Genomic DNA, 72,089 nt, shown 5'->3' with positions numbered 1-72,089 from the left:
GAAGAGATTAAGAGCGAACCTCTAGAGAGACCCGCCGATGAGGTAATGCTACTTAAAGCTGAGGAAGGCTTAATTCTAGTTAAAGCTGCTGGAGCTGAGCCGGCCGGAGAATTTGTTGGGGAACTAGCAGCAGCCGGTTGTGGAGAGGGAGCAGAGCTGGCAGCTGAATTTGCAGCAGATTCATTGGATTCCTCTGACAGGGCTTTACTTGATTTGTCTTCGTCTGATATGGCATTTGACAAGGATGGTATGGAATTGCCCAATGAGGTGCTGGATGATTTGCCGCCAGTTAAAACACTGTAAGGATCATTGGGCACCACCAGCTGTAAACTGGAAATGGCAGCTTCACATAAACAAACAACTACCAAACCTATTATTATGGCCTTGAAATAAAGGATAGTATGATTTAACAATAAACCAGCATTGAGACACTAACTTACCAATTTCAACATGTTTTATTTTATGTATTGAAGCAAAATGTAAAAAGTTAATTCTGTTATTTTAACAGCCAAATTAAAACTGATAACTTATGGCATAGAATAACAACTTTTATAGTTCATCGCACATCTTTTGAAATCAAACTACATGAATAAAATCTTAGTAAAAGCTGAGAAAAGTACATATTTACTTATACAATATCAACATTTGTTTGCAATACTTAATTTATGGCTGAATTATTTTTGTTAAACAAAAAAAAGAAATTGATTGACTAGAACGCGGCAATTGTTGACAGCATGCATCTAATAAAATATAGAATTTCACTTTGTATTTGTAATGCTTTATAATTCTCTTAATTTATTTACTTATTTTGTTGTAATTAATTAAAACTCAAAATTATTTTCTTACCTTTTCAGCCATCTTGTCCCCTGATACGTATAAGTGATATTAATTTCTGTAATTCTGCTTTTGAACACGCAATTGGTTATAAAATCTTACGTAACTTTGTTCATTTTTATTTAGCCAAGTTAATTGAAAATTTTAATTACACAAATACAAATTTATCTTTTTGTTATTTTGTAGGATTTTCTATTACTACTTAAATATTATGTAAAATGTAAACCAAATGTTTTTATTTTTAGTTGAACATCTTAGTTATAAAATTTATCAAGTGGCCTGGGTTTTGTCGTCAAGGGACAGCAAATTTTCTAGAAAGATATTAGAGTAAGAGTTAAATAAGTTTTGGGAAAGTGTGCCAACTAAATGAAATAATTATTTTCCACGTGTCAATAGATTGCACGTATTTCATTATTATGAAAGGTATGACTTAAAAATGCGGGATTTTTTAAAATTTTTAACTTCTATCTTGGTAGAATATATATTTATACAAAGTTAGATATGACTTTTTCCCATCTTTCTGGCAATAAAACAACTGCTCATCTTTTGAGGCCAAGAACGAATCAAGCTAATTTCGTATACTCTGTTCTGAAATTAAGCTTATCCCAGAGAGAGCGATCTAAATCGATAGAAACAATTAGTAGTCAGATGGAATTAGTAAAGGTCTGAACTATAAGGCTGGTGAGGCAAAACTTTCCAACTACTTCATTCTAAATAGTTTTTAACAGATAATGTAACATGTGACCTAGCAAAGCAGTGGCGTTCTGTACAGATTCCATGTGATGGTCTGGCCAGACTTTAGCAGCTCATAATAGATAGGACCCTTTTGCTGCCACCAAATACAGCGAATTATCTTAGCGGCATGGATATTTGGCTTTGGTGATAATTCGGCTAATTGGCAGAGCTTCATATACGATATCTTACGCTTCGGGTTATCGTAATGGATCCACTTTTTATCGCAAGTAATGATTCGCTGCAAAAATGATTTTCTTTCATAGCGTCATTTTGGACATATAAAGTCGTCTTTCAAGGTCTCTCGGCTTTAATTCGTATGATATCCAATTTCCTTGTTTTTGGATGAATCCTGCTTTGAAATTGCTGCTTGAGGAGCTCGCATTGATTTAGCAAGCTCTTGCTGAGTTGGACAACAATCTTCATGCAGTAATGCCTTTAATTCTTAAACTTTTCTGGCTGGCCTGGTCGAGTCAAACTACTTCTGAACAGAACATACCATCTCTCGCACGTTGAAACCTATGTAACACATTCACCAAACATTGGTGAGCAATCGGAGTTCTTCAGCGGCAATTTTTTTTTTGGTACAAAATTCGATATTTTCGAAGCAAAAAAAACAAGCAAGAGAGCTATATTCGGCTGTGCCGAATCTTATATACCCTTCACCAAATTATACTTTAAAATACAAATTTCAAATATTTTTTTTAAATTTCTCAAATAAACTTAAATTTTAACTTCGATATCCATATTGTCTATAATAATGACTTAGTAATCCAGATATAGATAAAAATAGGTAAACAATCGAGGTTATCCTGGTTTTTTCCTTATATCTCAAGCATTTGTGGCCCGACTTTCTCAATTTTGAATAGCAACCGATCAGGGTCTATAGCGGATATATTGATGTATGAATCATGTATGTAAGTTATGAGGGGGCTATTCAAAGTTAATTTCAACATACTCAGCTATCTATAAAAATCCGGAATATATATACTTTGTGGGATCGCAAATGAAAAATGGAATGACAAGCTTATATATACCCTTGCCACTCATGGTGAAGAGGGCTCGTCAAAAAAAAAAATTATTTTATTTTTCCACAAGTCTCCTTTGTCCAAAATTTCTAAATTTTTTTAATCCCTTCCCAAAAGTAAGTTTTGTCAAGGTCATCAAAAAAGGCATTCAATGACCGATTCACCCTGAGAAACCCACTGTTTTCACTGGTGACACGATTTCACAAACGCAATCGATTGTAATTGCGGCACCCATCTTGCGGACAGCTTTCTCATACGCAAGTGATCATTCATTAAAACCACTGAACCATGTGAGATGCATATGACTTTCACAATCTCTCGCACTTGCAATCTCCGATCGGCCAACACCATATCGTGAATTCTTCAATTGTATCGGGTGTACAGACATCAACTGGGCATCCAGAACATTCGAGAACTACGGCCACAACGAAATTCAATAAATCACATTTTTACCTTAGCCTTTTAATTCTCAATCGGTAGTCTGCTATCAACGCACGTTGGGTTGAATCATGGTCAAAGTGGCGCTTAATTGATTTTTTAGAATTAATATTTATTTATTAAATTTGGTACCGGGTAAAAGTAAACAAAATTCTACATCACTAATAGCTAAAATCGTTATTCTAGGTTGCATACTTTTTCTGCAGTATTCTGTCAAAGTGGAAAATTTTTTCGTATTTTTAGATAAAGTAATAAAAATGGAAATTAAACACAAGTAAAATATTTTTTTTTTTATTTAAAACATTTAGATGCAAACATTTTATAATGGAACCATCAACTTCAGATATTTGGGTATATGAATAAGAATCTTTTATTTAGATTGTTTTTGGAAAAGTATTTTTAATTTTTTTTTTCTAAATGTTCCAAATTTAGAGTATTTTTAATTTTTGATGGATAATAACTAAATATGTTTGTATTTGTTTGTTTTTAAACTATATAATAAAAAAAACTACAACATTTAGGCTTTTATTTTAACAAAAAGACTTTGCGCATTTTTGCGCGCCTTTCTTTAAATTAAGATTTTATTAAAAGACTCGAGCTGCACTGTGGCGGAAATGAAAAATTGGAAATAAATGAAAAAAATGGAAATAAATCTGTAAATTCTAAACGTATTGTCCAATTTTAATAAAATTACCCATGGCTATAGAGGAGGTGTAGCTAAGTTTAAGTTTTAAATTTGGAGTTATATCACTAATACGAGCCGAAGCCTCAATGCCTCAAAGTGAGGTAATTCGGGATGAGAAAAAACACCTGTTTGGTCAAAGTGTCAAATTTGGAATCCCTCTAACTCAGAAAGTTCATGACCGATCTTGTTGAAAAATTGTGTCTAAATTACTATCCGATAGGACTATCTTTGATGCAAATTTCGTCCCGATCGGAAGACATCAGTTTTAAATTTATTTTCAATGGACTTGAAAATTTGTTCTTTTGTGAAAATTTTTTTTATAAAATTTTTTATTTAAAAGTTTTTCTATTTTTTTTACTTAATAAGGCATAATCTTTCAAAAAAAATATATAGAAAAAATCTAACATTATTGCCTGAGTTAAGCGTCACTTTGGATGCGATTCAACCCAATGTGCAACGGCCGCCGAACACAAACTAAATGACAGATGACTGTTGACTGGAGCAGCTTTGCCCTTTCAGTAAAGAGGCGGTAAATTTAAAAAGTTACGGATTTATTTTAAGCTTATTTAATAAGCTATTGAAGATTTAATTATCTTCGAATTGTTGATCAAAGATTTGGTTTTCTTTTCATTATTTGATTATCATTCAAAGATTAGATTTTTGGTGTCGCATATACTGATCAGTTTGATCACATATTGATCTTCTTATTCTTAAAGGTCTTCCAATAGAGACTTCCGAACTTTGACAGTTGATAGCGGCCATATTATTGAAGCTACATTTGTCGAATTGGCTGGCATTTTTGTTTCAGTTTCTTTTGCCAAATCGAAATGAACGTTCACCATGAGCGTTCAGCAACACGTGCAAATGATAAAATATTTTATCAAAATTGCTGTTCTGATCAGTTTGTTTTTCATCAAAAAATCATCTTCATCGAAGAGCCATATTTCCTGATGAATAGGGATTTCAACAAACAAAATTGTCAAATTTGGGACAATAACAATTCACAAGAGATCCAAGAGCGTTCAATTCATCCCGAAAAAGTCACGGTTAAGTGTGAATTTTGGGCTGGCGGTCATGGTCACCTCACGTGGATTTGATATGAACTTGCCACAGAGATTGTGTAATTTCACTCCGTTAGACTTTTTCTTGTGGGCTTTGCTTAAGTGTAGGCGAATAAGCCTACATCCAGAGTCATGGAGAATATATCTGTAATTTATTCTAACTTAATTATTGAACATTATAGTGTGAACAACAAAATTTGCCTACCACAGCTTATGGTGAATGTGTTCCATCGGTTTCATCGTCCGAGAGATGGTTTGTGCGGTTCAGAAGTGCTGATTTTGACACGGAAGACAAAGCACCCAGTCCAGCCAAAAAAGAATTGGAGGCATTACGCCATGAAGATTGTTTTCAAACGCAACAAGAGCTTGCAGAATCATTGGGAGCTACTCAATCAGCAATTTCAAAACATTTCCAAGCAGCAGGATTCATTCAAAAGCAAGGAAATTGGCTACTATACGAATTGAAGCTGAGAGACCTTGAAAGACGATTTTGCATGTCTGAAATGATGAAAAATGGATCCATTACGATAACCCGAAGCGTAAGAGATCGTATGTGAAGCCGCATCGACTCCAACACTAAATATCTATGGCGCTAAGGTAATCCTCTGTATTTGGTGGTAGCAAAGGGTCCTATCTATTATGAGCTGCTGAAATCTGACCAGACTATCACAGGGAACTTGTACCAACGCCCAGAATATACGGCTAGACATGAAACCGTAATATTCCATCATGCCAACGCTAGGCCATATGTTGTATTACCTGTTAAAAAGTATTTAGAATGAAGTGGTTGGAAAGTCTTGCCTCACCCGCTTTATAGTCCACACCTTGCTCCGTCCGACTACTATTTATTTCGATCGATGCAGAACGCTCTCTGGCATTTGCTTCACTTTGGAAAAGAGTATTCGATTTTGGTTTGATTAGTTCTGGACCTTAAAAGATGAGAAATTATTTTTGCTTAGAATCCATATGTTGCCAGGAAGATGGGAAACCATGGCCAATACTTTGAATAAATTTATGTCCTACAAATGTTTCAAAATTAAAGCTAAAAATTTAAAAAAATTACGCATACACGCAGAATAAAAAAGCGATTTGGTAAACAATTTAGTGATCACGGAGTGAGCATCTTTCAAATTTTGACTCTAATTAAAAGGATTATGCTTCTTCTTCTATGGAAATCGATTTTAGGTAAAAATTTTTGTGATCACAGATTGAGCTTCTTTTCCCTATTTGATACTTATTTGCAAAGTTTTTTTTTCGATTTTTGTTCAGAGAGTCGAGTTTTGGTGTAAAGCATAAGTGAGAACAGATTGAGGTTCTTTTATTATTCGACTTTAATTGAAAGGAAAGACAATTGCACACAACATGAGCGATCACAAATTAAGTTTTTTTTCAGATTGATCTTCAGCTAAAAAAACAATTTTTGGTAACAAACCCTTAAAAAATTGTTCCTGTGTCAAAAAGAGTTCACAGAAATGGCTATATAAACCTCATCTACTATCCAGAAATATTATCTAAACATTTTGTTTTTTTTTTCAATTAAAACAAAATTTTCTCAACATTCATCATTTACTTATACAGGCAATTCCCGGTATAACGAACGATATGTTGTCAGGCCCATTCGTTAAATGGAAAAATTCGTTATATCGAGATGATTTTTTTATTAATTTTGGACAACTTTTTCTATATTGGAATTTAACTAAACGTATGTCGTTTTGATCCCTAGGTTGGATGAGCGGTGTGACATTAGAAGGCATGAATATCGTCCAAATTTGTATATTTTTAGTAGTTTTTACTAATTGTTCTTCTGGAGGATAGCTTGGCGCATTATCCATGATTAATAAAGCCTTCATTGTAAGGGATTTCTATTCTGAAAATGATTCAACCTGCAGAAAATTAAACTCAGGGACAAACATTTAAAATAACAGATTTTGAAGATTCCAGATTCCACTTAATTTATGTAAAGATAATTTACAGGAAACACTTAGTCACGATAAAATGTTTGTTTTTATTTTCTTCAAAATACATGTTGATAATTTTGTTATTCCAAATTTCATTCATTCATCCAAATTTTTAGTTTTTCTTTCAATGAAATTATTCTACGGTTTCCCATACTTAATTCATGTGAATTATAGCCTGTTTCACAATATCGAATGAAAGATTTCCTTCCCATTCTAAGCGAAAGAAAGCTGATTTTGGATTCCCTAACTTCATGTTTATGTGAATCAGTTTTCTTTTGCTTAGAATGCGAACGAAATCTTTCATTCGATAATGTGAAAACAAACAATTAAAACCACTATAGAAAAAATGGCAGCACCTATTAATAAAGAGAGTAACCATTGAAAACGGTACTGTAACGACTTATTTCTTTATTTTCACATTCTTTACTACTTTTGTTATTTATACTTTCTGTTCGTTATATTGAGCGTACAATTTTCGAAATATTCTCTATATAAGGTTGTCAATTTTAAAAATGTGGCCTTTTTTCTCATAATTCGTTATATCGAGCATACAATTTTTGAAACGTTCGTTATATAAGGTAGTCAATGTTACTAATTTGACCGTGCGTTAAATCGGATTTTCGTTAAAGTGATATTCGTTATACCGGGATTTGCCTGTACATATGTTATATAAACACTAGCTATATTATAAATAAATTAAAAACATCTTCAAATAAAAATATTTTCTAGGAATTTTTTATTATATTTTAAACTGTTGTAACCCTTTTAAGTTAAAGCAAAAAAATTTCTTCAAACCAGTTCTAGGAAGCAATATATTCTGGAAGTTTACAAAAATATATGTATGTAAATACAAAAAGAATGTTTGTATATAAGTACTCGTACATATAGAGTAAATGTATTTAAGTTGTAAAAGAGTCAGTCTACATTTAATCGGATTTTCTTTTGCTTATTTGCCACAAACATACAAACACATGTGTATCCAAAGCTTGTTGCAAGCAGTTTCTAAGAAAAACTTTACATTTGAGTGGATTTCAGTAATTTAAGGGGATTTTAATTTTTATACCATATACATTATATATATTTCATCTTTTTTTCTTCTCTCATTTTTGTGCATCAAAATATGATGACATTTGTTTCGGATTTTGCATCATTTAAATATTTTATTTTATTTTACTTTTAAATGAAATCTTTTTTGTTGTGTAATCAAATTATAACACAAAGTACCCTTAAGGCTGGCTTTGCTTTTTATTTTTTTGTTTGTAAAACTTTGAAAAGCTGATCTGAGTTGTATTTAAGTAGTAATATTTCTGATAAATTAGAGATTAAAATTTTGTATGAAAAATTATCTTCCCAATTTATTTAGTAATACAATATATAAAATAAGTCATATTATATTTGCTTAAACAAATGTTATATTATTATATATTTGGAGTTTAATGTAAATACATATATGTACATGAAGTGTATTCTACCTACACCAAACCTACAGTGAGCCGAAAAAGTGAGTAAACACCACAAATTATTATACCCTTTACCTTCGTGAGAAGGGTATAATAGGGTGGCCCTTAATAAACGAAAGTTGGATTTTGGCCATTCTCACCCCCCAGTTTGGTGAACATTAGTAAAAAAATCATCCTGAAAAAATTTTTCGTTAAGACGTGCCGCAAGCCCTCCGAAGTTTTGAGATGCATTTACAAGGGAAAAAAATGCATTTTTTTCAGTTTTTGTAAAAACTTTGCCATTAAAAAATTACTTCTGCAATTTAATTTAAAACAATAGAAATGTGTACGTAATTTTCGTTCTAATGAGACATAAAAAACAGAAATTGGTCAAAAAATGTTAAAGTTATTAAAAATTCGCCAGGCTATTAATGTGTTTCAGGCAATTAGAACAAGAAATTTTGGAACATATTTTGATAAATATTAAAATTAAAGCTCATTTTTACTTAAAATATGTCCATATTTACTTGTATATGAGTTTTTGTCTTCGTAGGATACCGCTAAGCTATTCTTAGGTATGAACAAAAAAATAATTTTTTTTAACGGCAGTTTCAAAACTCCATTTTCAAATTTTTAAAAATTTTGTTAAACAAATTTCAGAATTTTTTGATCATCTCATTGGGATTTATTGAAAATATAATAGGGAATAAAAATATGAAAAAATTATGCAAATATTGCTTATAGTTTTTCCGTACCTGCGATTTAAATTTTGAAATTTTCGAGACAAACCAATTATTTGTCCAATTTTTGGCGAATGAGCTGTATTTCCTTAGTGTTATGAATTTTAAGTAAAACCTATTCAGAATATTATAGTCCAGATAATTCTAAATATACTCTGAAAGTTTTGCTAAAATTGGAAAACGCTAAACCTTAAATCGTGAAGGTTAAAGGTAAAATTTTTCAATATTTGGAGTTTTCCACAATTGGCTGAGATATGACGAAAAACCTCGATTTTTTACCTATTTTTGACCTATATCTGGATTACTAAGTCATTAATATAGACAATATGGATATCATTGATAGATATTTCAAAGACCTCTGCAAAGATATATAAGACCATATTAAGTTGGACCTACAATGGGTCAAAATCTTTCACCAAAAAAAAATTAAAAATTTTTAAAATTTAAAAAAAAAAATTTTAAATAATAATTCGAAAATTTATTTTTTCCAAAAAATTAGAAAAACAACTTTGGGTAAAAATCGAAAAAAATATTTTTTAAGCCGAATTTTTTTTTTTACAAAAAAAAAATTAAAAAAACAAAAATTTGTTTTGAAAAAATTTTAAATTAAAAAAAAATTTGAAATAACAATTCGATTTTTTTTTTCAAAAAATTAAAAAAACAACTTTGGAAAAAAAATTTTTGTTTACCTAAAAATATTTAAAATTTGTACTTTGAAGTATAATTTGGTGAAGGGTATATAAGATACGGCACAGCCGAATATTTTTCAAAAAATTAAAAAAACAACTTTGGAAAAAAAATTTTTGTTTACCTAAAAATATTTAAAATTTGTATTTTGAAGTATAATTTGGTGAAGGGTATATAAGATACGGCCCAGCCGAATATAGCTCTCTTACTTGTCTGTTTTTTAAAATGCTCTGTAAGTCCGTTGTCAAAAACCTAATGGCGTTTTCTTTTCAGACACAAAATGATTCCAACATACATATTTTGTACCATTTATTAAATAACCCTAATAATGTTTTACATTTTTAACTATCACAATAGAACAAAAACCATTACCATTTATGCAATTTTCTTTTATGTACCTTCTAATTGTTGTAAAACTATTAGGGTATTCAATCGATTAACCGTTAATCGGTTAACCGATTAATTTTGGACGGTTAACTGTTCGAATAATTTAAAATTGCCGATTTTCAAATAACAATTAAACCGATTAATTTGTGTCGATTAACCGATTAACCGAAATTCCTTTTTTTGCACTTTAACATATTTTTTTGTATTTATGTTTCCATTTCAATTCAAATACAAATTTCGAATTAAAATTATATATTATTTCGAACATCCAAGAAAAATATTTAGTGAGAATAACAACTGAAATATTTAATTTATATGTATGTATTTGAAACTTTGTTTGCATTTACATGTACAGAACTTAACGAAACTATCAAAAGTATTCAATATCTAAAACAATCAAAATTTTATAATGAAAGATTTGATATGCTTAGAAAAAACTAAAAATAATCTGAGATATTCGATATTCTTTATCATGCTTTCGATTTATCCAACATCAACAATCAGCGAGAGAGTTTTTTCCAAGTCAAATTTAATTAAATTTAAAGAAAAAAATCGTTTAAAGGAAAAAAAATTAAATTATATTCTTTTTTTAAAAGATTATTTCAGAAGATCTCACTAAAATCCTAAAGAAACTCAAATGTGTATACAAAAAGGATCACAAATACCATATTTGCTATTATTTTTTGGTTGAATTGTTATGTTTTGTTTGTTTTTATGTTTTTGTACACAAAATTCGTGGTTGTATTTTCAATTTAAATTTAAAATCGACATTATTCGGTTAATCGAATAATTTTAAATTAACCGATTATTAACCGAATAAATATACACCCCGATTAATTATTTGCTTGGTTAACCGATTAAACCAGAAACCCGATTAATTGAATACCCTAAAACTATACATTTTTCTGTTTAAAAGTGCTGCATTTCTAACCCTTTGATAAAATTGAGGGTGAAACTTATAGCATATCTTCGGGGTTTTAGGGCAACATTATTTGAAAAGACCCTTACCAAACTACATTTGTTTTAGAAAAGAACACAGAGAAGTGTAAAAGGCAGATTAAAGGCATCATTTAGGCCATAAAAGAAAACGCCATAAGTCTTGCAAGAACAAAATACAGGTAATCGGTCCACAAATGTCTGAGATATAAGGAAAAAACCAGGACAACCCCGATTTTTGAGCTATTTTTGACCCATATCTGGATTACTAAATCATTATTATAGACAATATGGATATCTAATGATAGATATTTCAAAGACCTGTGCAACGACGTATATAAGACCATAGTAAGTTGGACCTACAATTGGTCAAAATCGGAAAAAATATTTTTTAACCGAATTTTTTTTTTCACCAAAATTTTTTTTCACTAAATATTAAAAAAACAAATTTTAAAAACTAAAAAAAAAAATTTTTTTAAATTAAAAAAAAATTATTAAATTTAAAAAAAAAATTTTAAAATTTAAAAAAAAACAATTTCGAAAAAACAACTGGAAAAAAAATTTAAATTTTGTTTACCTAAAAATATTTAAAATTTTTATTTTAAAGTATAATTTGGTGAAGGGTATATAAGATTCGGCACAGCCGAATATAGCTCTCTTACTTGTTTTTCTCTCTGTTGCGCCTGTAGTTCTACCCCTTGATTGTTACTTTTCTGATTTCAGCATTGCCAACTATTTCATATTGTTCTTTAAAATTGGCAATTCTAAACACAGAAAATTGATAGCATTATTGAAATTTAAAAAATCCCCTTCTTTTCACACAATTCAAAACAAAAACCACTACAAACTCAATTTGGCAACGCTATCTTTTTTTTTCTTTTAGTAACTTTAACTTACTGGCAAAATAAATTAACAAACAAAATCACAATCACATTTTCTTACAAACACAAAATCTACTATTAATTAAAAAAAATAAAACAAAAAAAAAATTATAAATTATTTACACGATATTACACTAATAATTATGCACATAAATCGGTCGTATATCCAAGAAATCCAAATTATCTTTCACCTTTTCCGTATGATGGACCGTATGATTGAGATTGGTGGGTGCTACATAGCCCAGGGCACGACCACGTGGTGATATCACCAAATGAGCATAGTTTTGTGAGGAACCCTGATACGACACCACCGAAGGAGCAGCATCAATTAGAAGAGCCTGCATTAAGATCGGTTGTGATGAAATGCAACAGAAAAGGCAGCAGATATTCAGCAAAAGCATACAAACAATAGGAGTGCTGGGTATCTGTAAGATGAATAATTTTAGTAATGGAATCTGTAAAGTGTTTTTTTGTTTTGTAATACTGACTGGTGAAACAATTACATATATGATGAATACAAAAAAACTTACTTTATTCATGTTGATGGATTGAAAGAGCTGGGTTGACTGTTTGTTATAAAAATAAGAGTCATTTACAGTTTGTACTTTAATATTTCTTTTACTTTTTTTGTTGTTGTTTTTGTCTTTTTCTCAAGCTACACTCAAGAGGTACTTTAAGGAATTGAGTGATTTACTTTAAAAAAATCATACATATAAAAAAGTAATAATAGTACAAAAATAAAATAAATAAAAAATAGAAGGTGTGTGTGCTCACAATTATTTACGTAAACAATAACAACAATTTTTATATGAAGCATAAAACAACAAAAACAACAACAAATAATTGTAGTAAATAGTAAGAAATACAACAAATACTCCAGCTAAAACTTTACAAATCCAAATAGCCCGCAACAAAAGTATGATTATTTTTTTTCTCAATTTTTTTTTTTTACAAAATATTGAAAAAGTGAAGGTTGTATATAAAATAAAATAATACTGGTGTGTTAATTTAAACAAAAAAATCTGAAATAATCATTAATAGATGGTGGTGGACGAATTCAAAGAAGCTGTACTTAAATTGTTTGGACACTGTTAAGTGATGCTGTTATCCCCCGTCTAGACTAGTAATGAATATGTTGGCAATAAAGCAGGCAGAATAACGGAATAGTATTGTAAATTACTTTACTTATGTTAAGTAAGGCTATGGAAAAACGTATTTATGTTAACACACAATTTAAAAGACGATTTACTTAATATTTTTGTATAATTTCTGCAAAAAATTTCAAATATTTATTTTCTTTGAAATGTCAAACAGAAATTGGCTACCAAATTTTACATTTTATGTTCGCAATAATTGTCAACGGAAACCTATTGACAATTATTGCCAGGTACGTGTTTATTGGAGATAACATAATTGCTGCAATATATAAAACGCCGGATTTGGAGTATCTTTGAACGCGGTTATTGTTTTTAATAACTTATATGTAATTTTGAAGGGTACCTATGTATCTGTCATTTATTCTCACTTAGCTATTGAACATTATAGTGTTTTTTTGCTTCGAAAATGTACAATTTTATTATAACGAATCGTCATATCCGGGAAGTTTTGCTTTACTTCTTTAATTTGAAAAAAGTGACGCTAAAGCACAACGTTTGCTCACCAAAGCCAAATGGTGAATGTGTTTGAAAATCTATAATTGGAGACATTACTCCATGACGACTGTTGTCAAACTCAACAAGAGCTTGCAAAATCATCGGGAGCTACTCAAGCTAAAATTTAAAAACGTTTGCGAGCAGAAGGATTCATCCAAAATCAGGAAAATAGGGTACCATACAAATTGAAGCCAAGATACCTCGAAAGACGATTTTGCATGTCCGAAATGATGCTTGAATGCTATTATTATGTTTGTACCGAATCATTACTTGCGATGAAAAATGGATTCAATACTATAAGCCGAAGCATAAGATATCGTATGTGAAGCCCGTCTAACCAGCCTAATCGACACCAAAGCCAAATATCTATGGCGCTAAGGTAATTATCTGTATTTGGAGCAGTGTTGCCAATTCATGGTGAACAAAAAGTGCTAAATACTTAGAAAAAAAGGCTAAAAAAGGGCTAAAAAATGGCTAACATTTTTAATTAAAACAAGTAAGAGTACCATATTCGGCTGTGCCGAATCTTATATACCCTCCACCTAAATATGATGGTATAACAACTGAATAATATACTTAACAATTGTTAGAAATACTAGTTTACGCAGACAATATTTTATTTCAAAAGTACATAATATAATTGAAATTCCTATTGGAACGTATGAAATTTAACAATTTATATACTTAATATTTAGTTAATACGTTTGGTCAACATTTTTCCTTTTTTACCAGATTATAAAAAAAGGGTATACAAATATATTTAGACAAATTTCAAGATATTGGGTTGTGGGACTTATATGGGAGCTATGACCTATTATGAGTCGATTGTCATAAAATATTTTAACGTGATTTTTATGTATTTATATTGGAGTTGTTGCGAAATATGGACCAATATTCACAAAATTCAGTAGTATGATTTTAAAAATTACTGATCGGTGTACTATTTTGGTTCAATATATGGAAGCTATGACCTTTTATGGACCTACGTATTTGAGAGCTATTTTTGTACAATTTTATATAAACAACGCCATTATCAAAAGTGGACATTATATGGGAGATATGGTTAATTATGGACCAATATTTTAAAAATCTTGTAGTACGATTCTTGGATACAAATTAGTGATCGGTGTAAAATTTTGGTTCAGTACAGATTTCTTTAAATATTTGTGCAGGTTAATGTATTTTCCGGAAGTGATTCTTATATGGAGGCTATGACCAATTATGGGCCTATCATCGTAACATTTGGTACATCGATTTTTGTGTACATATATTGAACAAATATGTTTCGAATTTTAACCTGATAACTATATTTGTAAGAAATTTATGAGGATATTAGTGATTTTCGGGAGTGGACCTTATATGGGAGCTATGGTTAAATATTTACCGATATTCACAAAATCCAGAAGTATGATTACTGGATTCAAATTACTGGATCTGTGCGTAATTTCATTTTGATATCGATATGTTCTTAATACTTTTTAAGGTTAATATCTTTTTTCGGAAATGGGCCTTATAGGGGAGCTATGACCAATTATCGGCCAATCTGCATAAAATTTGGTACAGTGATATCTATATATATGAGTATAACTTTCGTCGAATTTTAGCATGATAAATGTATTTATAAGAGATTTATGAGTACTTAACTGATTTTTGGAAGTGGACCTTATATGGGAGCTGTGATCAAATATGGACCGATATTCACAAAATCCAGTAGTATGATTTATAAATATAAACTATGGATGTGTGTGAAATTTTGTTTTGATATTGATATTTTTTAGATATTTATGTAGGTTATTGTGTTTTTCGGAAGTGGTCCTTATATGGGAGCTATAACCAATTATCGGCCGATCTTCATAGAATTAGGTACAGCGATTTTGGTATATATGGGGATTATTCATGTCGAATTTCAACTTGATAGCGATATTTATAAGACATTTATGCTTATTTAAGAGATTTTCGGAAGTGTACTTTATATGGGGGCTATGGTCAAATATGGGCCGATCCATGAAAAATTTTGTAATATAATTTCTTTTACCACGAAACTTATTTTTGCTGAATTTCATGTGGATATTCCTATTCTGTAGGCATTTATAGACCATAGAACCATATTTCGGGAAGAAATTTGTATGGGGGCTAGGAGAAATCATGGACCGATTCTTATAATTTTCTCCAGAGTTACTCCTTTTATCACAAAAGTAACGAGTGCAAAATTTTATGATATTAGCTGCAATAAATTTACAAAAAATGTCCAAAAATATGTGAAAATTATCAATTTTTTTTTGAGGTTGTCCTACATTTTCATTCATAACTTTGGTTCCACTGAACCGATTTTGCTGATTTTCAATACCAAACTGCTTAGGACAATAATAAACATTTTTCTTGCAACTCTACTAAGTTTGTTTGCGTACTTTGGACGTGAGCGTGTTTTACACAGACGGACAGACGGACAGACGGACAGACAGACGGACATGGCCCAATCGACTTAGAATTTCATAAGGATCAATAATATATATACTTTGTTGGGTCTCAGATGAATATTTCTCAATGTTACACACGGAATGACAAACTTATATATACCCTCATTCACCACTTATGGTGGTGGAGGGTATAAAAATACATACATTTGACACAAAAAACAACTTAGAATGTTACATTTGGCTATGCCGACCAGCCAAACAAAAATGTATGAATATAACACACGTTCAAATGCAAGAAAATAAGAATATTTATTCCTGTACAGGCAAATCCCGGTATAACGAATCTCACTTTAACGAAAATCCGATATAACGTACAACTATATTTTTAACATTAACTACCTTATATAACGAACGTTTCAACAATTTTGTACTCGATATAACGAATGTTGAGAAAAATAAATCAAAATCAAACGAACGATAAAATTTTTAACATTGACAATTATATCAAGCAATCAAGAATGTCTCAAATAATCATCGATCTATAAAGAATGATGTGTATACCCTTGTATAAAAGGAACTTAATTGATAATTAGTCGACCAGAGATAAAAACACATTCCAGTTAAAACAATTGCTTTAAAATCTAGAAAGGCTTTATAATAGTGGATTTCATTTCATGCAAGTGTTATCTGTATTCAAAAAAAATACGGTGTAAGACTTTTTAAAGATGTTATTCTCAAAGCGAATAAAACTGATATCTTTTGGAAAATGATACAACGTAAAATATTTGTTCACGCTAGATAATCTAATGCTCCAGAAAGAAAGTTATCGAAAGATAGACTAACAATTTTGGTTTACTCTAATGAATGTGGAATAAAGAAGATTTCTTTTCTTTGAAAGGCAAATACACGTCGATCTTTTCGTAAAAAAGTGTTGTTGTTGACTTTCTTCATTGAAATAATGGATATTTTTAATGGTAGGATCAATTTTAAAACCGAAATCCTTTTTAATGAAGGTAACGCCCCAAGTCAAGCTTATGTCACACCGCCTAAAACTTATTCAAAAAATAAATCTCGATATAACGAATTTTTCGATTTTACGAATGGGCCTGACAACATATCGTTCGTTATACCGGGATTTGCCTGTATATTGATCCTTAACTTTAAAATAACGTAATATGGGGCCACACGTATATCATATGCCGATGTTTTTAAAGCCTCGCATTTATCACCTGGCCTGCAAAATGTTCCTAGGCAAATTTTTTTTTTATATGAAAGATAAATTATGTATAAAATAATCCTTTGTGATAACTTCGATGGAGAATATTTTGATAAGTGAATATATGGCAAAAATGACTCTCATATAATGCAGAAAAAATATTCCAAAAATTATACACGTCGCCGGACAGAATTGATTTTCATTGGCAAAAACATACATTTTGCAATTAGTTAGTAAACATATGAAAACTAAGATAGCCAAAATATGTAAACATAAATATTTAATTTAATTTTGGAAAAAAGTTAATTTTCTATATTTGATCAGATAAAAATTATCATAGCTAAATTATTATCGATAATGAATTGAATTTTTCTTTCTAAATTGGTTGGATTGTAGTCTTTGAAAACGGTATACTACATGGTATGTGTTATAAAATATTTGTTAAAGTACTATATTTACGTCAATACATCGCCCAGATAAAGTTAAAAGTATTCTCTTTAACCCTATATATGATTTTATAAACGCCCGGACCCGCGAGTAAAACATTAACATATTTATTAACAATTTTTATTCAAATAACGTCCATTTTCTCTATATTAGTTATGGCATTTTTTTAATGTATGGAAGGTCCAACAATTTGTATGTGCTTAAATTGTTTACTGGTTCAACATTTTTAGATAATTTTTGTCATAATATCCCTGCCAATTTTTTTGAACTGATTTTACTAATTTTCAACAGCAAAAATTTCAGATCATTAGAATAAATACATAAGTTTTGATTTAGTCATAAAAATGGCTAAAGGAAAATTAAAAAGGCTAAAAAAATGGTTAAAGGCTAAATTAATATTTTTGTGGCTAAACAAGATTGAAAAGGGCTAAATTTTCAACACCGATTTGGTCCCTCCAAATCAGTGTGGCCAATTATGAGCTGCTGAAATCTGACCAGATCATCACAGGGAACCTGTACCAAACGCACCCGATTCATTTGAAGCGAGCATTGGCGGAAAAACTCCCAGAATATGCGGCCAGACATGAAAGCGTAATATTCCATCTATGTTAGGTAAATTCTCTGCGAGTTGTTAAGTTTTCCCGAATTAATTTGCCACGTAAAAAACATAAGGGAGACATATTTATATATATCAATGGAAAGAGGATTTTGTCTACTTTTTTTTTTTTACATAAAAAATAGAAATTTTTTGAATGGACTTGGTCCCCTCGGTATCAACAATTTTCAATTTTTTTTGTCATTTAAAATATGTGATGAAAAGTTTGCTTTTCAAAAAGTATAAACTATATTAGAAATTTTTTGCGATAATTTAAAAAGAAAAAAAAAAGGAATTTTTCCCAAAAAATTAGCAAAAATCGCCTTTTTAAAATTTTTTAAATTCGAATGCATATAATTTTGAACATAGTCATTATTTTTAAACAATTCTTTGACACATACATGTGCTGTTACTCCAATAAAGGCAAATTGGAAAAAATCGGGAAATATTTGGATCCGCTATTATCAAAAAACTGGAGTAGGGTGGGTAAAAATTTTGAAAATTTAATTTTCAAATGCGAAGCTATAATTGATAGCTACAACGAGATTTTTTATAGTGCTCGATGAGGAGATTCTATATGTGTAATTTTTTTGAACTCGTCCTACTTTGAGGACCTTTGACCGCGCCCCTAGGTCCAAACTTAAAACATAAACTCAACAACTTCCTCTTTGTGCATGTAAAATTTCATTCATATCGGACTTACCGTTTAGAAGTTACATATTTATTCCCCTCTATTTTTTTTCTATACCACTGTGTGCCGTTATTTTTTTTTGGTCCTGCCTGCGATAGGTTAACGCTTTCCTACTAAGACAAAAACTCATGTACAAGTAAATATGGATATATTTTAAGTAAAAATGAGCTTTTATTTTAATATTTCTCAAAATATGTTAATTTTGTTCATACATTTCTTGTTCTAGTGGCCTGAGACACATTAAGACCTGGTGAATTTTTAATAACTTTAAAATTTTTTAACCAATATTTCTGTCTTTTATATCTCATTAGAACGACAATTACGTACACATTTCGATTCTTTTAAATTAAATTGGCAAAATTTTTACAAAAACTGAAAAAAAATGCATATTTTCCCCCTGAAAATGCACCTCAAAACTTTGAGCTGCACGGGTTGCCCTTCTTAGATCAAGCTTAAAAAAATTTGGTAGTATTTTAGGTCATTGCGAAGGTATTCAGCGGGTACCGTTTCAACATTTCAAACGTTTAATGAAGTGAAGTTTTCTGAACCAAATTATGAATTAGACATATCTCTAGAATAAGAAACGTATGCCTCATTTTCCAAGCCGAAACATTTGTTGAGCATTAAAAAGTTAGGTTGGCACATACAACATTCTAACGCCATTTGTAATAGAATTGTTAGACCAGATTAGTCAGACATTGTTGCAGAATTGTACCTCCCTAATGTTAACTTAACTTAATTAAAAGTAGTTCCTTTCAATAAGTAGTGTAAACTAACCTTTTAAGCTGCCATATTATCTCATAAACTATTATAGCGTACAATTAAAAATAACTATATAGAGATATGTATATAATGGCAAAACAAATCAAAGAAATAAGTGCTAATAACCAACTTATTACTCAGCACATTGAGTTAATAATAAGCCAACCAAGCAGCCAGGCATCCAGCAAGCGAGCGAGCGATTGTACCATAAACCAAAACAAAATACTGGCAAACAGCCCAGTAAACAGCAGCTGTAGCAGCATATGTAGCAGCAGCGATTTATTTAGGCTGGAACAATTTACTAACGTTGGTTTCAAATTTAAGACACACATTTCAATATTAGTGCAATTGAAACCAAAGCCAACAACTGATATTTTTTTTTTGCCAAAACAAAACTAATAACAAATACTTGAGCAATTAATTGTTGAAAAAAAACCAAAGAAATTTTAACAAAAAAATGTTAATACAACCTTTAAAAATGATAACTACACATTTTTTAACTGAATTTTATAGCTAATTAAATCATAAATGTTTTTTAAAGATATTTAGTGATCATGGCAATTTGTGAGAATAATTCAAGGAACTTTTATTACTTATAATTGAATAAATATTTTTATATAAATAATAAACATGAATTGCGAAATGTAATTAGTTGCCAACACAAGTTTCAATAAAGAAGATTTTTCAACATAAAATGGTCAGTAGTTAAATTTCGAAATAAAAAATTAACAAAATTTTAATTATATTTTTCATCACTTTTAGTTGCTGCTGTTTTTATTAGTTTCTGTTGTATCATGCCAAGCGGGTTTGCTGTTCTCTGAGGTGCCACTTACCTCAGCTTCCACAAATATACATTCTCCCTCAGCCTTTTCACATCAATCAATTACTCATATTCATAGCAATGATCTGCAGGGGGTGCTTAAACCAGAGGCTTTACTTTTACATAAGACTCCTTTACACACCTACTTTGAGGAAAGTTCTAGCGTGGGAAATGTTGTATTTCCTTCGGATTTTTTAGCCGAAACTGAAGCTGAACCTTTTAAAAGTGATGAATATGAAACTTCCTCTCCCTATATTAGCTATAAGGATAATATTCCTGTTTTTATTGGTCACACGCATACTCCAGCTCATTTAGCTTATGCCGCCCGACCTATTGTCTATAAAATGTTACCTCAAACGGCTCCCTATAGAAGTTATGAAGCATTTCTACATAGTCCTAGAGTTAAGAGTTATAATTAGTACTAAATCATAAAATTTAAAATTGTATTAGAATTAAGTATTTTTATCTACACTTAAAATTAGCATTAAAACAAGTAAGAATGTACAGTCGGTCAAGCCTGACCATATAAAATCCAACACTGAGAAAATGAGACAAATCTTATTTCTTTTAAAATCTATTTTCGTGAGCGGAGGTTTTATGGGAGCTATGATCAATTATGGACCGATCGCAATGAAATGAAGTCGCTTGCTTTCTTTCTATATGAAACTTGTTTCTGTTAAATTTTATTTGGATGAAATTTATGCTCGTTAAAGTTCTTTTCGGGTCCTGTATGGGAGCTATGACCAATTCAGAACCGATCGCCAAGAAATTTGGTCTCGTGATTTTTTTCTATAGGAAACTTCATCTTTGGATACCAACATTTTTATGAGATCTAATTTCGTTAAAGTGATTGTCGGGAGTGGGACTTGTATGGGAGCTATGACCAATTATGGACCGATCGTCATGAAATTTGGTCGCGTGATTTATTTCTATATTAAGCTTATTTGTGTTGAATTCTTTCTGGATAACTATATTTTCAAGAGTTTTATGCCCGTTACAATAATTTTCGGAACTGGGCCTTGTATGGTAGCATTGGCCAATTATGTATCGATGCGCTCAAAATTTGTATGTGTGCTTTATTTGTCTATAAAACTTATTCGTTGAACAATTTGGGTGGATATCTGAATAAATCATGTGTGTGAAGATAAATTCGTATGTAACTAGCACAGACAAAAACCAAAGATTTTAACATTGCTCATTTTACAGCCTACAGAGCACTGTTAATCACTTAACAGTCTTGATACTTGAATTTTAATACAAAAAATACGTCTGAAATATGTATCACAAATAATTTCAGAAATATAAAATATAAAAAAATATTTCAGAATTTTTTTTTATAATAATATTGAAAAAATAGTCAATTTTGAAAAAGTCACTTTTATGATGAACTTCAGGCGACGTATTTGGACAAATATGGAATTGCACATGTAACACACTACACAGTGAGGGTAGTCCAAAGGGTATGTATAGTGTGTTACGTGTGCAATTCCATATTTTTCCAAATACGTCGCCTGAAGTTCATCATAAAAGTGACTTTTTCAAAATTGACTTTTTTTAAAAACAGTTTTTCTCAAATTCCAAAATTATTTCGGAAATTTGACTTCTACAGTCGCATTTAGGACCCTTTGGACTACCCTCCCTGTATAGTGGGTTACGTGTGCAATTCCATATTTTTCCAAATACGTCACCTGAAGTTCATCATAAAAGTGAGTTTTTCAAAAAGTGAGTTTTTCAAAATTGTCTTTTTTTCAATATTATTATAAAAAAAATTCTGAAATATTTTTTTATATTTTACATATATTTCTGGTACATATTTCAGACGTATTTTTTTTATTAAAATTCAAGTATCAAGACTGTTAAGTGATTAACAGTGCTCTGTTGACTGCAAAATGAACAATGTTAAAAAATGTGGTTTTTGTCTGTGCTAGTTAAATACGAATTTATCTTCACACATATGAATAAATCAAGCATTTAGGGGCGATAAAGCCCTATTTCGGGAGGTCATTTGTATGGGGGCAAAGTGAAATAATGGACAGATTTTTACCAGTTTTAGTAGGATTCGTCCTTAGGTCGAAAATAATACATGTGCCAAATTTTATCGAGTTATTTTCGGCCTGTACTTTGCATTAAATCGACTTAGAACGTGATTCTGAGTCTATTGGTGGGTGTAAGATAGGGTGATCGATTCTTCGACATTTTTTTAGAAATTTGCCTCCAAGATTTAATAAATTAAGCTAAGTATTTATGAAATATTTTTAATTATGAAACGGTAATGGTATTTTAAAGGTAACATTAATTGCAGTTATTTCGGTAAAGGTATTTTAATTAATAAAATTTTAAAAATTAAAAATAAGTTGACAAAATTGGTTTTTACAAGTTCGTGAAATTTTTGAATTTTTGAAATTTCCGCCTCTTGACTGAAAGGGCAATACTGCTTTTGTCAACAGGCATCTGTCACGTGACTCCTGTCAAAATTTGAAAAATCTGCGTCCTTTGGTTTGTGTTTGACAGCTATTGATAGCAGGCTACCGCGTGACTTGATGAGAAAAAGGAAAAAAGTGAATTTTGTGTTGATAAAGCTTGATAAATACTATGGAAACTCTGCACCGAATGTACAGTTTTCATGTAAACAAGTAAGAGAACTATATTCGGCTGTGCCAAATCTTATATACCCTTCACCAAATTATACTTAAAATAAAAATTTAAAATTTTTTTTTTCCAAAGTTTTTTTTTAATTTTTTGTAAAAAAAAATTTTCGGTTTTTTTAAATTTAAAAAAAATTGTTTGGTTTTTTATTTTTTTAATATTTAGCGAAAAAAAAATGTTGGTGAAAAAAATTCGGTTTAAAAAATATTTTTTCCAATTTTCACCCATTGTAGGTCCAACTTACTATGGTCTTATATACCTCGTTGCAAAGGTGTTTGAAATATCTATCATTAGATATCCATATTGTCTATATTAATGTCTTAGTAATCCAGATATATATCAAAAATAGGTAAAAAATCGATGTTGTCCTGATTTTTTTCTTATATCTCACCCGTTTGTAGACCGAGTTTCTCGATTTTATAACCGAGCCGGAAAATTCCGGAGATATTGAATGAATGTGAATGATAATGAATCGAGTATGTAAGTTATTTGGGGGCGTCAGAAAGTTGATTTCAACAGACAGACAGACGGACAGATCGAGGGACATGGCTTAATCAACTCCGCTATCTATAAGGATCCAGAATATATATACTTTATAAGGTCGGAAAATAATATTGTGGAAATTACAAACGGAATGACAAACTTCTCACGAAGGTGAAGGGTATAAAAATTAGGCTACGAATACGAGTGACTATTTCTTGTTTCCAAACCTGAAGAAATGGCTCGGTAAAACAAATGCGGATTTTATGCGATTTAAGAAAAGCAACTTTCCGTAGCCTGCGAATAACTTACATACATGATTCATTTGCTATTTAACACTAAGCAAATCGGCCCACAAATGGCTGAGATATAAGGAAAAAACCAAGACAACCTCGATTTTTTACCTATTTTTTATCTGGATTACTAAGTCATTAATATAGACAATATGGATATCTAATTATAGACATTTCACAGACCATTGCAATGGCGTATATAAGACCATATTTAGTTGGACCTATAATGGGTCAAAATCGGTAAAAATAATTTTTAACCTGAATTTTTTTCACCAAAATAATTTTTTTCACTAATAAATAAATTTTTTTTTTAAATTCCCCAAAAAAAAAAAAATTAAAAAAACATTTAAAAATTTTTTTTTCAGTAATAAATAATTTTTTTTTTTTAATTTTGTTTACCTTTAAATATTTAAAATTTGTACATATTTTAAAGTATTATTTGGTGAAGGGTATATAAGATTCGGCACAGACGAATATAGTTCTCTTACTTGTTATACCCTTCACCTTCGTGAGAAGGGTATATATAAGTTTGTCATTCCGTTTGTAATTTCTACATTTTTAATTTCCGACCCTATAAAGTATATATATTCTGGGTCCTTATAGATAGCGGAGTCGATTAAGCCATGTCCGTCTGTCTGTCTGTCTGTCTGTCTGTCTGTCTGTCTGTCTGTCTGTCTGTCTGTCTGTCTGTCTGTCTGTCTGTCTGTCTGTCTGTCTGTCTGTCTGTCTGTCTGTCTGTCTGTCTGTCTGTCTGTCTGTCTGTCTGTCTGTCTGTCTGTCTGTCTGTCTGTCTGTCTGTCTGTCTGTCTGTCTGTCTGTCTGTCTGTCTGTCTGTCTGTCTGTCTGTCTGTCTGTCTGTCTGTCTGTCTGTCTGTCTGTCTGTCTGTCTGTCTGTCTGTCTGTCTGTCTGTCTGTCTGTCTGTCTGTCTGTCTGTCTGTCTGTCTGTCTGTCTGTCTGTCTGTCTGTCTGTCTGTCTGTCTGTCTGTCTGTCTGTCTGTCTGTCTGTCTGTCTGTCTGTCTGTCTGTCTGTCTGTCTGTCTGTCTGTCTGTCTGTCTGTCTGTCTGTCTGTCTGTCTGTCTGTCTGTCTGTCTGTCTGTCTGTCTGTCTGTCTGTCTGTCTGTCTGTCTGTCTGTCTGTCTGTCTGTCTGTCTGTCTGTCTGTCTGTCTGTCTGTCTGTCTGTCTGTCTGTCTGTCTGTCTGTCTGTCTGTCTGTCTGTCTGTCTGTCTGTCTGTCTGTCTGTCTGTCTGTCTGTCTGTCTGTCTGTCTGTCTGTCTGTCTGTCTGTCTGTCTGTCTGTCTGTCTGTCTGTCTGTCTGTCTGTCTGTCTGTCTGTCTGTCTGTCTGTCTGTCTGTCTGTCTGTCTGTCTGTCTGTCTGTCTGTCTGTCTGTCTGTCTGTCTGTCTGTCTGTCTGTCTGTCTGTCTGTCTGTCTGTCTGTCTGTCTGTCTGTCTGTCTGTCTGTCTGTCTGTCTGTCTGTCTGTCTGTCTGTCTGTCTGTCTGTCTGTCTGTCTGTCTGTCTGTCTGTCTGTCTGTCTGTCTGTCTGTCTGTCTGTCTGTCTGTCTGTCTGTCTGTCTGTCTGTCTGTCTGTCTGTCTGTCTGTCTGTCTGTCTGTCTGTCTGTCTGTCTGTCTGTCTGTCTGTCTGTCTGTCTGTCTGTCTGTCTGTCTGTCTGTCTGTCTGTCTGTCTGTCTGTCTGTCTGTCTGTCTGTCTGTCTGTCTGTCTGTCTGTCTGTCTGTCTGTCTGTCTGTCTGTCTGTCTGTCTGTCTGTCTGTCTGTCTGTCTGTCTGTCTGTCTGTCTGTCTGTCTGTCTGTCTGTCTGTCTGTCTGTCTGTCTGTCTGTCTGTCTGTCTGTCTGTCTGTCTGTCTGTCTGTCTGTCTGTCTGTCTGTCTGTCTGTCTGTCTGTCTGTCTGTCTGTCTGTCTGTCTGTCTGTCTGTCTGTCTGTCTGTCTGTCTGTCTGTCTGTCTGTCTGTCTGTCTGTCTGTCTGTCTGTCTGTCTGTCTGTCTGTCTGTCTGTCTGTCTGTCTGTCTGTCTGTCTGTCTGTCTGTCTGTCTGTCTGTCTGTCTGTCTGTCTGTCTGTCTGTCTGTCTGTCTGTCTGTCTGTCTGTCTGTCTGTCTGTCTGTCTGTCTGTCTGTCTGTCTGTCTGTCTGTCTGTCTGTCTGTCTGTCTGTCTGTCTGTCTGTCTGTCTGTCTGTCTGTCTGTCTGTCTGTCTGTCTGTCTGTCTGTCTGTCTGTCTGTCTGTCTGTCTGTCTGTCTGTCTGTCTGTCTGTCTGTCTGTCTGTCTGTCTGTCTGTCTGTCTGTCTGTCTGTCTGTCTGTCTGTCTGTCTGTCTGTCTGTCTGTCTGTCTGTCTGTCTGTCTGTCTGTCTGTCTGTCTGTCTGTCTGTCTGTCTGTCTGTCTGTCTGTCTGTCTGTCTGTCTGTCTGTCTGTCTGTCTGTCTGTCTGTCTGTCTGTCTGTCTGTCTGTCTGTCTGTCTGTCTGTCTGTCTGTCTGTCTGTCTGTCTGTCCGTCTGTCTGTCTGTCTGTCTGTCTGTCTGTCTGTCTGTATGTCTGTCTGTCTGTCTGTCTGTCTGTCTGTCCGTCTGTCCGTCTGTCTGTCTGTCTGTTGAAATCAGTTTTCTGAAGACCCCAGATATCTTCGGGATCCAAATCTTCAATAATTCTGTCAGACATGCTTTCGAGAATTTTGCTATTTAAAATCAGCAAAATCGGTCCACAAATGGCTGAGATATGAGGAAAAAACCAAGACAACCTCGATTTTTGACCTATTTTTTTACCTATATCTGGATTACTAAGACATTAATATAGACAATATGGATATCTAATGATAGATATTTCAAAGACATTTGCAACGACGTATATAAGACCATAGTAAGTTGGACCTACAATGGGTCAAAATCGGGAAAAAAAATTTTGAACCCGATTTTTTTTTTTTTTTTAAAATTGAAAAAACGAAAAAAAAAAATTTTTTTTTAAAATTTAAAAAAAAAATTTTTTTTAAATTTAAAAAAAAAAAATTTAAATTTAAAAAAAAAAAAAATTTAATTTAAAAAAAAAAATTTAAATAACAATCGAAAAAAATTTTTTTCCAAAAAATTCAAAAAACAACGAAAAAAAATAAATTTTGTTTACCTAAAAATATTTAAAATTTTGAAGTATAATTTGGTGAAGGGTATATAAGATTCGGCACAGCCGAATATAGCACTCTTACTTGTTTTATTTTAAAACTATCCTTGTTCAGATAACTTTTAAAAGCAGTATTATAGATCCTTAGGAACACAGAAAGAATTGCTAAAATATTTTCAAACAATTGCCTGTCTGAAACTAATTTTATTTTCTATAAATATTTTTATAGATTCTATTAATGTTTTTGTTTGATTTTTATTTTAATACAACACTTGGGATAAAACAACAACACAAGCAAGTAAATAAGCGTGTTTGTTGTTATCTTGTACATCCCAGCAGTTCGAGGAGACAGTACCGAACTAGTGATTTTACCCATCCTTTAGGGTGGGAGCTAGTTACTTCGATAGCCACGTGACTAGTCATTTTAACACGGGCATGTCCTAGGCAGGGGGTCAATTGTCTCTTTTTGATTACAATGGGACTGTCTAATAGCTGGTCCAAAGTAGGCAACGCATTAGATTCACATACTGGTTACATAGTGTCAGATCAGCTACTTGACTAGTTATTTTAACACGTACATGTCCTAAGTAGGGGTTCAATTGACTCTTTTGATACAATGTGACTATCTGATAGCTGACCAGATACTTAAGCAAAACTAAAAATAAACTGTATGAGAATTATATCAACACAATTTGTATAAAACCAGTTTGTACGAATTACTCACAAAACGTTTAAAGTGACTACACTCCAGATTTCTTAGAGACACTTAAGTGTCAATTGTCTTCATGCTAGATTACTTGGGATGTATAAAGTAACCAATTGTCTTCTCTCTGCACTACAAAGTGCACACACGTATCAAATGACCAAAATATATAAATTGGAGTTAGCCAAGTGATAAGACATTTGTGACAATTACTGTCTTTAAGGGATACATTGACTACTTGCTTAACTGCTGGGATATTAGTCACATTGGGTAATTTCGTTTGCATGTGTGTTTTTATGATGTGTGGATATAATTCTCATTTGGTTAAAAATATTTTATATACAAGTAGTTTTGGTTTTGTCAAAGGCTTACAAAAATATGTGAATTGTCTTATAAACAGATAATAGCATTTTTTAATGTTTTTCTTTTCTTTACTTCTCTATTTTCTTTTTTATTTGTAGTATTTTCTGGCATTTTTATTTTTAAAATTTTTTTTTATTGTTACTATACCAATTTTGATTAAAAATATTATTTAAAACAGACAAACTTTTCACTGAATCAGTAAAACTAAGAAATTCCAGAAAACCAGAATCAGTGAAATTTTTGTCTGTTTTAAACAAATATTTGTTTGAAATTGTGTGTAAATTCAAACAAAATTTTTATTCAATATCATATTTTTTTAATTGAAAAAATATTGTTTTTTTTTTCAATTAAATTTTTGCAAAATATTGTGTTTGAATTTACAAATTTTGTGATAGGTCCTAATTCAAACAATATTTTGTCTGATTGGGTGAATTTCTTGATTGAATCAGAAATTTAATTCTTTCTGTGAAGCTTTTTTTCTAGTAAGCAAAAAATAATAGCAGTTTTTCGGCCAAACAAATATCAAAATTTAAAATCGATAAATCTATTTCTACTCGTAAAATATATTGCTTTGAAACTATTTTTGAATAATATTTGTGTTTATTGTTTAACTAGCAGGAACAAATTTAATAAAATCGCTAAAATATATGATTAAAATTTAAAGTTTCAATATTCAAATGCGTATAGCTCGCTAATTATGAGAGATAAGTATATGAAATTTTATATTACTAAGCTGCTAAGAAATGGCAGATTTATTTGCAAAATATTTTGTTTTTGCCCCACTGTGTACTATTAAAAACAAAAATTTTCTTTAAAATATTTATTTTATTTATAATCGAGAAAAAGAAACAACAATAAATTAATAATATTTCGTCTAACAAAATCGTACAATCAATTACTCAATTAATAACTTAATGAACATAAATGGACTTAACAACGGGAGCCGAATGAACTACAGGAACAACTGGAGCAGCTACAATAGATTTAACAACATGAGATTGATGAGTTATGGCGTGGCTTTGATGGGAAACAGCATGATTGACATGAGAAGCAGTTTTGACCACAGGGACAACGTGTTCAACCGACTTTACTACAGCAGGAGCAGTGGCAGCATAAGTATGGAGCACTGGAGCTTCAACAGTTTTAACTAGGGGAGCAGCATGATAAGTGTGGACCACAGGAGAGGCTACAGTTTTGACCACAGGAGCAGCTTCAGCATAAGTGTGAACAACAGGGGTGCTAACAGTTTTTACGGGAACTGAGTGATAGGAGTGCACAGATTTGACTACGGGGGCTGTATGATGATAAGTGTGGACTACTGGGGTGGCTACAGTTTTGATTACGGGAGCAGCTGCAGCATAAGTGTGTACAGTTTTCACCACAGGTGTAACAATATGAGCCTTGCTGTGAACTTGAGAGAAACTGTGATGAGACACAGCCGAGGGTACGGTATGAGCCACTTTAGTTACTACAGGTTGAACAACATGAGTTTCAGCTAGAAATCCAGGAGCAGCTACGGCAATGGCAAGCAAAGCAAAGAAGGAAACCTAGAAGAAATTAAAAAGTTATAACACAAAAATAGTAAAACAAATTTAAAAACTTACAAATTTGAACATTTTATTAAGAGGAACTTGAATGGATGTTTGCTTTAAAACACTATAGAAGTGAATGATGTTTGATTAAGAAAATTTTGCCAATTTTATACAAATTTTAAAATCCTTGCAATTACTATTAATTGTTAATAATTTGCCAATATTTTGTTTTAATTTGACCTTAAAGTATTGTATTATCAAACTTAACTTATTAACCATTAATAAAACAAATAATTGAGTTTTTTCTTCAATAAAATTCATACAATTTTAGGAGATTTCAGTTGTTACCAAAAGTAATAATAAATTAATACAAATTTATAAACATTTGCTAACAACATTGAACTTGAACCTGAATAAGTCCACAGATAATAAAAAGGTTCATTTATCAATGTTTATAATCAATCAATTGCCTATAAAGGTTATTTATTATTATTTTTTCAACTTATTACAATATTAAACACAAAAATAAAGTTAATTGTCTAATTAACCATGGCTCAGCGGGTGTTCAATTCATTTTTCAAAAATTTATTTACAATTTGTAAGGGAATTATAAGAAAAGACCTATAATATTTTGTTTGCTACTGTTTTTTGTAATTTTTTGCATGATACTTGAACTTTTTTTAAACTCTATTTAAGGTAATTTATCTTGGTTTTCTTAACTGATACTTTGCTGCAATTGTATTTAAGTTTAATTCCATTCCTCGTTTTTTGATTTTTTTTTAACAATTTAATATTAAATAAAGCTAATTACTTTAAGCCAGCCGAGATTTTTTTGTTTGCTTTGCCGGAAGGAAGAATTGAAGTTGTTATATTAATTTGCAAATAGTATATGATTAGGGTGCCACATAAATTTAAAATACAACTTAAAATTGTTATAAATTGCATAGCTTTTTACAGCGGTTTTTATTTTTAAAAACTTATACAGTTAAACCTTGATAATCCGGATAATTGATTGCAGATGCTAATCCGGACTACCGAATACAAATTTAAAAGCATTGTTCTTGTAATCAAAATGCTTTTAAAACACATATCTAATGATATATTATTTTTATGTATCATTTAAATTATGAAGATCAGGACGGCTAAATAATTTTTCACCACAAATTTTAAGATCTCGAATAGTAAATCTCTTACAAAAGTTTTGGTACCATCCATTGATAAACTTGCACAAACACTGAACTTCGGAAGAAAAAACTAAAAAAGAAATCATAGAAAAGGTCTTGTACGGTATTATTCTATGTTTTAGAAAAAAACAAAAAAACAAAAACATTAGTGTTTTTGCACTAAGTATGTTTTTGTACACAATGTAATGATAACTTATGTCCAGATTACCAAATAATCCAAATTAATGATGTTCGGATTATCAAGATTTTACTGTATGTCATTTTGAAGGGTTCATATCTTCGAAAATGTCGAATTTTGTACCAACATAGCGTCATATGCGGGAAATTTAGCTTTACTTCTTTATTATGAAAAAAGTGGCCCTGAAGCACAACGATTGCTTACCAACACAGAAAAAACTATTTCTTAAACCGTTTCAATTCAAATATTTGTCATATATTGAACTGGTTTCAATTATTTCATAATTAAATCAAGTATTCATTTGCTCAAAAACAAAATTTCTTAATATTTTCTATTGAATTTTGAGTTTTAAATTTGATTATTTTGACAATTGAATATACAATTTTCGTTGGATGAATTTCAAATACAAAAATTATTGAATAGATAATTTTCGTAATTGAAAACACATTTTTGTTATTTTTTGTGTTTCAATTACGAAAATGATCTATTCAATAATTTTTGTATTTGAAATTCAACCAACGAAAATTGTATATTCAATTGTCAAAATAATCAAATTTAAAACTCAAAATTCAATAGAAAATATTAAGAAATTTTGTTTTTGAGCAAATGAATACTTGATTTAATTATGAAATAATTGAAACAAAATTCGACATTTTCGAAGATATGAACCCTTCAAAATGACATACAGTAAAATCTTGATAATCCGAACATCATTAATTTGGATTATTTGGTAATCTGGACATAAGTTATCATTACATTGTGTACAAAAACATACTTAGTGCAAAAACACTAATTGTTTTTTCTGTGAAAGCTTACGGTTAATGTGTTCCATCGGTATCAATGTGCGAAAGATGGTTTTTGCGGTTAAGAAGTGGCGCTATTGGCATGAAGACAAAGGTCAGGTCAGCCAAAAAAAGATTGAAGACCAAAAATTTTAGACATTACTACATGAAGATTGTTGTCAAACTCAACAAGAGCTATGAAAATCATTGGGAGGAAATTGGGTACAATACAAGATGAAGCCGACAGACTTTGAAAGACAACTTTGCATATCCGAAATGATGCTTGAACGCTATAAAAGAGAATAATTTTTGCACCAAATCATTACTTGCAACGAACGAGGGATCCATTACGATAACCCGAAGCCTAAGAGATCGTACGTGAAGCCGAGACAACCAGACGAATTGACACCAACAGATAATGCTCTGTATCCCCCACGTGCGAAAGATGGTTTGTTCGGTTCAGAAGTGGTGATTTTGCAACAGAAGACAAAGATCGCCAAAGCCAGCCAGAAAAAGATTGAAGACAAAGCATTTTAGGTAATGCCTACATGACGATTGTTCTTAAACCCCAACAGAGCTTGCAAAATAATTGGGAGCTACTCAAACAGCAATTTCAAAACGATTACGAGCAGCAGGATTCATACAAAAGCAGGGAAATTGAGTAACATACAAATTGAAGCCGATAGACCATGAAATATGATTTTACATGTCCGAAATGATGTTTGAACGCTATAAAAGAAAACCATTTTTGCACGGAATCATTACCTGCGATGAAAATACGACTCATTACGATAAACCGAAGCATAACAGATCGTATGTGAAGCCTAGACAACCAGCAAAGCCAAATATCCATGGCGCTAAGGCAATGCTCTGTATTTGATGGGACTTAAAGGGTCTTAACTTTTATGAGCTGCTAAAATCTGGCCAGACTATCACAGAGAACCTGTACCGAATGCAACTGATTCATTTGATGCGAACATTTGCCGAAAAACTCCCAGAATATGCGGCCAGATAGGAAACCGTAATACTCCATCATGCCAACGATCGGAAACATGTTGCAATACCTGAAGGATTGGTTGGGAAGTTTTACCTCACCCGATTTATGGTATAGTCATTGCCTCGTCCGACTATTATTTGTTTCGATTCAAGCAGAACGCTCTCTCTGGGATATGTCTCACTTCATATTGGCTTGATTGTTTAGTGGCCTCAATAGATGTGCAGTTATTTTGGCTTGGAATCCATATGTTGTTAGAAAGATGAAAAAGTTCATAGCTAACTATGGTCAATACTTTAAAAAATGTATATTGTATAAATGTTTCAAAATAAAATCTAAAAATTTAAAAAAATTCTCTGCGATTTTTTAATTAATTTGCCATATAAAAATCATAAACATAAGACATGTTATATAGGTCTATTTTTCAAAAATATATATAACTTTTGACAACTAAAAAATTCATGGAATACTTTTTTGAAAAATATGACATGAGTTTTTGCAAAGATACAATTTTTTCAAATTGAAATTGAATTTTTATTTATTAATATTTTTTAATGAAATTTTACTCTTATATAGATTTTTCTATTGAAAATGGAAAAATAAAAACAAATTTTGAAATTTATAATCAGGAATCCCGTTATTTCCAAAAAAGTGTCGAAAATGAAAAATAATTAAGAACATATTTTGCCATCTAAAATGAGTTACTATATTTTGATATTAGCTCTGTTCAATAACTAAAAGTTGTTACTAGTTATTAACAATTGTTACTGGAAAAGCGTTCATTAACTCAAAAAACTTGCAAGTAGAGAAAAAATCAAAAGCCTATAAATTTTAGAGAGTGTTCTCTCGTTGCAAACTATTACAAGTTCTATTTTGAACTCGTAATAGTTAGCAGCTTATATTTCATATATTTTGTGTTATTGTTTAGTTATTTACAATTTTATTTTTGTGGTGAAAAAATTAAAAAAAAGAATTTTCAATAAAATTGAAGACAGTTTGAGTATTTATACATTTAAAAAGGAATAAAATAAGAAAATTGTGTGTATAAAACAATTGTGAAAAAACGTTCATTTACTTTTTACTATTTTGGAGAATTTAAGAGAATAATTTTGTAAATTTTGATTTTATTCTCTCGATGCAAGTATTTACTGGGAAAGTAAATGACAGACCAACTATGCAATTTTAGAATTGTTTAGTTTTAATTTTACATAAAAATAGGCATTTTTTTTGGATGGAAATGGTCCCTCGGTATCAACAATTTTCAAATTTGTTTTCATTTAAAATATTTATTGTATAAATTTTATCTTAGAAATTTTTTAGATAACTTAAAAAGAAATAAAGTACTTTTTTCCCAAAAATTAGCGAAAAATCGCCTTTTTAGCATTTTTAAATTTCAATGCATATAACTTTCCAGTCAGTCACGATTTTCAACCAATTCTTTTCTTGTTTGACATATACATTTGTTTTGTAGTTCAATAAAAGCAATATGGAGAAAATCGGGAAATATTTCGACCCGCTATTATCAAAAAACTGGAGTAGGGTGTGTAAAAATATTGAAAATTTAATTTTCAAATGCGAATATCTCCTTATTTATAAGGGATAATTTATAGTAGTATTCGTCGAGGAGATTCTATATAACGAAGTAACAGGATAGTTATAAAAATCTAACATACGCGAGGTGTTCCACTTTGGGGAACCCTGGCCGCCCTCTGGTGCGCCCATGCGGACCAAATTCAAAACTTAAACTCGACAACACTTCTTCTTTCATTCAAATTCGGACTAAGCGTTAAGAAGTTAAAGATTATATTCTTTAGAAGTTACAGATTATATTCTGGATCCTTATAGATAGCGGAGTCGATTAAGCCATGTACGTCTGTCTGACTGTCCGGCTGTCTGTTGAAATAAATTTTCTGAAGACCCCTGATATCTTCGGGATCCAAATCTTTAATAATTCTGTCAGACATGCTTTCGAAAAGTTTGCTATTTAAAATCAGCAAAATCGGTCCAAAAATGGCTGAGATATGAGGAAAAAACCAGGACAACCTCGATTTTTGACCTATATCTGGATTACTAAGTCATTAATATAGACAATATGGATATCTAATGATAGATATTTCAAAGACCTTTGCAGCGATGTATATAAGAAATTTTGAAATTTAAAAAAAAAAAATTTTAAAATTTAAAAAAACAATTTTTTAAAATTTAAAAAAAAAATTTTAAAATTAAAAAACAATTCGAAAAATTTTTTTACAAAAAAGGAAAAAACTGAAAAAAAAAATTTTGTTCACCTAAAAATATTTAAATTTTTTATTTTGAAGTATAATTTGGTGAAGGTTATATAAGATTCGGCACAGCCGAATACAGGTCTCTTACTTGTTTTTTTTCTATACTACTGTGGATCGTGCGGTTTAAACCCGTTACTGTGACTTAAATTTGCGCAAACAAAACTGGAAGCCGCTGCAGACATTTGGACGATGTCATATAATAAATCCTTAATACAATAAATCACAGACAGCTTATTCTATTAAAATTATTAGAAAATCCTTTATATTTTTGGAGGAGACACGTTTTTAGTTAAGCAAAAAGATAACATTTTTCAAGAAAGATATATTTCAAATAGGTTTTAAACTATTTATAAGAAACAGATGAAGATAGCTAGCTGACCATATTATTTTAAACTTAAAAATTTAAAATTCCATGTAAATCATTTAACCCTCTAATGCTTAAGCATGCCTGAAGGCACTCATCGTAAAATGCCAATAAATGCAAATATAACTGATATTTTATTTCAAAAACTTTGAAAGCTTTTTAAAATAATTTAAGTGCATTTTTTAGCAACTGTTACATGAGTTTTTGAAATGCAAAAACAGTTATATTTGCATTTATTGGCATTTTTGTGATGAGTGCCTTGGGTATGCTTGGGCATTAGAGGGTTAAAACGTCATGCATTTGGAAACAACACTCAACATTATCTGAAAAGCTATCTAGATTTTTGTAAAAATAATTACTACAATTTAGTAGATAGTTTTCCCAAAAATAATTTATTAGGTACAATTAATTTAAATAAACAACGAACACATTATTAAGCATACTGCCATGTCCAATTCAACAATTTAATGATGGAAACTGTAAGCGGCAGGAACAAAAGTTTTGTGCACAACAGGAGCGGTATGAACAACTGGAGCAGCATGGACAGAGTGTACAACAGGAGCAGCAGCATAAGTGTGGACAACTGGAGCACTCTTGACCACAGTTACGACAGGGGCTGCATGAACAGTAGTCTTGACCACGGGAGTTAAGACAGGACTAACAACAGCCTTGTTGTGATAGCGGGTAATACTTTGATGTGATACAGCCGAGGGAGCTGAATGGACAACAGAGCCAACTTTAGCTAAGACAGGTTCCTGGACAACATGATGATGGGTTTCATAGAGACCAGCGCTGACAGTAGCCAAGCAGAAGAGAGCAATGCAAGCAATCTAGAAATAAAATGGGAATTATAATGAAGATTTGTTTGTGATATTTTTGATAAGACTCACAGATTTGTACATGTTTAATGATTTGGAATTTGTTGGTTTGTTTTTAAGAGTTCACAAGAAACTGTTTTACTATTTTATGTACTGTACTATTTTATGTTTTGTGTATGTTAAGCGTGGCCAAATGTTTGAGTTTGATCTGTTATAATCATAAAAATCCCTTTAATTACTGCACAACACACTTGTTTAGGTTGAAGCAGGTTTATCGACCTTCATTTGGCCAAAGAGTATTAATCTTTTAGGTGACTCTGACGCTGTGTTAACAATCATGCACACACATCAAATTAATTTGAATTAATGTACATAGAAAACGAATTTTAATGTTAATTAAAGAAACATTTATGATGTTAAGAAAGTGCATGATAAAATGTGGGAGTATTTACCTGATTAATGTTATTATTTGGATGGTTTTGGGACTTTACTATTCTTATCGTATCTACTAATTCTAATTATGCAGCAATTAGTGTGTGACGAAAAGAACAAAATCTGGAGTCCTTAGACAGGTATATTTCATCTCAAATGTTGTATGATTCATGCCTTTTGAAATTATTTTCGGTGTAAGAGCTTTACAAACACAAACTGCGAATCGTTTTGCTTGTCTGCAGATGCACCCAGAGTCTATGGCGGGAATCGAACCCGTAATCCTCAGATTGACAGTCCAGTACACTATTGTCTAGTCTATCAGGGCACACTATAATGTCTTTTTTTAAGGGGATCAATCTTCGATCTGAATTTTATTCCAATGAAACATTTTGTATGGAGTTAATACCCATTGAAAAATTAACAAAATGTTATAAGTTTAAAATCAAATTTTTCTTTAATTTTTGTGCGAGGTCAATAAACCAGCTCCAAACAAAACAAGTGCGTTTTATAATTGAAAACTTTTTTTTTTGTGTATTACTATAACAACATCAAACTACTTGGTTTTATCTATGAAACTTAAAACTATAAAAACAAACCAGCACTTCAAAGAAATCAACAGTTACTTGTAAACTTTTAAACACAAAGCAACCAAACCCAACTCTTCAAAACATGTACAAATCTGTAAGTAATTAAAATAATACATCTGCAACACTTTATAGGACTCATACCAAATCCATAATTTGTTCCTTTAGATTGCTTGCATTGCTCTCTTCTGCTTGGCTACTGTCAGCGCTGGTCTCTATGAAACCCATCATCATGTTGTCCAGGAACCTGTCTTAGCTAAAGTTGGCTCTGTCGTCCATTCAGCTCCCTCGGCTGTGTCACATCAAAGTATTACCCGCTATCACAACAAGGCTGTTGTTAGTCCTGTCTTAACTCCCGTGGTCAAGACTACTGTTCATGCCGCTCCAGACGTATCTGTGATCAAGAGTGCTCCAGTTGTTCACACTTATGCCGCTGCTCCTGTTGTACACTCTGTCCATGCTGCTCCAGTTGTTCATACAGCTCCTGTTGTGCACAAAACTTTTGTACCCGCTGCCTACAGTTTCCATCATTAAGTTCCTGAATTGACTATTTGTGCTATGATTTGTGCGTTGTTTATTTAATTGTAATACAAAAGTTTAAAAAAAAAAATTAAGAAAAAATTTTATTCAAACATCTTTTTTTGGCTATTCACGCAGAGAAAAAATATAGTTGGGCATGGTTACTGTAACCATTTCAATATTGTTACAAGTTGTTTAACTATATTATAGTCACAGTAACCATTTACATGATTGTGGTAACCATAATATGGTTAACTTACGATTCACATGATTGTCTCAACCATATATATAAGCAACCAGTGAAATGCGCATAGGAACTAGCTTATCCCCCAACAATAAATTTCAGTGAATTTATCAAATTAAAAATTGGCAATTTAGCATAAAACAATTTTACTAAAATTGCATATAATATTGTTTTTATGTGTGTGAAGATAAATTCGTATTTAACTAGTAGAGACACAAACCACATTTTGTAACAGAGCTTATTTTGCAGTTAACAGTGCACTGTTATGCATTTAACAGAGATAGTATTTAAGAGGTAGTATATTTAGGAGTCTAATACAGGAGAATGGGACCAAGTCCATGACCAAAACTATATTGAAGTGGTACTCCATGAGGTCTGTAATAATGAAATATCTAAAATATTTATAGAATTTACAAATTTGGATGTCTGTTTCGAAAACAAATTCTTTAGAGGATCATTGGTAAAAATGGCCATTTTTGGAATGGTACACGTAACACACTATATAGGTTTGGTAGTCCAAGGGGTGCCTAATGATGCACTATTAGTGGGATAGCTGAACTAATTTTGGGATTTGAGAAAATTTACTTTCAAAAAAATATGATTTTTGAAAAAATTCTTTAGAATGGCCATTTTTGGAATGCTAGACGTATCACACTACATAGCTTTGGTAGTCCAAGGGGTCCCTAATGACGCAGTATTAGTGGGAAAGCTGAACTAATTTTGGGATATGATAAAATTGACTTTCAAAAAAATATGATTTTTGAAAAAATTCTTTAGAGGATCATTGGTAAAAATTGCCATTTTTAGAATGGTACACGTAACACACTATATAGGTTTGGTTGTCCAAGGGGTGCCTAATGATGCACTATTAGTGGGATAGCTGAACTGATTTTGGGATTTGAGAATATTGACTTTCAAAAAAATATGATTTTGAAAAATTCTTAGAGGATCGTAAGTAAAAATGGCCATTTTTGGAATGGTACTCGTAACACACTATATAGGTTTGGTAGTCCAAGAGGTCTCTAATGATGCACTAGTAGTGGGATAGCTGAACTAATTTTTTATGTAGACTATTTTCATTTAAACCTTTGTTACTCGCAACTGATCTGGTTGATACAGCCAAACATTTTTTATTGTAAATTTTTTTAATCACACTAAATTTTAATTAAGTAATAGTTTTACAGCAATTTTATTGTATTCTTTATTGTATTTATTGTATGCTCTTTTAAATACATTGCATTTTATATTGTTATGTTTTCGAAATAAAAAGTAAAGAGATTATTTTCAAACGCGCCTTTTTTATTGATATCGATTTGATACATTGCGACTAGTTTAGATTGAAAATGATTGCGACTAACGGAGGGTTAAATTGTTTCTATAATTTTTCTGTAAAATATATGCCCAATTTACAATTGGTGTTGTAGCGTTGTATCGTTGTATCGTTGTATGTAATTTTTTTTTTATTAATGTTTCAAAAAATTAGTTTGAAAAATATTTATGACATCAATTGTGAATTGGCCAATAGATTGCATTTTTGATGCTTCATTTCATATTTCTAGGTCCATTATTAAAGAAAATTCAAAAAGTACCATTAGAAGATCGAAAAATTACCTATAGTTCAGTTCTGGCATTTTGGTATCTAAATATTATTCTCTATTCCTAACTTCACTCCGATACATATCAGCTAACTTTAATGTCGATAAGTTAAATAATTTAAAATATTAAAAAAGTTTGAAATTTAAAAATACTGCAGTTTGCTAGAGATATTTCTCAAATCTGTGTTAATGTGCTCAAGAAAAAAATATGTTTTAAAAAAGTACCAAAAATTAATACTCCGATTTGGCCCAATATACACTTTTTCACTCGAGTTAGTTAATTTTTGTATGAATCCAAGAACTAATGTTAAAAATTGTATTAAAATTGGCTTAATAATTTCAAATAAAATGTATTTTCCGGTCCACATTGGTACTTTTTTGTCCCCATTCCGATGGTAAAATTTTATTCAAATTTATTTATATGGCTATGCCAATTTATACAAAAACATAATTTATGAAAAAAGTACCAAAATTAAACACAATTTTATATCCCTTTAATATTTGGCATTTTTTGATAAGTAAAGAATACGATTTAAAATTTATTTTTATGCTAATCTTCTATCTATCTATATATATAAAATACAAAAAATGTTTCTACCTATTAGCTCCAAACTGGTATCATCGGTGCTTTCGTAAAGAAGATTTTCGAATTTTCTCATACAAACATTTTTCATCTATATATATAAAAATGGATGTATGTTCCGAATGAACTCAAAAACGGCTTGACCGATTTGAATGCAATTTTCAGGGAATAGCCCAGCGGTAACCCTGTATAGTCAGATTTTTAATATTCGGTCTGTGGGCGGAGGGGCGTGTAAAAATCCAATTTTTACATTATACCGCCAATGCCATATATTTCATAAAAATGGATGTGTGTATGTATGTTCCGTATGGACTCAAAAATGGCTGGACCGTTTTTTATAAAATTTTCATGGAATCTTCAGAAAAGCCTTTTTGGTAACAGTGTATAGTCAGACTTTTGATTTTCGGTCTGTGGTAAACAATTTTGTTTACTCTTGCATATTAGGTGCATGAATAAGAAATTTCCATCTGAAATCTACTTTTAATCAAAAAATTATGATGTTAACAAGCTCGATGACCACATACAATTGATTGACACAGTAATGAACGAAGAACAAGTCGTCAATTCTCCTACCGAATTTTTGAATTCATTGGAACCAGCCGAAATGCCACCACATGCAGTAACATTGAAGGTTGGATTACCGACTTTTTCCGACACTGTATATTAAAATCGAGATCGAGATGCAATATAAAACAGGTGTTTTCTAAAGGCCAGCAACGCGGACCGGGTTCAGCTAGTTGGTTTATATTTATGGTGACAAAAAAGTACCAAAATACAGTAAAATTTCGAAAAAGTACAAAACACCTCTCAGCTTTTTTTTAAGGGAATAAGATACTTTATTAATTTTGTTTGTATCTGTATTAGTTTAGAAGATATAAGGTTACGAAATTAACCGTAAGTTAATTTTGATATATTCAGGGACTTATAGTAAAATTTCACGTATAATTTTTTTGCAGAACATTTTAACCCCTTAAATCCCTGTTTTAATGGTGTTTTTTGCTCATTTTTAAAAGAAGGACAAAAAAGACCCATGCCTTGAGGATTTAGAGGGTTAACATATTCTACAAAAATATTCTCCGTAACATTTTACATAACTTTGCTGAACACATTTTATACCTAAAATGTAAGGATCACATGGTTTCTTATGACGATTAACAATAAGAATGTGCCAGAGTTGGGAAACTTTAACACCCCCTCAAATGAAACTCAGATGTAAACTTTCAAAATGCCGATACACGTGTCTTTTTTTTGTCTCCTCTATCAAAATTTATCGGTCGGACCTTGTTATTTTAGAAAAAATTTGATTTTGTTGTATAGTGTTATGATACATATTTCATTAATGATCTAAAAGTATTAAAATGTTACCATTAACTCGACGTACACACTCAACATCGTCTTCCCTCCTTTCCACCTTTTAGCTTTTAATTCATTCCTTAAGCCTTTCGTTTTACCCTAGGATTTTCTCTTAATCATTATGCCGTTATTGAGATTTGTAACTGCTTTGCAAACAGATTTCCTGGCAACATGTATCTTCATTGGAATTTGTTAAGAAGATCAATTTGCATGATTGTTATTATATTGATTTTTTACGCATTTGTTTTTTCCTTCCTTTTAAGTGGATTTGTTTCCCTGTTGTTCATCCGTTTTAAACCAATTTAAATCTATTCATTGATTGTGTCTTAAATTTACGGTCAAGTGCTTCTTAGTTTTTAGAATTCAGAACAAAGGATTTAGCAACTACTTCCCAGAAACCCATAGTTTTTGTTGAATCACCTAAGTAGTTGTGAGTTAAGTGAATCTTACTAATTATTTATATGCAAATAACCAGTCACTTTAACATGGCGTTGGCCCAGTTAAAGTGACTGGGCCAACCTTTTACACGCCCTGGGACACGTCATTATACCCTTCACCATATAAGTTTGTCATTCCATTTGTAATTTCTACATTTTTCATTTGTGACCCCACAAAGTATATATATTCTGGATCATTATAGATAGCGGAGTTGATATAGCCATGTCCGTCTTTATGTTGAAATCAACTTTCCGTAGCCTCCAAACAACTTACAAACATACATCAATATATCGGGAATTCTTCCGGCTCGGTTATTTAAAATAGAGAAAATCGGCCCACAAATGGCTAGTATAAAAGGAAAAACCCGAGACAACTTAGATTTTTGGCCTATTTTTTATCTATATCTGGATTACAAATTCATTAATATGGGCAATATGGATATCTACACACAGAAAACAGATCGATTGGAAATCAGTTACTATTATTAATATTTAATCAAATGAACTGAAATTTTATAGTTATTATTAAAAGATTATAAACTCAACTAACTTTCTATGTTATGGATAGAAAGACCCTAATTTGAACCGAATTATGGTACTAACAACTCTAATGTTAGTTGGATGAACCGATAATGAATGAAATAAAATGTATATTATGAATTCGTCTACAGTAACTAACTATAATTCAGCAATGTGTTCTTCATTTCCAATTATTAGTTCATGTAATCGAAAATTCGATTATGATTTAAGAAAATCAAATTCGGTGTTCTCAACCGACAGAAAATTGTCTGACATTTTTGTATAATAACATTTCTAAAATAAAATAAAATATTGAAAATGAAAAATACAAAATATGATAAATTTTATTGAATTTTAAATTTAAAAATTTCAAATTAGCTGATGGATATGAATGGGTAAGTATATTAGCTTTATCTTTTCTTAAAATTGTGAATATAACTATGTCTTAATAGCGTGTTTAAATCCATTTCAGATTTACTAACACGGAAATAACAAATATCTGCATCCAGAAATTGTCAGCTTTTAATGAAGATTGGGAGCTTTATCTCTCATTCCTTTATAGCTAGCAAGACTTTATTTGAAATTATTTTAATTTTTGCAATTAAATTTGGATGAATTTGGAGAGCTCAAAATAGAAGAGATATAGTAGCGTTTTTCTAATCACTATCAGCCTTAATGTAAATATGGAAGTAAATATGGACTCCATTAAGAAATCCCCGTAGGAAAATTGCTGCTTTTTACAAAAATGTGCGATTTATCTATCGGAGCCTAATAATCTTTGGAACGTTTTTCATATACATATCTTAGAACACGAGAATCTCTACAATCCGCTTGTATTTTTAAATGATGCTTGTTTGCTTTTATTCTACTTTCAACTTTGCATTGGAATTTGACAATATGACTGAGGTCTCAATAGAAACCTAACAATATCAACGCGTCGACAAGAATAGCATGAATATTTACATTATTTGTTTCATTGTAATACTAACAATTATTAGTTTAATCATAAGATTATGTTTATATATTAAGAATAAATAAATTGGGAAAAAATAAATTTGCATATAATTTGTTCTTAAAATAAAAAATATTTAGGTACCCCTACCTACATATCAATCCTTAGCACCGAATGGTTTCATTTTTAATAGTTGCGTGTACCATTAATTCAGCAATAGATTTGGGCTCGTATCATATATTCAGTTGCTTCAATCGAATTCTGAGATAGTACGTGCAACCGACAAAATTCGATTGGCGACAAATTCGGTTGCAATAACGAATCTGTTTTCTCTGTGTAATGATAGATATTTCAAATTCCAAATTCAACGATGTGTATGAGGCTATATAAGTTTTTTTTTTTTTTTTTTTTTTTTATTTATTTAGTTTACTATCATCATTACATTAAAAATATATAAATATTATTAAATACATCTTTTGAGTTTTTACTTAAAAGTATTGCAACAAATATTAGCTTAATTTAATGACAAAAATACACAACTTGTTTATATGTTATTTACAATGTAAGGGAAAAAGATAGAGAAAACCTTTAATCTTTAAGAAACGCTCAACAATAAACCTTACTTTAACTTTATTTCTAAAGTTAAAAAAGGTGTTAATGTTAAAGGTTTCTTATTATATCATAATTTGAAGATCTGTTTCGATCTTCAAATTTTTTAGTTAATTTACTAATAACTGTTATAAACATATCCTGTTTAAATTTTGTATGAAGTCTATTAGTTGAAAACCGCCTGGGCAAGTTAAATATAATTTTTAGATTTTTATTTTGAATTATTTGCATTTTCTTAAGATATGTTTTAGCACATTTTTCGGACCAAACTTGACACCCATAGGTCATTATTGGACGAATACACATTTTGTAAAGCAATATTTTGTTTTTGTGGTTCAATGTTGATTTATGATTTAGCAGGGGAAACAATGCCCTCCCACATTTAATCGCTTTATCGCATGACTGGAGAATATGATGTCGAAATGTTAATTTTTTGTCAAGGAAAATGCCTAAATACTTTATCGTTTCTAAAATAGGAATTTCTACACCATCTATAGTAAGAGGAATGCTAGGTATTCTCTTAGGGGATTTGTTGAAGGGAAATATTATAGTCTGTGTTTTTGTTTGGTTAATTTTGATTTTCCATTTAATAAAGCTATATGGTCGGCTGGCTGGCTGTCCATGTAAACCTTGTGCGCAGAGTACAGGTCGCAATTTTGAAGATATTTCGATCAAATTTGATACATATTATTTATTAGGCCCAAGGACCGAGCCTATTGAAACTGGCTGAAATCGGTCCATTATTTCACCTAGCCCCCATACAAATGTCCTTCCGAAATTGGACTTTATCGGTCATAAATGTTTAATTTATCTATGTATCTACACAAATTTCGCTCCAAATAAGTTTTATATATACAAAATTCATGTCACCAAATTTTGTTACGATCGGTCTATAATTAGTCATAGCTCCCATATAGACCCGCTTCCGAAAATCACTTTAACGTGCATAAATCGCTTAAAAATTTTGGTATATACACATAATTCAACAGAAATAACTTTCATTAAGACATAAATCACACGACCTAATTTCAAGGTGATAGGTCCATAATTGGTCATAGCTCCCATATAAGGCCCATTTCCGAAAATCAGTTTAACGAGCATAAATCTTTTAAAAATGTTGGTCTACACATAAAATTAAACACCAATAGCTTTCATATAGACATAAATAACATTATATAATTTCATGGCGATCGGTCCATAATTAGTCATAGCTCCCATCATAGCACTCTTCCGAAATTCATTCACGAAAATAAATTATTGATATTTTAAAAGAAAAAATTTTTTTTGCTCTTTTACTTAGTGTAGGGTATTATATGGTCGGCCTTGACCGACCATACTTTCTTACTTGTTTTTAAATTAAAGAAGTACAGCAAAACTTCCCGTATTGACGCTTTGTTGGTACAAAACTCGACATTTTCGAGGCAAAAAAAACTTTGTTCATTACACTATAATGTTCAATAACTAAGAGCGAATAAATATCCCTTCAAAATGACATATAAGTTATTAAAGACAAAAACCGCATTCAAAAGATACGTCATCTATTGTGAATCCCGAAGTTTTAAATTGTACACAAAAATCTCAGCATAAATGTTGAGATAATTACGCCCCAGGTAAGAAAGCACTGGCCTAAATAATGAAATTTTCCAATTTTTAAAAATCAAAAAATAGAGTCGAGGTTCAATATTTTTTTTCGAATAATTTTTTATTTTATAAAATTAACTAACAATGAACAAATCATATCACAATCCGTCTTTGTCTCCAATCTATATTTTGTTTAATGGTGGAAAGAGTAGGTAGCAGGGGCAGCATGTACATGCTGTACAACGGGAGCGGAATGTACCACTGGGTAGGAGTGGACAACGGGGGCAGAATGTACAGTATGAACTGGAGCAGCTTCATAAGTGTGGACAACTGGAGCGGACTTAACGACCGAAACAACGGGGGCAGCATGAACAGTGGTCTTAACTACTGGAGTGAGAACAGGAGAAACTACAGCTTTGTTGTGGTAGCGGGTGAAGCTTTGATGAGACACAGCCGAGGGAGCTGAATGGACAACAGAGCCTACTTTGGTTAGGACAGGTTCCTGGACAACATGATGGGTTTCAATAACGCCAGCGCTGACGGCAGCCAAGCAGAAGAAGGCAATGCAAGCAATCTAAAATAAGAAAGGAATACAAAATATAAGGATGCTGTATATGTTTTGGTAGAATTATTTTATAAAACTTACAGATTTGTACATGTTTAAAGAGGATGGAGTTTGTTTGTTTTGTTTTTAAAAGTTCGCAAGAAACTAATGATGTTTTTAAAATTCACTTTAGTTTTTATAGTTAAACCAAAAAAATCGCAAATAATCTGGAAATGTCGCAGTCATAACAAATCCCTTAAATTTATTCAAAAATAAAAAAACACTCTGGTTAAGTGTTTTGGCCGGTTTGTTTGGCCTTCATTTCATGTGTATTATGAGCCAGCATTAATCTTATAGACAACTTATGCTCTACAGCCGCATGATCACGCATTCGTAGTAAAATATTAATGGCGGGAATAAAACAAAAATATATTTTTAGTTTGTTTTGGCCATAAACCTAAATTGTTAAATTGTTAAATGCTGTATTGTAGTTGTGTTTAATTGACGAAGGTTGTACCCAGACTTCAAGTGTGGTTCTTTCTTTACTGATTTTGCTTTCTTAGAGGTTCAACAATTGATTGTTAACAATTGTTGTGTGTTTGTTTGGCTTTAAGAATAATTGTATGTATTTGAAATAATTTGATTTGTGTATTCTGGTTTTAAATTCTGGGTGTAACACCACTGTTGTTAATAGGATTAAATTGAAATAATTGACAGCTATCTGTTGTCTTAATAAAGTTCAAGTTCATTGTAGGCGTTAAGCAGCGTTCGTTCCTTAATTTTTATTGTGACTATAAATTGATTTGCTAGATTTGTAGAAATCATCAGTTTCTTTTGAGTTTTCAAAATAAGCATTTCATTACTTCTCTAACTTAAAGCAAAATGTTTAAATTCGTAAGTTTTACAAACTGAAAAAAATTCTTAAAAAATGTGTTAATATTAAAATTGTTTTCTTTCAGTTTGCCTTCTTTGCCTGTGTCTCTGTAGCTTTGGCTGCTCCCGGTTTATTGGCTGAACATCATACTATTGTCCAAGAGCCTGTGTTGGCTAAAGTTGGCTCTGTTGTTCACAGCGCTCCCTCAGCTGTATCGCATCAAAGTTTCACTCGTGTCCACAACAAAGCTGTCGTTGCTCCCGTTGTTGCACCCGTTGTAAAGACCACCGTTCATGCTGTTCAACCTGTTGTCCACACTTATGAATCCGCTCCCGTTGTACATGCTGCCCCCGTTGTCCACTCTCTTCCCGTAGTCAAGACTGTGGAAACTCCTGTGGTCCACACCTATCATGCTGCTCCCGTAGTCAAAACTGTCCACACTCCCGTCCTTAGCCACGCTGTATCCCATCAATCCCATGTCCAACTTCACTCCAATGCTGCTCTCGTTACCCCCGTTGTTCATGCTGCTCCCGTCACTCATGTCTTCCATCATTAAGCATGTTGAATTTAAGCTGCAATTGAATTTTATGTTTTAATAAAAAAATTATGTAAAAAAGAATTTGAAATTTTGAAGGTTTTTTCTTGAAAAATTGTTAAAATTTGTATAATATTTTCTTTGTCGGTATTTCGAATATTTAGCCATATATTAAGGAAACTGAGTTAAATATTCAAATATGCCTGGAATTGAATATCATTAGACCCGCTAAAGAAGATGTAATTTCGTTAACTTGCCTGCTAGCCTTTATTAGCAGGATTACAGTTTAATGAACTACTTTTTTGTTGGATACAAATCTGTATCCATGTGTTCCAATGTAGTAATATAAAGCTTTGGCACCACATAAAAACGGGGTATGCAAAATATTTAAATTGTTCCGGCTGGTAATTTAAAAAAAAAAATGTACTTGGAATTCTTCAAATCATACAACAATCTTATTTCAAATGGATTCACTGCTAACTTTTGGTCCTACGAGCTTTGAAGTACCTGTGATTTTTAATCAAAATTAAGTTTTTCTAAAAATTAACTAAATGAAGGACCATATTATTTTGAATTTGTACTGGTAACTTTTGGTCCATCTAGCTTTGAAATAGTTGTTATTTTAAAAAAAGAGGTTTTTCTAATAACAAACAATTTGAATGACCATATTTATACTGTCTTACATGGAATTTTAAGTTTAGTTCGCAACGAATCTTTCATTTTAGGCTATCACTCCTGATTCAAAATTTTGAAAATTTTCCTTATGCACACCTGAAAAAATGTATATAAAACATACATTTCATTCAGACCAAACTTTTGTTTTATTGAGCTGTAAAAAAACCAGTGATTCTATATCAAATCTCAAGAAATTTAAAACCTTTAAAAAATCTGTGATGTTAGGTGTTTTAATAATATAAAAAAAAAAATAATATATAGGTTTGATTTAAATTTAAAAGGAAAAGTCAATAAAACCCACAAATAACCTTTAATATTTTGTGCTACTTCGTATCATTTATTCATCTTATTTCAAATGGAATCACCTTCCTTTATGAAACGCATAAATTACTTTAATATGTAAATACGATTTTAATTCAAAAGAAAATATCTATAAACCAACAAAAAACTTTTAATTTTATATGGTCCTTCCAATCCTTCATCAATATTTTCAAACAGAATCATTGATCCTTTAGGTATAAATTGCTTATAATAAATATAAATCACATGCAATAAGAAACTTTTCAACTTTCGCTCCTACCAGCCTTTAAAAACTTTTTAAAAATTTGTTTTTTTTTAGAATATGTGTTTGTACCTTTCGCGCCAAGTTATGAATTGGGGTACTTCATTAAAATAAAAACATGTAGCAAAATTATTATATTAAGACCGAAATAGGTACAAATTTTAAACCTTTGTGCTCCGACAGGGGGTTTTTAGATAACCAAATTCTTTTAACTAAATTTAAGACCAATATTGAACAAGTAAGAGTGCTATATTCGGCTGTGCCGAATCTTATATACCCTTCACCAAATTATACTTCAAAATAAAAATTTTAAATATTTTTAGGTAAATAAAATTTATTTTTTTTCTGAAGTTGCTTTTTTCATTTTTTGGAAAAAAAAATTTTCTAATTGTTATTTTCAATTTTTTTCTTAAATTTAAAATTTTTTTTTTTTAAATTTTAAAATTTTTTTGGTTTTTTCAATTTTTTTTTTGGTGAAAAAAAAATTCGGGTTCAAAATTTTTTTCCGATTTTGACCCATTGTAGGTCCGTCTTACTATGGTCTTATATTCGTCGTTGCAAATGTCTTCGAAATATCTATCATTAGATATCCATATTGTCTATATTAATGTCTTAGTAATCCAGATATAGGTAAAAAATAGGTCAAAAATAGAGGTTGTCCTGGTTTTTTCCTCATATCTCAGCCATTTGTGGACCGATTTTGCTGATTTTAAATAGCAAACTTCTCGAAAGCATATCTGACAGAATTATTGAAGATTTGGATCCCGAAGATATCTGGGGTCTTCAGAAAATTGATTTCAACAGACAGACAGACAGACAGACGGACATGGCTTAATCGACTCCGCTATCTATAAGGATCCAGAATATATATACTTTATAGGATCGGAAATGAAAAATGTAGAAATTACAAACGGAATGACAAACTTATATATACCCTTCTCACGAAGGTGAAGGGTATAAAAATATTAGAATATATTTGGTATGTATGACTTAAAAATGAGGAATTTTTCTTTCAAATTTGTTGGTTTTACTTTGAAACATTTATACAATTTAAATGTATTCAAAGTATTGGTCATTGTTAGCTATGATCTTTTCCCATTTTTCTCCCAACATATGGATTCCAAGCCAAACTCTCACATTTATAGGCCAAGAATGAATCAAGCCAATATCGGATACGTTCGATCGAAGCAAATAGTAGTTGGACGGGTTACGGTCTGGATTATAACGAGGGTAAGGTAAAACTTTCCAACCACTATTGCAACATGTGGTCGATGGAATATTACGGTTTTATGTCTGGCCGAATATTCTGGGCGTTTTTCAGCCAATACACGCTTCAAACGAATCAGTTGCGTTCGGTACATGGGCTGGTCAGATTTCTGCAGCTCATAATAAATAGGATCATTTTGGTCACATCAACTACAGAGAATTACCTAAGCTCCATGGATATTTGGCTTTGGGTTTGATTCGGCACATACGATCTCTTACGCTTCGGGTTATCTTAATGGATTAATTATTCGGTGCAACAATGATATTTTTTTTATAACGTTTAAGCATAATTTTGGAGGTTAAAAATAGTCTTTCAAGTTCTCTCGGCTTGAATTCGTATGCTACCAAATTTCCCTGCTTTTGGATGAAACCTGTTGCGTTTTGAAATTCCTGCTTGTGTAGCTCCCAATAATTTTGCAAGCTCTTGTTGAGTTTTACAAAAATCTTCATGCAGAAATGCCCCCAATTCTTGGTCTTCACTTTTTCAAATTAAAGAAGTAAAGTAAAACTTCCCGCATATGACGATTTGTTGGTACAAAATTCGACATATTGGAAAGAAAAAAAACTTTGTTGTTTCCACTATAACGTTCAATAACTAAGTAAGAATACATGACAGATATGTAGCCTTCAAAATGACATATAAGTTATTAAAAACAAAAACCGCGTTCAAAAAACACGCCATCTACTGTATATCCCGCATTTTTAAGTCATGTATCTTATATATTTACACAAGATTCTTAAAATCTAGCTATGTACGTCGCTCTGGCCGTCTGTCTATCTGTTGAAAACACGAACAAAACAAAAGGAGCTAGCTGGCTGATACGGTTTGTCTGTTATTGAACAATATCGGTCCATGTTTTCACCTAACTCCCATACAAATCTCCCTCCGGAATACTGTTTGAGCAGTCCTGATACAATATTGTGCAAATTAGTTCTAACTAAGTACTCTGAAATTATACTGTTCCTAGTCCTCATACAAGGTCTCACTTAGCAAATGACTTGAACATTCATAAATGTCTTATAATAACTAATATCGTGATGAAATTGGACATTGACACTATCACCGAATAAACTTAACTCTATACATTATTTATTAAGGCAATAGAAGTGAGTTATAAACTTAAACATTGATTTTTCAGTCGACCAGTTTTGCACTTATTATTTTATAGTTTTCATATTTCCTCAAATCAAGGTCATTTAAAGGACTTAGCTTGACTTTAACACATTGACTGCCAAGGCACTTTTAGCAAATAAGATGCTGGGGGCCACAGCATTTTCTTTGCGTAATCTCTTCGAAAACGTCAATATTGGAATTTAGGCTACTGTCAGTATTATTTACTGCTTAGAAACATATTTTTTTTTTATAAATAAGAGGGTCTTACGAAATGGCGAAAAGGAATTTTTTATGGGATACTGAGTTAGAAAAAATACTCAGTACAAGTTCAGAAAGTGATAAAGAATGTGAAGATTACAGTTTTGATGAGGAACTTCCAGACAACATCGAAAAAATTCTTAAAATCCAGCACTATTGTCTGTCATGGCTAGAGAGAATAAAAGTCGTGTCGGACATATGTGTCCGACGTGGCGTAAACCGCATAGTGCAGTGTCACACATATGTGTCCGACGTGGCAGTCAATGTGTTAAACAAGAAAAATATCTTATATATTATGAATCCGGTAACTTTAATCTCGACCATTGATATTGTACTTAATGATTTCTGGAAATTGATAATGTTTCCATTAAAATTATTGTAATGAAAGGTTTTCCTGAGCTTGATTAGAAACAACTTTATTTAATTTTAAAGATTTTTAACAAATTTTATTTAAATTATTTTTATTTTTATGGATTTAGTTGGCACAAATTTAGTGAATAAAATTGTTTAATGATAAGAATGATAGGCAATTGGGGAAGAAACTACTGTCTTAAGAACAGGAGCAGAGTGTACAACTGGTAGAGAGTGCACAACGGGAGCAGCAGCATAGGTATGGACAGCAGGAGCAGCAGCATAAGAGTGCACTAAAGGAGCAGAGGCATAAGTGTGCACAACAGGAGCAGCAGCTACAGTCTTAACAACAGGAGCAGTTTCATAGGTATGAACAACAGGCGAGGCAGCGACAGTCTTCAAAACAGGAGCAGACTCATAAGTGTGAACAGTTTTTACAACAGGAGCAGCAGCATAGGTGTGAACAACTGGTACTTTTTTCTCCAAATTGGTGAAACTTTGATGGGTAATGGCCGACGAGGCACTTGTGTCAATCACAGCAGTTTTAGTCAAAACAGCAGGTTGTACAAAGGAGTGATGCGATTCAGCAACAAAACCAGGAGCAGCTGAGGCTACAGCAACCAAAGCGAATAAAGCAATGAATTTGAACATATTGTATAAAGAGGAAGTTGTTGAATTTCAAAAGAATGAAAATGAACTGATGACATTACAAAGTAATCACAGTTAATTTATACCCAAAGTTTTCTACAGTTATTTGCTATTTGATTATAATGTTGTTGGTTTTGTAGGTTTATTTACATTGCTTAATGTTTCAATTGATTTAAAACTTCAATTTTAAACCTTTAACCGGTTCTTTTTTATATATTTTCATAAAATTTGGTACCTACTTTAGTACTTTAATGTCTTTGTCATTATTTTGATTGAGTCTTTTGTCTGCTTGTTTTTTTTTTTTCAATAATTTTTGGTTTTAGTTTTTATTTCTTTGGTTTGTGTTTAAGATAATAAACATTTGTACACATAATTTACGTTTACTGACCTGCATTTATTTTTAGATAGAATATCTTGAACTGTTGTTGCTTGAAATTGAGATTTTGCTGTCAACTGTCTTTAAAAGTTTTTTTGTTTTGTTTTAGTAGAGTTGAGAAATGCGGATTCTAAGTGGATTAAAATTATATAACAATAACATAAAGCTTATTGTAAATAAAACTTGAAATAATCCTTTAAAATATTTAAATTGTCATATAGAACATTTAAGAGAAATGGGCTGGGTTAAATTACTTAAGTTGTTGGGAATGAAATATTTCAGAAAATGTGGTTTTCTATATTAGGAACAAATCGTGATTTTTTAGACACTTTCTTCAACGAATATTTATTATATTTGAACAAATCTTGCCATGGAGTTATACAATTATTGCCAAATCTATAAGATTAATGCCCGCAATAGAGCACCATTTAAGATTATTGTTGCTGAGAGTCCTTCCAAGTTTTTGCCAAAACAATACAATTGTTCGACATTCCTCAAAAAAAACGTAACTCTTCCAAAGGCTGCTGGTTATTATCCAAAGAACTAATTCAATTGAGTAATCTGTTAAATCTTAAATGTACCATTAATGAATCTAATAATCAGTAAAGCGCTTTTATCAGTAAAACTTTGACATTGAGTAAAACATCATAGTCCTAACTGAAACATGGCTCCAAGAATTCCGTAAATTTTAAATATATAGACGTGATAGAGTAAAAAAAAGTGCCGCTGAAGCACACCGATTGCTCACCGAAGCTTATGGTAAATGTGTTTCATCGGTTTCAACGTGCAATACATGGTTTTTGCGGTTCAGAAGTGGTGACTTTCACATGGAAGCCAACAAAGTTTGAAGACCAAGAATTGGAGGCATTACTCCATGAAGATTTTTGTTAAATAAAAAAGAGCTTACAAAACGATTGGGAGCTACTCAAACAGCAATTTCAAAATGTTTGCGAGCAGCAGGATTCATCCAAAAGCAGGGAAATTGTGTACCATACGAATTGAAGCCGAAAGAAGATTTTGTATGTCTGAAATGCAGCTTGAACTCGATAAAAGAAAATCATTTTTGCACCGAATCATTACTTGCGATGAAAATGGATGCATTACGATAATCCGAAGCGTAAGAGATCGTAAGTGAAGCCTGGTCAGCCAGCCGAATCGACATGAAAGGCAAATATCCATGGCGCTAAAGTAATGTTCTGTAATTGGTGGGACCAAAAGGGTCCTATCTGTTATGAGCTGTTCAGATTTGATCAGACAATCACAGGGAACCTGTACCGAACGCAACTGATTTGTTTGAAGCAATCATTGGCCGCAAAATGCCCAGAATATGTGGTCAAACTTGAGTCGATAATATTCCATCATTACAACGCAATGATTGTTTAAAAACTATTTAGAATGAAGTGCTTGCGAAGTTTTGCCTCATCCGCCTTATAGTCGAGACTGTGGCCCGTCCGACTACCATTTGTTTCGATCGGTGCAGAACGCTCTCTCTGGGATACGCTTCACTTTAGAACAGAGTATCCGAAATTGGCTTGATTTATTCTTGGCATCAAAAGATGAGTAGTTCTTTTGGTTCGAAATCCATATGTTGCCAGAAAGATGGGAAGAGATCACAGCTAACAATGTCCAATTCTTTGAATAACTTTGTATTGTACAAATGTTTCAAAATAAGTCATACACCAAATAATGTGGAGTAAAACTCCTGATTAAAATTTTTTAAGTTCATCAATAAGCTTCGAATCAAATATGGACCTATAAGATTCCATAGCAGATTTGGCTGGTTTTCAAATAAATGGCATACCAAATATATTAAGAAAATTTCGGGATTTAGTGTTTGTCGATCAACCTGATCAATTTAATATACAGCGCATTAATCCACTATCGACACCAAAATATGCTTATCATCCTACTCCTGAAATTAGAGCATTCATTAAAACTCAAGTATCGACAAAACCTGTTCTAAATGAGGAAAATGTCTTTGACTTTTGGAAGGCAGATTATTCCAAATTGAATCTTCTACTCTCAACAGAGAATTGCTTCTTATAACAATTTAAGTCCTCTTTTATAAAAGATGAAAATACAAGATGTATAGGAAATGCGAGGGCGGGTTAATAAATCCGTGACTTTTTGAATTTGTCGCCTTTTAAGTGAAATGGCAACACTGCTGCTTTCAACAGGCATCTGTCAGTTGACTGGTGTCAACATTTGAACAAGCTGCATCATTTAGTTTGTGTTTGACAAATGGAAAAATGGGAATTTCGTTCGGAATAAAATCATCATTCAAACCAGGTCTGAGCTTGATAAATACCAATGGTTAAAAAGAGCTTTCCAAAAAAATTTAGATTCTGCACAGTGGAGCATATAAAACTTAATATCTTTCACCAAAATAACGTAGTCAATACATCGAGCTTGAATTATCTCTAAAATCATACATGATTCATCTAATTCAAACCACTTCATCTTATATATAACCTTGCAGGGTATAACTATCAGAAATAATTTTATTATACTTAAATATCCTTTATTCTCTATCCTTTATAACTATGGAAATGAAATCCTTCGTGGGAATGCTCAAAAACAGCAGCAAACCGAGTAAGAGATGCTTTGTAGAAGCCATATTCTCCCAAGAGGGGTAAGGAAAACACAATTCTGTAAAGTTCGTTTTTTTTTAACAATTTTTATTTTCAATATCACATTTTCTTTAAAATCCTCAAAAATTTAACAAACTTAATGGTGGTAGCTGGTATAGGCAACGGGAGCAGAATGATGAACAGTCTTTACGAAAGGAGCAGAGTGCACCACGGGAGCAGCAGCATAAGTGTGCACTACAGGAGCAGCAGCAACAGTTTTAACAATAGGAGCAGAATATGAAACTGATTTCAAAACTGGAGCAGTTTCATAAGTATGAACAACTGGGGAGGCAGCGAAAGTTTTTACAACAGGAGCATAGGAAACAGATTTCACTACAGGAGCTGACTCATAACTGTGAACAGTCTTAACAACAGGAGCCGAGTCATAAGAAACAGACTTCAATACAGGAGCAGACTCATAAGTGTGAACAGTTTTTACAACAGGTGCAGCAGCAGCATAGGTGTGAACAACTGGTACTTTTTTCTCCAAATTGGTGAAACTTTGATGGGTAATGGCCGATGAAGCACTTGTGTCAACAACAGCAGTTTTAGTCAAAACAGCAGGTTGTACAAAGGAGTGATGAGATTCTGTGATAAAACCAGGAGCAGCTGAAGCAACAGCAACCAAAGCAAATACAGATAACTGTAGAAAAAGTTAAAGAAGAAAATCATTAATTTGAAATTACTATTATCTTTAAAAGCACTTACAAATTTGAACATTTTGTTAAAGTTTGTATAGTTGTCAATGTTTTACTTTAAAGGGTGTAAGTTAAACTGATAACGTTATACAAAAAAACCAAATATTTTATACTTTTTTTTTGTCAAACTAAACTTCGAGCAAACTTTAACTGGTTTTGGTTATCATTTTAAAACTTAAAGCCATAAACAATTGAATCATAGTGCAGTGCTATGAGTTCTTAAGTCATTTTAATGATGTTTGATATAATTTTTTTTTATTTGAATGTCTTGCTTATAAATTAAGTAATTGAAATTGTTATTAAATTATTGTAATATTACAGTAGTGCCCTTAAGTTAGTTTATTGTTATTTGGTATTATTTAAAACATCATTTTATAAGTTAGACATTTTATAACTCATTTTGTTCTTAGTCTAGTATAGCGTACATAATTGTTGAATTCTTCCAATAACCAATATTATGAATTCTTGTTAATTTTCTTTTTGATGGCCAGTGGCCAAAGTTATAAAGAATTGCACAAGTATAATAATAATAATAATATTTTCCTTGAAAATAATAATAAATTTTCCTAGAAAATTCGCAAATAATATTTTGCTAAACTATGTGGGAGTCATAATACAGAAACAGTTATAGAATGTGTATTTGGTAATTAAAAGAATTTGGGTTATTACTCTATTTGTTAGGTGGCTGTTTAAATAACCAGGTTAGTTTAAATCTACAAATCTTGTTGTTACAGATTAATATATATACCTTATTATGATTACAAAATAAGTTCTGTATTACTTGCAATTAAGTTAAGTAAGTAGAACCATTTTCGTAAGTTATTTGAAGACAACGGATATTTAGTTTCAACAGACATACATCGTTTCGCTATTATTTAGGATCCAAAATCCAATTATTAGCAGACAAATTTTTAAATTTGCCACCCTATCGAGCCCTTAGCGCCAAATTATCGTAAGCGACAAAACACAAATTTTACAGGAGAAGGTTTTTTCGATTATTTTGAAATTTATACATAAAATTAAAAATGTTATGATGCGATATAATATAATTTCATTCAAGCTATTTGTCTATTTTTCAAAAATATTTATAACTATTGACCCAAAAAAATTCATGGAATACTTTATTGAAAAATGTGACAAAAAATGTTTTTTATTGAATTTTTGCATAGATACAAATTTTTCGAATTGAAATAAAATTCTTATTTATGAATAGTTTTTAATGAAATTTCACAGTTATGTAAAATTTTCTATTTAAAATGGAAAAATAAAAACGAATTTTGAAATTTATTATCAGCAATCCCGCAATTTTCAAAAAAGTGTTGAAAAATTCCAAAAATGGTAATTTTTAGTTTTTTGGCTATAATATCCATACCAGGGTCTGAGTTATCGGAACTCTTTACAAAATAATTAAAAGCATATTGAGCCATCTAAAATCGGTTACTATATTTTGATATCGAATATGCGATTTGAGAATTTTTGCCCTAAATTTTAATTTTACATAAAAAATAGGTGTTTTTGAATGGACCTGGTCCCCTCGGTAAGAAAATTGTTTAATGTTTTTTTTAATAAAAATATTTTATGAAAGCTTAGCTTTCAGAAAGTATAAATTCCTTGTATATCCTTTTAGAATTTTTTTGCGATAACTTAAAAAGAAAAAAAGTTATTTTTTCCCAAAAAAAATTAGCGAAAAATAGGCTTTTTAAATTTTTTAAATTAAAATGCATATAACTTTGGACTTCTTTTTCTATTTGACACATACATATGTTGTTAGTTTAATGAAGGAAAACTAAAGAAAATCGGAAAATATTTGGATACGCTGTTATCAAAAAACTGTTGTAGGTTGGGTAAAAATTTAATTTTGTTAAAAATTTAATTTTCAAATGCGAATATCTCCTAAGCTAAAAGAGATAATTTTGTAGCGCTGGATGAAAAGATTTTATATGTGTATTTTTTTTAAATCGGAACACAAACATACCCTAGGAGTCCTACATTGAGGAACTTTGGTCGCGCCCCTGGTGGGCCTATGAGGTCCATGTTCAGAACTTAAACTCCACAACACTTCTTCTTTGCGCATATGAAATTTCATTCAAACCAATCTAACCGTTTAGAAGTTACAGATTTATTTCCCTCTTTTTTCCTATACCAATATGTGTCGCTTACGATAAAATTCAATTACTGTAAAATGTAAACATTGACTTACGATAAAATCTTACCCCCTATAATTTTGATATTCTGAGAACGGTAAAACATAAGTCGGTCCATAAAATTTTAATTTTTACAATAAAATTTTTTTTTTGAAAATGTCGCTTACGATAATTTGGCGCTAAGGGCTCGATACGTGTAGTAAAGTTTAAACAGGCTGTTATATGTGATACCTGGAATGAAAAAGTTAGGAAAATCCATGTGAAAACGGACAGCAGTCGGATTTACCATCTCCGATTTAAATGAAATTTACCACATACATAATATATCGAATATGTTTCTCATATTAGTGACATTTTCAATAGAAACTCATTCCGATGTAAAAATATCGCGATTTGAAAATTGAAAAATATTTTAAAAATTCCAAAATTTATGTACAAATAAATAATTTCCCATAACTATTAAACTACTCAAAGACATTGTCCTTAAAATGGTGTGAATAAAATTGTTTACTTCCAAAAGGTTAAAGTTCAATACTTATAGTATATATTTCAAAGATCGCGGTAGTAGTTCAGGAGTTATAACGAAAAACGTTATTATAAGTACTTTTTTTCATATAAATTCATATCAAAAATTTAAAGACCTGTGTTCTGTTTTCTATTTGCTTAAATTTTTATATGAATTTATATGAAAAAAAGTACTTATAATAACGTTTTTCTTTATAACTCCTGAACTAATCGAGTCTCCATCGAAATTATTTTGCCCGAATATAGTAGAGAGTTTAGGTGTCCTAATACCGTGTTCTTTAATAATTTAGGTGTTCTCATACTATGTTCTTTCTGAATTTTTAACACCGCGATCTTTGATATTTTTTACATTGAAATATATACTTCGAAAATTGACCTTTAACCTTTTGGAAGTAAACAATTTTATTCACATCATTTTAGGGACAAAATCTTTGTTTGCCCTTAAAATGGTATCAAAAATTATGTTGGACTTTGAGTAGTTTCAATGTTATGGACAATTATGTGTATATAATTTCAGACAATTTTCACAAATTTTTGAATTTTCAAATCGCGATATTTTCGATGAAAAAGTCATTGATTTGAGGAACCCTTTGGAACCGTAATATGTGTGGTAAATTTCATTAAAATCGAAGATGTCAAATCCGAAAATAGCAGTTTTCTGTTCGTTTTGATATGGATCCTACACAAAATTAAAAGTTCTTAACGAAACCATTCAAACGCACAAATGAAGACATTTATCCTTCTGATCTCCACCTCTGACAGTCGTGCAAAAAGGTTACGAATTTCAGATCTAGGGACGGACAGTACTAGAGAAGGTGTTTAGCCGTCTCTACCTCTCCCTGCAGGCGTACTAGCCGAACATGCAGTGACCAGTGATGACCGTTACTAGATTCAGGAGCTTAATATCAATCGCTAGACGACAATTATATTCAGGCCATATTGCTCTGGAAGTAGTCTCTGTGGACCACTATGTCTGTTCATAATCGTAGAGTTCATCAAAAATCAAATGTTTCTTCATTTTTGGAAACAACAAATAGTCACTCGAAGCTAAATCCGTAGAATAGGGTGGAAGAGGGAGCATTTCGTAGCTTAATTCATGGATTTCTGCCATCGAAATGGCACATGTGTACAGAAAACTGTCTCATACAAAACTGAAACTACTGAGAGCCATGAGAGATGCCTATGGCTTCCGCAATATCGTGATATTTTTTGAATTGTTTTGCGTGTAGAGATCTCTATTGGATGTCCAGAACGTTCGGCATCTTTTGTGCTCTTACCGTCACAACGAAATTTAGTTTACCACTTTTTTACCATTAAAATTGATGGTGCAGAATTCCCATAGTATTTATCAAGCTTAGCCTATATTTGGAGATGAAATTCACTTTTTTCCAATTTCTCCTCAAATCGCGAGGTAGCCTGCTATTAATGACTGTCAAATACAAACTAAATAACGCAGCTTGTTCAAATTTTGACCAGAGTCAACTGACAGAGGCCTGTTAACAGAAGCAATGTTGCCCCTTGAGCTAAGAGCTGGAATATTCAAAAAAATAGCGGATTTATTGACCCTCCCAATTGCCCTATATGCGACAAATTATTAACCAATTGACTGCCCATTTAATGTTAAAAATGTCAGCCTGCTGAACACTGCATTGTTTCGGAAATCTAAACAACATGTCCGCCCCTTTTGAACCATCAGTGAAAAGCAGAATGTCAGCTGTCAGTTTAGTTAGCGTTTGTAAAAATGAAGTAGTACACGAGAGAACAACGCATAATCAGAATTTTGCTGCCACAGTCGAAAATATACTTCATCGATGAAAATCATTCTCATCGATGAAGTATATTTTAACCAGGATAACTTTGTTAAATTTTGCGTTTGACATCCACAATGTTACACAGTTTGGTGCGGATTTTTGCCAACCTTAGATGATATTGATGTGTACAAAATGTTGTTTTCACAAAAAAGTGTAGTCTCTCGTTTAGGTGAATTGTAATCACCTAAACGAGATCACGGAGTTTAACAATATTTAATTTTTCTTTATGGGATTATCCACCTCTTTTCATCTAACGTTCGTTCCGTCCTGTTGTATGGCTGTGAATCCTGTACCTCGTTTCTGTATTGTATGTGAGAAACTTTTCATTCGAAAAATTTATAAACTTCCTGTTAAATACAGGTCGAGTATTAGTAAATCGATAACTGTGTATGTACTTTTAATGTATTCAGTTTAAACATTACCGAAGTCATCCTGTTAAAAACAGAATGACTACAAGAATTTTTAAATTTTTTTCGATGCGAAAACTTCTCACAAGTTACAGAAACGGTGTACTGGATTACCACAGCTAGCGACTTGCAATCCATGCAGGTTTTCATTGATCGCTCGTTACGAAAACTGCTCAAGATAGTTTGGCAGAAAGAGACCTGTGGGAAAGAGCAGTTGAAACACCAATAGGTATCCAGATCAATCGTAAAAGGAGCTGGATTGGTCATGTGCTTAAACGCACCAACGACAAAGTAGCCAAGATGGCAACTTAATGGGACCCCCAAGGCAGTAGGAGAATATTCAGAGCCGCTAACACCTGGAGGAGACAAATCAAAACTGAAACAAACTCAAATGGAAAGTCTTGGGCTGAAGTGAATCTGATAGCACAGGATAGATCACAATGGATAAACTTTGTTGTGGCAGTTTGTTTCACCTTGGAACCAAAGGAATCAATATATTCAATCACCTCAGCATTGAAGGAGGAAATTCAATACTGCATCAATGAAATTCTGCTACATTTATGTAAAACGGTAATGGAAAATTTGAACAAAAGAGTGCCCTCTTTAGTATTCAATGACATCTGAACTTTAAAAAAAAAGAATCTAAGGAAAAACAACTGTGTGCTTTCTATTTAAGTAAAATCCTGCTTAAATTTTGCTTCACCCTTTATAACTGTGACAACAAAATACTAAAAATTATTAGGAAAGAAGTTGTGCAACATTTTGCAGAAAAACTAATTACCAAAGGCATTTGGCGGTTTCTCAGCCATAAACACTTTGACATTATAATAATGTCAACCACAACAGCCATTGTTCAGGACAACTGAAACATCAATGGGAATAAATGAAGGAAAAGTGTGTCAGTATTTCATAGTACAAATTGATTGCAAATTTATTTTATTATTAAATACCTCCATAAAACCGTAACATTCTTTACAATTGTAGCCATTTACTAGAAATCAAATTAATTTGATAAATTGGCCAGCAAACCAGTTAAATGCGTTACGATTGTTATCAAAACATAAGCAGAAGTTAGGTGAGGTCTTCGAAACTGAAAATAAAGAAAAATTGTATAAATAATGTTATATTTGCAAGTAACAACCGCAGATGCTTATTCCCAGTCAAGCTATAAAAAAACTTAATTAAAAACTAAAGAAATAAATATGTACAAATTCGTAAGTTGTTCGTAGATTCAATTATAGCATAATATTTATTTAAATAACTATTAATTTTAGTTGGTTATTTTCGCTTTGGCTGCTGTGGCTTCAGCTGCTCCTGGTTTTATCAGCTCTCCAGTTGTTAAAACCATTTCCAGCCCTGTTGTGCATACTTATGCCGCTGCTCCTGTGACTATTTCTAGTCCCCTTGTTCACACTTACGCCAGTGTTCCTGTTGTCAAAACTATCTCTACACCTGTAGTTCATAGCTATGCTGCTGCTCCTGTTTTCAAGACAGTTCATAATTATGCTGACGTTCCTGTTGTTAAAACTTTCGCTACTGCTCCTTTAGTTCACTCAGTACCAGTTGTACACTCTGCACCGTTAGTTAAGACAATCCTGACTCCAGTTTCCTTTACCAAGTACCTGCATTAAAAAGCATGTTTTAATTGTTCAAAACTTATGTTATATTGTAATAAAATTTAAATTAAATTGTTGAAAATTTAAAAAAAGAAAACAATTTTTATGAAATCAGTGGAATGATTGTTAAATTTGAGGTAATTATTAAAGAACTATGAAACTACCAAACGAAATTTTGATAATGTCATGCCTTAAGTAATCAAAATACTTTGTAGTGATTACTTACTCTCGTTCCCACACGTCCTACAATAGCTGTACCATACCTATGAGTACCATACTTCAACTTCTCCTTATTATCCCTGGTATCATATTCTAAAAAGAGATCTGCAGCTTTACAAGTCTCTAGAATTTCCGCATTCATTCGGAAGTCTGATGACATACTAGACCGCCTCTACAATGTAGACACTATCAGTAAATACCGTATAACATTCGTGTAATCTAACGACAATCTTTTAGACATCCCTATCCGGACACACTTACTACATCGAAAACTAGTTATGTTTTCGTCAAAGGCTGGTGTACAGTTTACCACCCGCAGCTCTGACTGAAGCCCTGAGCTGTTCGGTAGTAGAGAAGTCATCCTCCTTATTTTTATACGAACGACTTGTGGTTGGAGTTGTCGACCATACACCCTTACGAGTACTAGTCAGGTCGATAGCAGCAACCACCTGTTGCCTCCGAGAAGAAGACTCTTCCAAGATTACACTTACTGAACTTACTTCTTTCAAATCTAGCGACGTCCTGCCTGTGTTTCTTCAGAAGGAACTTCTCCTTTGCGGTAAATGAGCCGGGGTTCTCTCTGTTCCATCTTAGCCAGAAAGGCCAGAGATTTCCTAATGCCATTTTTGGTCCTATCCTCTTTTGTTCGGCTGGTATTATCAATAACTCGTGGAGAGGCACTAGGCATCTCCCCAACGGCGATCTGCCGAATAAGATTGACGACTTTAGCGCCATGTAGACAACCTTCTATCGAACGGCTCTCTTGGTTCCCCATGTCCCCATCAGTAGGAGGGGATGTTTCTGTTATCTGACTTTGAGCAGATATCACAGTAATATCGTGCTTTTCGTTAGATTGCAGAATTATCTCCTCCAACTTTTGAGTGGCGCTTACCCAAAGGAGTCTTTCGACAATCCCAGAACACCATCCACTTCAAGTTGTCTCGCCTGTCCTTCAAGCTCCAAAATCCTGGTATTAACATCAGTGAATGTGATTTCACCTTCTAGGTTGCTGTTCGTTTACCCCCTCCTCCGACTATCCATCCACCATCACAGTGATATGGTGCTCATCGTCAAAATGCAGAACAATCTCCTCCAACTTCTTAGTGGCGCTAGTTTCCCCAAAGAAGTCTTTTGACAATCCCAGAACACCATCCACTTCAATTTGTCTCGCCTGTCCTTCATGCTCCAAAATCCTGGTATTAACGTTAGTGAATGTGATTTCACCCTCTAGGATTATGAACGTTTCCTCCATCCTCCGACTCTCCATCGTACTGAAAACAGAAGTTTCTTACATTTTTATTCTCGGATCAATTTCGTTCCCAAGAGTGACCGCGTAAAAATCGGACCATCCATGCTGTTAGCAGCTAGTTTAATTAAACAATGACTAACAATCCAGGTCCTCGGCACTGCTACCACTCACCTTGACCTTAAAAGTGTATATGTACCGTATAATCCCCGGTAAAGCCTCTAATATACAAGTGACGGAGATAGCACGAGAATATATATGTCTCAATATTGGACCCAACAGTAAGAGATTACACTATCTCCCCAATATCTTGACAAGATGAGTAACCTTTAGTCATACACTCCTTTTAAATAGCAACCCCTTTTGTGAATGTGCCAAAAGAACCTGCTCTCGCATCGCTACAAGATCGTTACCCATGCATGCATACCTAGAATTGGAAGTGAAGAACTTCAATAATGATTAGAATACCTAAATTATATTTATTCACTTCAAGGTTTGACAGCTACTTTTCCTCACTGCCCCCAAACAGAATTAAAAAGTTCCCCAAAATCCCAAATATCAAGCTATTAAAATAATTATCACATTGAGAAAGTACGTTGGAGAAACGTAAAAAATAATAATTGTTGAAAAATGTATTTAAAAGGATTTAATTAAAAAAGCAACTGCTTTCACAAAAGTACTTTTTTGGTACTTTTTGGAAAATTTAGTAAAAGTAAAAAATTGTCTATTAATATTGTTCAGAATCTTGAAAATTGTGAATTTAAGCGATTTCAGAAAAATGAACTTACTTTTGAAAATAGTATTTTTTTAATTTTTGTTGGATATTTAGCTAAATCCGAGTATCATAAAAAAGTCTTTCTAGTTAGAAACAACTTAGTTTTAGAAAAAGTATAAAATTGTCTATAAATATTGCTCCAAATCTTGAAAATTGTTAATTAAAGCGATTTTAGAAAACGTACTTTATTGGTACTTTTAAAAAAATAGTATTTTTTTTAAATTTTCGTTGGATATTAAGCTAAATATCATAAAAATGGATTTCAATTAAGAAAAAACTTAATTTTAGAAAAAAATACAAAATTGTATATAAATATTGCTGAAAATCTTGAAAATTGTGAATTAAAACGACTTAAGAAAAACGTACTTTATTGGTACTTTTTTGAAAATTGTATTTTTTAATTTTTCGTTGGGTATTAAGCTATGTACAAGTATCATAAAAAAGTCTTGTAAATTAGAAAGAACTTAATTTTAGAAAAAATACAAAATTGTCTATAAATATTGCTGAAAATCTTGGAAATTGGGAAATAAAACGATTTTAGAAAAAATGTACTTTTTTGGTACTTTTTTAAAAATAGTAATTTTTAAATTTTCATTGGAAAATCTTAAAAATTGTGAATTAAAACGATTTTAGAAAAACGTACTTTATTGGTACTTTTTATACCCTACACCACCATAGTGGGGAGGGTATAATGCATTTCTGCAGATGTTTGTAACGCCCAAAAATATTAGTCTAACACCCACCTTAAAGTATACCGATCGACTTAGAATCACTGTCCGTCTGGTCGGCTGGCTGGCTGTCCATGTAAACCTTGTGCGCAGAGTACAGGTCGCAATTTTGAAGATATTTCGATGAAATTTGGTACATATTATTTTTTCGGCCCAAGGACCAAGCCTATTGAAGCTGGCTGAAATCAGTCCATTATTTCACCTAGGCCCCATACAAATGTCCTTCCGAAATTGGACTTTATCGGTCATAAATGTTTAATTTATTAATGTATCTCCACAAATTGCGCTCCAAATAAGTTTTATATATACAAAATTCATGTCACCAATTTTTGTTACGATCGGTTCATAATTAGTCATAGCTCCCATATAGGCCCACTTCCGAAAATTACTTTAACGTGCATAAATCGCTTAAAAATTGTGGTATACACACAAAATTCAACATAGTTAACTTTAATATAGACATAAATCACACGACCTAATTTCATGGTGATCGGTCCATAATTGGTCATAGCTCCCATGTAAGGCCCACTTCCGAAAATCGCTCAAAAATATAAATTATTGAAATTTTAAAAGAAAAATGTTTTTGCTCTTTTACTTAGTGTAGGGTATTATATGGTCGGGCTTGACCGATCATACTTTCTTACTTGTTTAAAATAGTATTTTTGAAATTTTCATTGGATATTAAGCTAAATATCATGAAAAATTATTACAGTTAAGAAAGAACTTAATTTTAGAGAAAAGTACTTTTTTGGTATTTTTATCAAATATATTTTGGAAAATGGAACTATTGGTAAAATTTGTTTTTTTTAATAATTTTTAAAATATTTAATATCAAGAAAATAACGAAATTTTGAAAATTATGGGATTGTTTGGTACTTTTTAAATATTTTGTAAAAATAGAATTTTAAAAAGTCATTTTAGAAAATTATAATGTACTTTTTTGTAAAGAGTATTTTTTAAATGATTGTTAGAAATTAAGCTAAATACTAGGGCTGCTCAATAAGTCACTGCAACACTGCTCCTGTTAACAGGCATCTGTCAGTTGACTCCTGTCAAAATCTTAACAAGCTGCATCATTTAGTTTGTGTTTGGCAGCCATTGCTAGCAGACCACCTCGTGACTTGAGGAGAAATTGTAAGAAAAGTGAATTTCGTCTGCTCATTAAGCATTTTTTTAGGAAAAACCCATCACCCAAACCAAGGCAAAGCTTGACAAGCACTATTTGAACACTGCACCATAAATTTCAATGGCAAAAAGTGGTTCATAAGAAAGTTCTCCGCATACAAGTGCAGTTTCCATGGCAAAGATACATTTATTGGGCTACGAAATGCACCCTCTTCCAGCCTATTCTCCGGATTTAGTCCTGTTTCTTAAATCCATTATCAGAGATTCGAAATAATCTTAACTCAGAATTAAAAATTATTAGCCTTTCATTCCATAAAACCATTCAAAATAAAACTAATGTTTTAGCTTTATTCAAAGGCTTTATTTGAATAGTATTCATTCATTCTTGGAATTATTTGGTTCGAACCTTTGGTAGTTATGAATATCTTTTTATGAATATCTATTTAAGTACACAATTGTTGCACAGATTGTATGAATAAATCTGATATGCAACAGAAATATCTATTTTGATTATATGGTGAGTGTGACAGTGATGATAATATCATTGTCAATATTGTGCTACATTATTCAATAGACTTTCAGTTTTATTCATAATTTCCAATTGTAGAACACATTACATTGTAATTACCACAACAGAATTCATGTTCGTAAGAGGGGGCGTTCACTGGCTGGCATTAATACTGTGGTTTAGACTAACAAAGGACATGATGTCACATAATGATGATTGCAACGTGATTGATAGCGAATTAGTATCTAAAATAAACAAATGTCATTGGGATTTAGTCAACTGTATTGCTAAAGGAGAGTGGGGTGTAGGGGTTTTTATGTTTACGTTTATTTTTAGTAGCTGCTTTTCAGTGCAATAAGTTAAGTAATTAAAACTTGGATGAAAAGTTGTTTATGAACAAATTTCAATTAAGCAATTGAAAATCAGAATTTCAGCACAATTAGTAGAAAAAATTTCCCCAATATTTTAAAAATTTTGAGTTTATAATGGGGGAAATATTTAAGAATATTGAAATCGAAATTTTTAATCTCTGGTAGGGAACTAAATCGCATCAATATGCATAATTTATCCTACGGAACACTAAGAAACATTGTAAAGAATGATCAGGATCGCCTCACAATGGATGCTAGCTCCCTTATAAGTGCTGGGGTTATGTAGATGAAAAAAAATTGGCCTTTCGACTTTTTTCGTTTTTTAAAAAATCGACTTTTCAAAGCTTCGACTTTTTTTAATTTTTGAATAGTCGACTTATTGACTTATGCTATGCTAATTTGTCCCTTATAAGTGCTGGTGTTTTTTAGTTGAAAAAGTCGACCATTCGATTTTTTTTAATTTTTTGAATATGTCGACTTTTCAAAGTTTCGTCCATAGAATAAACACATAGAACGGAAGGAGAGAGTAATATATATGGAAAAATTACTCTCTTTTCACACATACGGGTGATACAATAACAAAATACATGCAATACATTCTCATGAATTAGGTTTTTGAGAACAGAATTAGGTTTTTGAGAACAGAATTAGGTTTTTGGCTCTCAGTTACCTATCTAGTTGTTGTCTATGGTTTCGACTTTCTTTAATTTTTTTAATTGTCGACATATCGACTTATGCTATGCTAATTTGTTTCAATTTAAGAGTTCATTTTATTTCAATTCATTCATTTAACATTAACAATATATGTATATCACATTTTCTAAGAGGAATCATTAAACAATTTAATGATGCAATTTGGCATAAGTAACGGGTGAGGAAACAAAAGATTTCAACACAGGAGCTGCAGCATAAGTATGAACTACTGGGGTAGCAACAGTTTTGACAACAGGAGCGGCATAGGAAACTGATTTCACAACTGGAGCAGCGGCATAAGTATGGACTACAGGAGCGGCAGCTACAGTTTTGATAATAGGAGCGGAATAGGAAACAGTTTTGACAACTGGAGCCGAGTCATAAGAAACAGTCTTCAATACAGGAGCAGACTCATAAGTGTGAACAGTTTTTACAACAGGTGCAGCAGCATAGGTGTGAACAACTGGTACTTTTTTCTCCAAATTGGTGAAACTTTGATGGGTAATGGCCGATGAAGCACTTGTGTCAACAACAGCAGTTTTAGTGTAAATAGCAGGTTGTACAAAGGAGTGATGCGATTCAGCAACAAAACCAGGAGCAGCTGAAGCTACAGCAACCAAAGCGAATACAGCAATCTATAGAGAAGGGGTAGACATACATAGTTTAAGGAGCTATTTAATTAATATAAAGTATTTTGATAAACTTACAAATTTGAACATTTTGTTATTGTTTAAAGGTTTGTGGGGTATGTTACTTTAAAAGTTTAAAGTGAAACTCTTAATTCGTTAGCAATTATCAGCCTGTTTTATATACGTTTTTTTTTTTTTGTTAGAGGTTTCTTTAACAGTTTTATTACCAAAATACTTATTAAGTAGTATTTTTATGCTGCAACCGGTTTGAGTTTTAAACATATTGTATTTCTTTTAAGGGCAACATTATAAAATTATTACAAATGGTTAGTTGTTATATTAGGAATATACATTTGCAATCATAATTAAAGAATTGATTTCATTCAATTCTTTAATTATGATTGCAAAAATTTTATTTGGTTCTATTTAAAGAAACAGCAGGCTATAAAACATTTCCATTATTCATTTTCTTTTTATACCCACCATCAAAAAAGATGTGGTGTCTATTTATTTGCAACGTTTGTAACTTTGATCACTTAAATTTTCCGGCAAAAATTTTCGTGGAATATTTTAATGCCCTTTTTGAAAGGACTCTTTTTGATTTTCTCGAAAAAAGGTCTCCCTAAAGAGAGGAGATAGAGGGTTAAGATCTTCCACAAAAATGATCCCCATACATTTTTTTTTGGTGAAAAAAATGGGTTACAAAATATTGGTCCCGATTTTGAGCCATTGTAGTTTATACTTACTAAGACGTTATATACGTCGCTGCGAAGGTCTCTAATCCAGATATAGATCAAAATAGGATCTTAAAACGCCACCGAACCGGCTCTATAGTGGATATATTGAATATTAAAAAAAAAACAATTTAGAAAATATTTTTTTTTGTTTACCTAAAAATATTTAAAATTTTTATTTTAAAGTAAAATTTGGTAAGATTCGGTATGGCCGAATATAGCTCTCTTACTTGTTTATATTAAAACTTTTTGGCATAAAAGTCGAAAATAGTGAAAAAATCGACTTTTCGACTTATGCTATGAAAAGACGATTTTTTTCGAAAAAAATTAATTTTTCAATTTTTTTTTTAATTTATTAGTGACAAATTTTTTTTTGTAAAAAAATTCGGTTTAAAAAATATTTTTCCCGATTTCGACTCATTGTAGGTCCAACTTAATATAGCCTTATAAACGCAGTTGCAAAGGACTTTGAAATATCTATCATTAGGTATCCATATTGTCTTTATTAATGACTTAGTAATCCAGATATAAGTAGATAAAAAATATGACAAAAATTGAGGTTGTCCTGGTTTTTTTCTTATATCTCAACCATTTGTTGGATGATTATCTCTATTTTAAATAGCAACCGAACCGGTTATATAGCTTATATATTGATATATGAATCATGTACATATGTAAGTAAAAATCAAAATAAATAACTGAGATATAACGAAAAATCCACGACAACCTAGTTTTATGACCTCTTTTTTATCTATACCTCTATTAATAGTCATTAATATAGACAATATCTTTAATCATAAATATTTTAAAGACCTTTGCAACGACGTACATATATAACGCCTTATTAAGTCGGACCTACAATGGATCAAAGTCGGGAAAAATATTTTTTAACCCGAGTTTCTTTTCACCAAAAATTTGTTTCAGTAATAAATTAAAAAAAACAAATTTTGAACTAACATTTTTTTCAATTATGGAAACGATCCTTACAGAAGTTGGTAGAAAGATTTAGGTTCATATAAAACTTGTTTATGTCCAATTTTATTACGATATTAATTATTGTGAGATAATTATGAATGTTCAAGTCATTTTCTGAGGGGGCCTTATATGGGGTGATGACCGATTTTCGTATAATTTCAGAGTACTAGAACTAATTTGTGCAAAATGTTATCAGGAATGCCACATAATCAACATATTTATGACATATGAAACAGTATTCCGCGGGGGACATTTGTATGGGGTCTAGGTGAAATCATGGATCGATTTTACCCATTTTACCAATTAAACCTTATCAACAGAAAGTCTTTGTGGACAATTTTAGCCAGTTAGCTTTTTTCTTTGGGGCCCTATTGTGTTTTCAACAGACAGACAGAAGGATATAGCTAGATCGCCTTAGAATCTTATGAGAACCCAGTATATATATACAAATGTGGGTCTGCTACAAAGTTTTGTTGATGTGTTACTAAAGGAATGACAAATTTAAAATCCCCCCTATAATATCTTTTTTGATGGTGGGTATAAAAAGAAAATAATATGTTTGTAACACCTTAGAAAATTCTTTATAGCCTGCAGTTTATTAAAATAGAACCAAATAAAATTTGTCTTACAAATACATCATAATGAATGAAATCAATTCTTTAATTATGATTGCAAATGTATAACAACTAACCATTTGTAATAACACTATACAACACCAAAAATGCGCACCCATTGAAGAACGCTTATAGCTGAAATATGCGTATGGTAATGAAGTGGAATTGCCTAGAGCTAATTAATGAAGAGTTCCTATCTAAATTCTTAATAAATACGAAATTAACCGTAAGCTCCCATTTGTTGTGTCTTATTTCTGACTTTCTGGTTGAATTTTCCGTTTTGGTGTATTTAATGACTTATAGTAAAATTTCACGGATAATATTTTTGCGGAACATTTTAACCCCTTAAATCCATGTTTTAATGGTGTTTGTTGCTCTTTACTAAAAGAAGGACAAAATAGACCCATGCCTTGGGGATTTAGAGGGTTAACATATTCTACAAAAATGTTCTTCGTAACATTTTACATAACTTTGCTGAACACATTTTATACCTAAAGTGTAAGGATCATATGGTTTCTTATGAAGATTAACAATAACAATGTGCCAGAGTTGGGAAACTTTAACCCGCCCTCAAATGAAATTCAGATGTAAACATTCAAAACGCCGATACACGTGTCTTTTTTTTTTTGTCTCCTCTATCAAAATTTATTGGTCGGACCTCGTAATTTTGGAAAAAATTTGATTTTGTTGTATAGTGTAATGAAAGTAAATTTTAATAAGGCTTAAGTTCATTTCTTTATTATAATTTATTTGTAATAATTCAAAGAACATCACTGTATACTAAAATTTTAGACAATTGGCACATTGGAATGCATTTTCTACCCTGCCAAGGGCGTCATATATATATAAAGTTCGAATAATTACCAAAAAT

At 31.7% G+C, this 72,089-nt stretch overlaps 11 protein-coding genes across 11 annotated transcripts in view; 3 read left to right on the top strand and 8 right to left on the bottom strand.

The window, feature by feature from the left end:
• Window positions 1-452, bottom strand: part of retinin — an 816-nt gene extending 364 nt beyond the window's left edge. The window contains exons 1-2 of the mRNA XM_065505686.1: window positions 441-452; window positions 1-383 (exon numbers count right to left, since the gene is read on the bottom strand). The exon at window positions 1-383 is cut by the window's left edge and continues 364 nt beyond it. Of these exons, the coding sequence (XP_065361758.1) occupies window positions 1-383; window positions 441-452 (395 nt within the window). The remainder of the gene's footprint in view (window positions 384-440) is intronic.
• An 11,401-nt stretch (window positions 453-11,853) lies between these two features.
• LOC135956035 (uncharacterized) lies at window positions 11,854-12,393 on the bottom strand. Its single transcript, XM_065506511.1, has 2 exons — window positions 12,337-12,393; window positions 11,854-12,231 (listed from the first exon to the last, which is right to left on the bottom strand). Exons 1-2 carry the CDS (start codon window positions 12,343-12,345, stop codon window positions 11,941-11,943), a joined length of 300 nt encoding a protein of 99 aa, XP_065362583.1. The 5' UTR covers window positions 12,346-12,393; the 3' UTR covers window positions 11,854-11,940.
• A 16,434-nt stretch (window positions 12,394-28,827) lies between these two features.
• On the bottom strand, window positions 28,828-29,638 carry LOC135954611 (larval/pupal cuticle protein H1C-like). Its single transcript, XM_065504805.1, has 2 exons — window positions 29,627-29,638; window positions 28,828-29,569 (listed from the first exon to the last, which is right to left on the bottom strand). Exons 1-2 carry the CDS (start codon window positions 29,636-29,638, stop codon window positions 28,934-28,936), a joined length of 648 nt encoding a protein of 215 aa, XP_065360877.1. The 3' UTR covers window positions 28,828-28,933.
• A 6,076-nt stretch (window positions 29,639-35,714) lies between these two features.
• LOC135954612 (pupal cuticle protein C1B-like) lies at window positions 35,715-36,280 on the bottom strand. Its single transcript, XM_065504806.1, has 2 exons — window positions 36,232-36,280; window positions 35,715-36,171 (listed from the first exon to the last, which is right to left on the bottom strand). The coding sequence occupies exons 1-2, from the start codon at window positions 36,241-36,243 to the stop codon at window positions 35,806-35,808; spliced, it is 378 nt and encodes a 125-aa protein (XP_065360878.1). The 5' UTR covers window positions 36,244-36,280; the 3' UTR covers window positions 35,715-35,805.
• A 980-nt stretch (window positions 36,281-37,260) lies between these two features.
• On the top strand, window positions 37,261-37,709 carry LOC135955332 (pupal cuticle protein C1B-like). Its single transcript, XM_065505685.1, has 2 exons — window positions 37,261-37,272; window positions 37,344-37,709. The coding sequence occupies exons 1-2, from the start codon at window positions 37,261-37,263 to the stop codon at window positions 37,707-37,709; spliced, it is 378 nt and encodes a 125-aa protein (XP_065361757.1).
• Window positions 37,710-45,669: 7,960 nt separating this feature from the next.
• LOC135954746 (pupal cuticle protein C1B-like) lies at window positions 45,670-46,293 on the bottom strand. The gene is made up of 2 exons (XM_065504972.1): window positions 46,214-46,293; window positions 45,670-46,141 (listed from the first exon to the last, which is right to left on the bottom strand). Exons 1-2 carry the CDS (start codon window positions 46,223-46,225, stop codon window positions 45,761-45,763), a joined length of 393 nt encoding a protein of 130 aa, XP_065361044.1. The 5' UTR covers window positions 46,226-46,293; the 3' UTR covers window positions 45,670-45,760.
• Window positions 46,294-46,944: 651 nt separating this feature from the next.
• Window positions 46,945-47,611, top strand: LOC135954744 (retinin-like). Its single transcript, XM_065504970.1, has 2 exons — window positions 46,945-47,005; window positions 47,071-47,611. Exons 1-2 carry the CDS (start codon window positions 46,994-46,996, stop codon window positions 47,539-47,541), a joined length of 483 nt encoding a protein of 160 aa, XP_065361042.1. The 5' UTR covers window positions 46,945-46,993; the 3' UTR covers window positions 47,542-47,611.
• Window positions 47,612-51,795: 4,184 nt separating this feature from the next.
• LOC135954743 (pupal cuticle protein C1B-like) lies at window positions 51,796-52,425 on the bottom strand. The gene has a single exon (XM_065504969.1). It carries the CDS (start codon window positions 52,395-52,397, stop codon window positions 51,903-51,905), a length of 495 nt encoding a protein of 164 aa, XP_065361041.1. The 5' UTR covers window positions 52,398-52,425; the 3' UTR covers window positions 51,796-51,902.
• A 3,007-nt stretch (window positions 52,426-55,432) lies between these two features.
• Window positions 55,433-56,161, bottom strand: LOC135954742 (cuticle protein-like). The gene is made up of 2 exons (XM_065504968.1): window positions 56,109-56,161; window positions 55,433-56,043 (listed from the first exon to the last, which is right to left on the bottom strand). Exons 1-2 carry the CDS (start codon window positions 56,118-56,120, stop codon window positions 55,498-55,500), a joined length of 558 nt encoding a protein of 185 aa, XP_065361040.1. The 5' UTR covers window positions 56,121-56,161; the 3' UTR covers window positions 55,433-55,497.
• A 6,026-nt stretch (window positions 56,162-62,187) lies between these two features.
• Window positions 62,188-62,616, top strand: LOC135955331 (pupal cuticle protein G1A-like). Its single transcript, XM_065505683.1, has 2 exons — window positions 62,188-62,199; window positions 62,260-62,616. Exons 1-2 carry the CDS (start codon window positions 62,188-62,190, stop codon window positions 62,614-62,616), a joined length of 369 nt encoding a protein of 122 aa, XP_065361755.1.
• A 5,770-nt stretch (window positions 62,617-68,386) lies between these two features.
• LOC135955798 (cuticle protein 16.5-like) lies at window positions 68,387-68,985 on the bottom strand. Its single transcript, XM_065506164.1, has 2 exons — window positions 68,974-68,985; window positions 68,387-68,901 (listed from the first exon to the last, which is right to left on the bottom strand). The coding sequence occupies exons 1-2, from the start codon at window positions 68,983-68,985 to the stop codon at window positions 68,416-68,418; spliced, it is 498 nt and encodes a 165-aa protein (XP_065362236.1). The 3' UTR covers window positions 68,387-68,415.
• Between the last annotated feature and the right edge of the window lie 3,104 nt (window positions 68,986-72,089).

This window comes from Calliphora vicina, chromosome 3 (genome assembly GCF_958450345.1).
Source record: "Calliphora vicina chromosome 3, idCalVici1.1, whole genome shotgun sequence".
In the NCBI taxonomy this organism is placed as follows: Eukaryota; Metazoa; Arthropoda; class Insecta; order Diptera; family Calliphoridae; genus Calliphora; species Calliphora vicina.
The sequence above is the reverse complement of the archived record's forward strand: the minus strand, read 5'-3'. Positions and strand labels throughout refer to the sequence as shown.

What these genes read in the sequence shown, in the direction of transcription:
- LOC135954743 (XM_065504969.1), bottom strand. Translation starts at nt 52,397, where the DNA reads ATGTTCAAATTCATTGCTTTATTCGCTTTGGTTGCTGTAGCCTCAGCT.